Source organism: Sus scrofa, chromosome 3, assembly GCF_054392235.1.
Source record: "Sus scrofa isolate SSC_HxYL_T2T_F1_AM1 chromosome 3, Sscrofa_HxYL_maternal_Yorkshire_Landrace_v2.0, whole genome shotgun sequence".
Taxonomy (NCBI): domain Eukaryota; kingdom Metazoa; phylum Chordata; class Mammalia; order Artiodactyla; family Suidae; genus Sus; species Sus scrofa.
Window position 1 is genome coordinate 51756507 of NC_139385.1, and position 67709 is coordinate 51824215.

A 67709-nucleotide genomic window follows, 5' to 3' on the forward strand; every position below is an offset into this window, starting at 1 on the left:
CCACATCAGCCTTCTCTGCGAAGGAGAAGACGTTTGGAGTTGGTTTCCAGCTGCGGAGACCACCAGCCAAGCAGCAGTGCCCACGGAGCCCGAGGCAGCCCAGCCCCTCCTTGGCCCTATGGGGAGCCGAGGGCTAGGTGAGAAGTAGGCAAGCGCTGGGATCCTGCGCCAAGCCGCATTGGGGCTGAGGTTTGTTCCCGAGCCCAGTTTCCCTTTGCACAATGCAGCTCCTACAAGCGCGATTTGGGCCGTTTCCAAGCTAGGCCCTATGTGGGGCCCTCCCGAGCTGGCTATGGGTGGGTTGCTAGGGCCAGTGCACACAGGGATTCTTCAGGCCACATCAGCCTTCTCCGCGAAGGAGAAGACGTTTGGAGTTGGTTTCCAGCTGCGGAGACCACCAGCCAAGCAGCAGTGCCCAAGGAGCCAGAGGCAGCCCAGACCCTCCTGGGCCCTAGGGGGAGCCAAGGGCTAGGTGAGAACTAGGCAAGCGCTGCGATCCTGAGCCAAGCCGCATGGGGGCTGAGGTTTGTTCCCCGAGCCCAGTTTCCCTTTGCAGAATGCAGCTCCTACAAGCGCGTTTTGGGCCGTTTCGTAGCTAGGCCCTAGGTGGGGCCCTCCCGAGCTGGCTAGGGGTGGGTTGCTAGGGCCAGTGCACACAGGGCTTCTTCAGGCGACATCAGCCTTCTCCGTGAAGGAGAAGACGTTTGGAGTTGGTTTCCATCTGCGGAGACCACCAGCCAAGCAGCAGTGCCCACGGAGCCAGAGGCAGCCCAGCCATTCCTTGGCCCTATGGGGAGCCGAGGGCTAGGTGAGAACTAGGCAAGCGCTGCGATCCTGAGCCACGCCACATTGGGGCTGAGGTTTGTTCCCTGAGCCCAGTTTCCCTTTGCAGAATGCAGCTCCTACAAGCGCGTTTTGGGCCGCTTCGCAGCTAGGCCCTAGGTGGGGCCCTCCCGAGCTGGCTAGGGGTGGGTTGCTAGGGCTAGTGCACACAGGGCTTCTTCAGCCCACATCAGGCTTCTCCGGGAAGGAGAGCACGTTTGGAGTTGGTTTCCAGCTGCGGAGACCACCAGACAAGCAGCAGTGCCCACGGAGCCAGAGGCAGCCCAGCCCCTCCTTGGCCCTATGGGGAGCCGAGGGCTAGGTGAGAAGTAGGCAAGCGCTGGGATCCTGAGCCAAGCCGCATGGGGGCTGAGGTTTGTTCCCGGAGCCCAGTTCCCCTTGGCAGAATGCAGCTCCTACAAGCGCGTTTTGGGCCGTTTCGGAGCTAGGCCCTTGATGGGGCCATACCGAGCTGGCTAGGGGTGTGTTTCTAGGGCCAGGGCACACAGGGCTTCTTCAGGCCACATCAGCCTTCTCCGCGAAGGAGAAGACGTTTGGAGTTGGTTTCCAGCTGCGGAGACCACCAGCCAAGCAGCAGTGCCCACGGAGCCCGAGGTAGCCCAGCCCCTCCTTGGCCCTATGGGGAGCCGAGGACTAGAGGAGAACTAGGCAAGCGCTGGGATCCTGAGCCAAGCCGCATTTGGGCTGAGGTTTGTTACCCGAGCCCAGTTTCCCTTTGAAGAATGCAGCTCCTACAAGCGCGTTTTTGGCCGTTTCGGAGCTAGGCACTAGGAGGGCACCTCCCGAGCAGGGAATGGGTGGGTTGGTAGGGCCAGTGCACACAGGGCCTCTTCAGCCCACATCAGCCTTCTCCGCGAAGGAGAACACGTTTGGAGTTGGTTTCCATCTGCGGAGACCACCAGCCAAGCAGCAGTGCCCACGGAGCCGGAGGCAGCCCAGCCCCTACTTGGCCCTATGGGGAGCCGAGGCCTAGTTGAGAACTAGGCAAGCGCTGGGATCCTGAGCCAAGCCGCATTGGGGCTGAGGTTTGTTCCCCGAGCCCAGTTTCCCTTTGCAGAATGCAGCTCCTACAAGCGCGTTTTGGGCCGTTTCGGAGCTAGGCCCTACCTGAGGCCCTCCCGAGCTGGGTAGGGGTGGGTGGCTAGGGCCAGTTCACACAGGGCTTCTTCAGCCCACATCAGCCTTCTCCGCGAAGGAGAAGACGTTTGGAGTTGGTTTCCAGCTGCGGAGTCCACCAGCCAAGCAGCACCGCCCACGGAGCCAGAGGCAGCCCAGCCCCTCCTTGGCCCTATGGGGAGCCGAGGGCTGGGTTAGAAGTAGGCAAGCGCTGCGATCCTGAGCCAAGCCGCATTGGGGCTGAGGTTTGTTCCCCGAGCCCAGTTTCCCTTTGCAGAATGCAGCTCCAACAAGCGCGTTTTGGGCCGTTTCGGAGCTAGGCCCTAGGTGGGGCCCTCCCGAGCTGACTAGGGGTGGGTTGCCAGGGCCAGTGCACACAGGGCTTCTTCAGCCCAAATCAGCCTTCTCCGCGAAGGAGAAGACGTTTGGAGTTGGTTTCCAGCTGCGGAGACCACCAGCCAAGCAGCAGTGCCCACGGAGCCGGAGGCAGCCCAGCCCCTCCTTGGCCCTATGGGGAACCGAGGGCTAGGTGAGAACTAGGCAAGCGCTGGGATCCTGAGCCAAGCCGCATGGGGGCTGAGGTTTGTTCCCCGAGCCCAGTTTCCCTTTGCAGAATTCAGCTCCTACAAGCGCGTTTTGTGCCGTTTCGGAGCTAGGCCCTAGGTGGGGCCCTCCCGAGCTGGCTATGGGTGGGTTGCTAGGGCCAGTGCACACAGGGCTTCTTCAGGCCACATCAGCCTTCTCCGCGAAGGAGAAGACATTTGGAGTTGGTTTCCAGCTGCGGAGACCACCAGCCAAGCAGCAGTGCCCACGGAGCCCGAGGCAGCCCAGCCATTCCTTGGCCCTATGGGGAGCCTAGGCCTAGGTGAGAACTAGGCAAGCGCTGAGATCCTGAGCCAAGCCTCATGGGGGCTGAGGTTTGTTCCCCGAGCCCAGTTTCCCTTTGCAGAATGCAGCTCCTACAAGAGCGTTTGGTGCCGTTTCGGAGCTAAGCCCTAGGTGGGTCCCGCCCGAGCTGGCTAGGGGTGGGTTGCTAGGGCCAGTGCACACAGAGCTTCTTCGGGCCACATCAGCCTTCTCCGCGAAGGAGAAGACGTTTGGAGTTGGTTTCCAGCTGCGGAGACCACCAGCCAAGCAGCAGTGCCCACGGAGCCCGAGGCAGCCCAGCCCCTCCTTGGCATTATGGGGAGCATAGGCCTAGTTGAGAACTAGGCAAGCGCTGGGATCCTGAGCCAAGCCGCATGGGGGCTGAGGTTTGTTCCCCGAGGCCAGTTTCCCTTTGCAGAATGCAGCTCCTACAAGCGCGTTTTGGGCCGTTTCGGAGCTAGGCCCTAGGTGGGTCCCGCCCGAGCTGGCTAGGGGTGGGTTGCTAGGGCCAGTGCACACAGGGCTTCTTCAGGCCACATCAGCCTTCTCCACGAAGGAGAAGACGTTTGGAGTTGGTTTCCAGCTTCGGAGCCCATAAGCCAAGCAGCAGTGCCCACAGAGCCCGAGGCAGCATTGCCCCTCCTTGGCCCTATGGGGAGCCGAGGGCTAGGTGAGAAGTAGGCAAGCGCTGGGATCCTGAGCCAAGCCGCATTGGGGCTGAGGTTTGTTCCCGAGCCCAGTTTCCCTTTGCAGAATGCAGCTCCTACAAGCGCGTTTTGGGCCGTTTCCAAGCTAGGCCCTATATGGGGCCCTCCCGAGCTGGCTATGGGTGGGTTGCTAGGGCCAGTGCACACAGGGCTTCTTCAGGCCACATCAGCCTTCTCCGCGAAGAAGAAGACGTTTGGAGTTGGTTTCCAGCTGCGGAGACCACCAGCCAAGCAGCAGTGCCCAAGGAGCCAGAGACAGCCCAGCCATTCCTTGACCCTATGGGGAGCCGAGGGCTAGGTGAGAACTAGGCAAGCGCTGCGATCCTGAGCCAAGCCGCATTGGGGCTGAGGTTTGTTCCCCGAGCCCAGTTTCCCTTTGCAGAATGCAGCTCCTACAAGCGCGTTTTGGGCCGCTTCGGAGCTAGGCCCTAGGTGGGGCCCTCCCGAGCTGGCTAGGGGTGGGTTGCTAGGGCCAGTGCACACAGGGCTTCTTCAGCCCACATCAGGCTTCTCCGGGAAGGAGAGCACGTTTGGAGTTGGTTTCCAGCTGCGGAGACCTCCAGCCAAGCAGCAGTGCCCACGGAGCCAGAGGCAGCCCAGACTCTCCTGGGCCCTAGGGGGAGCCGAGGGCTAGGTGAGAACTAGGCAAGCGCTGGGATCCTGAGCCAAGCCGCATGGGGGCTGAGGTTTTTTCCCCGAGCCCAGTTCCCCTTGGCAGAATGCAGCTCCTACAAGCGCGTTTTGGGCCGTTTCGGAGCTAGGCCCTAGGTGGGGCCTTCCCGAGGTGGCTAGGGGTGGGTTGCTATGGCCAGTGCACACAGGGCTTCTTCAGGCCACATCAGCCTTCTCCGCGAAGGAGAAGACGTTTGGAGTTGGTTTCCAGCTGCGGAGACCTCCAGCCAAGCAGCAGTGCCCACGGAGCCAGAGGCAGCTCAGCGCCTCATTGGCCCTAGGGTGAGCCGAGGCCTAGGTGAGAACAAGGCAAGCGCTGGGATCCTGAGCCAAGCCGCATTGGGGCTGAGGTTGGATCCCCGAATCCAGTTTCCCTTTTCAGAATGCAGCTCCTAGAAGCGTGTTTTGGGCCGTTTCGGAGCTAGGACCTAGGTGGCGCCCTCCCGAGCTGGCTAGGGGTGGGTTGCTAGGGCCAGTGCACACAGGTCTTCTTCAGGCCACATTAGCCTTCTCCGCGATGGAGAAGACGTTTGGAGTTGGTTTCCAGCTGCAGAGACCACCAGCCAAGCAGCAGTGCCCACGGAGCCCGAGGCAGCCCAGCCATTCTTGGCCCTATGGGGAGCCGAGAGCTAGGAGAGAAGTAGGCAAGCGCTGGTATCCTGAGCCAAGCCGCATTGGGGCTGAGGGTTGTTCCCCGATCCCAGTTCCCCTTTGCAGAATGTAGCTCCTACAAGCCCGTTTTGGGCCGTTTCGGAGCTAGGCCCTAGGTGGGGCCCTCCCGAGCTGGCTAGGGGTGGGTTGCTAGGGCCAGTGCACACAGGGCTTCTTCAGGCCACATCAGCCTTCTCGGCAAAGTCGAAGACGATAGGAGTTGGTTTCCAGCTGCGGAGACCACCAGCCAAGCAGCAGTGCCCACGGAGCCAGAGGCAGCCCAGCCCCACATTGGCCGTATGGGGATCCTAGGACTAGGTGAGAACTCGGCAAGCGCTGAGATGCTGAACCAAGCCGCATTGGGGCTGAGGTTTTTTCCCCGAGCCCAGTTTCCCCTTGCAGAATGCAGCTCCTACAAGAGCGTTTTGTGCCGTTTCGGAGCTAGGCCCTAGGTGGGTCCCTCCCGTGCTGGCTAGGTGTTGGTTGCTAGGGCCCGTGCACACAGGGCTTCTTCGTGCCACATCAGCCTTCTCCGCGAAGGAGAAGACGTTTGGAGTTGGTTTCCAGCTGCGGAGACCACCAGCCAAGCAGCAGTGCCCACGGAGCCCGAGGCAGCCCAGCCCCTCCTTGGCATTATGGGGAGCATAGGCCTAGTTGAGAACTAGGCAAGCGCTGCGATCCTGAGCCAAGCCGCATTGGGGCTGAGGTTTGTCCCCGAGCCCAGTTTCCCTTTGCAGAATTCAGCTCCTACAAGCGCGTTTTGTGCCGTTTCGGAGCTACCATAGGTGGGGCCCTCCCGAGCTGGCTATGGGTGGTTTGCTAGGGCCAGTGCACACAGGGCTTCTTCAGGCCACATCAGCCTTCTCCGCGAAGGAGAAGACGTTTGGAGTTGGTTTCCAGCTGCGGAGACCACCAGCCAAGCAGCAGTGCCCACGGAGCCAGAGGCAGCCCAGCCCCTCCTTGGCCCTATGGGGAGCCGAGGGCTAGGTGAGACCTAGGCAGGCGATGGGATCCTGAGCCAAGCCGCATTGGGGCTGAGGTTTGTTCCCCGAGCCCAGTTTCCCTTTGCAGAATGCAGCTCCTACAAGCGCGTTTTGGGCCGCTTCGGAGCTAGGCCCTAGGTGGGGCCCTCCCGAGCTGGCTATGGGTGGGTTGCTAGGGCCAGTGCACACAGGGCTTCTTCAGGCCACATCAGCCTTCTCCGCGAAGGAGAAGACGTTTGGAGTTGGTTTCCAGCTGCGGAGACCACCAGCCAAGCAGCAGTGCCCACGGAGCCAGAGGCAGCCCAGCCCCACATTGGCCGTATGGGGATCCTAGGACTAGGTGAGAACTCGGCAAGCGCTGAGATGCTGAACCAAGCCGCATTGGCGCTGAGGTTTTTTCCCCGAGCCCAGTTTCCCCTTGCAGAATGCAGCTCCTACAAGAGCGTTTTGTGCCGTTTCGGAGCTAGGCCCTAGGTGGGTCCCTCCCGAGCTGGCTAGGGGTGGGTTGCTAGGGCCCGTGCACACAGGGCTTCTTCGTGCCACATCAGCCTTCTCCGCGAAGGAGAAGACATTTGGAGTTGGTTTCCAGCTGCGGAGACCACCAGCCAAGCAGCAGTGCCCACGGAGCCCGAGGCAGCCCAGCCCCTCCTTGGCATTATGGGGAGCATAGGCCTAGTTGAGAACTAGGCAAGCGCTGCGATCCTGAGCCAAGCCGCATTGGGGCTGAGGTTTGTTCCCCGAGCCCAGTTTCCCTTTGCAGAATGCAGCTCCTACAAGCGCGTTTTGGGCCGTTTCGGAGCAAGGCTCTACCTGGGGCCATCCCGAGCTGGCTAGTGGTGGGTTGCTAGGGCCAGTGCACACAGGGCTTCTTCAGGCCACATCAGCCTTCTCCGCGAAGGAGAAGACGTTTGGAGTTGGTTTCCAGCTGCGGAGACCTCCAGCCAAGCAGGAGTGCCCACGGAGCCAGAGGCAGCCCAGCCATTCCTTGGCCCAATGGGGAGCCGAGGGCTAGGTGAGAACTAGGCAAGCGCTGGGAACCTGAGCATAGCCGCATTGGGGCTGAGGTTTGTTCCCTGAGCCCAGTTTCCCTTTGCAGAATGCAGCTCCTAGAAGCGCGTGTTGTGCTGTTTCGAGATAGCCCCTTGGTGGGTCTTTCCCTAGCTCTAGGCTAAGAGTGGGTTGATAGGGCCATTAAAAACTAGATCTATCTATGCAAAATCATCCTTCTTGTGAAGGAGAAGACGTTTGGAGTTGGTTTCCAGCTGCGGAGACCACCAGCCAAGCAGCAGTGCCCACGGACCCAGAGGCAGCCCAGCCCCTACTCAGCCCTATGGGGAGCCGAGGGCTAGGTGAGAAGTAGGCAAGCGCTGGGATCCTGAGCCAAGCCGCATGGGGGCTGAGGTTTGTTCCCCGAGCCCAGTTTCCCTTTGCAGAATGCAGCTCACACAAGCGCGTTTTGGGCCGTTTCGGAGCCGGGCCTTGATGGGGCCCTCCCGAGCTGGCTAGGGGTGGGTTGCTAGGGCCAGTGCACACAGGGCTTCTTCAGGCCACATCAGCCTTCTCCGCGAAGGAGAAGACGTTTGGAGTTGGTTTCCAGCTGCGGAGACCACCAGCCAAGCAGCAGTGCCCATGGAGCCCTAGGCAGCCCAGCCCCTCCTTGGCCCTATGGGGAGCCGAGGCCTAGGTGAGAACTAGGCAAGCGCTGGGATCCTGAGCCAAGCCACATTGGGGCTGAGGTTTGTTCCCTGAGCCCAGTTTCCCTTTGCAGAATGCAGCTCACACAAGCGCGTTTTGGTCCGCTTCGGAGCAAGGCCCTAGGTGGGGCCCTCCCGAGCTGGCTATGGGTGGGTTGCTAGGGCCAGTGCACACAGGGCTTCTTCAGGCCACATCAGCCTTCTCCGGGAAGGAGAAGACGTTTGGAGTTGGTTTCCAGCTGCGGAGCCCACCAGCCAAGCAGCAGTGCCCACGGAGCCAGAGGCAGCCCAGCCCCTCCTTGGCCCTATGGGGAGCCGAGGGCTAGGTGAGACCTAGGCAGGCGATGGGATCCTGAGCCAAGCCGCATTGGGGCTGAGGTTTGTTCCCCGAGCCCAGTTTCCCTTTGCAGAATGCAGCTCCTACAAGCGCGTTTTGGGCCGATTCGGAGCTAGGCCCTAGGTGGGGCCCTCCCGAACTGGCTAGGGGTGGGATGCTAGGGCCACTGCACACAGGGCTTCTTCAGGCCACATCAGCCTTCTCCGCGAAGGAGAAGACGTTTGGAGTTGGTTTCCAGCTGCGGAGACCACTAGTCAAGCAGCAGTGCCCACGGAGCCAGAGGCAGCCCAGCCCCTCCTTGGCCCTATGGGGAGCCGAGGGCTAGGTGAGAAGTTGGCAAGCGCTGGGATCCTGAGCCAAGCCGCATTGGGGCTGAGGTTTCCTCCAGGAGCCCAGTTTCCCTTTGCAGAATGCAGCTCCTACAAGCGTGTTTTGGGCCGTTTCGGAGCTAAGCCCTAGGTGGGGCCCTCCCGAGGTGGCTATGGGTGGGTTGCTAGGGCCAGTGCACACAGGGCTTCTTCAGGCGACATCAGCCTTCTCCGTGAAGGAGAAGACGTTTGGAGTTGGTTTCCAGCTGCGGAGACCACCAGCCAAGCAGCAGTGCCCACGGAGCCCGAGACAGCGCAGACCCTCCTTGGCCCTATGGGGAGCTGAGGTCTAGGTGTGAACTAGGCAAGCGCTGCCATCCTGAGCCAAGCCGCATTGGGGCTGAAGTTTGTTCCCCGAGCCCAGTTTCCCTTTGCAGAATGCAGCTCCTACAAGCGCGTTTTTTGCCGTTTCGGAGCTAGGCCCTACCTGGGGCCCTCCCGAGCTGGCTAGACGTGGGTTGCTAGGGCCAGTGCACACAGGGCTTCTTCAGCCCACATCAGCCTTCTACGCGAAGGAGAAGACGTTTGGAGTTGGTTTCCAGCTGCGGAGACCACCAGCCAAGCAGCAGTGCCCACGGAGCCAGAGGCAGCCCAGCCCCTCCTTGGCACTATGGGGAACCGAGGGCTAGGTGAGAACTAGGCAAGCGCTGCGATCCTGAGCCAAGCCGCATGGGGGCTGAGGTTTGTTCCCCGAGCCCAGTTTCCCTTTGCAGAATGCAGCTCCTACAAGCGCGATTTGGGCCGTTTCCAAGCTAGGCCCTATGTGGGGCCCTCCCGAGCTGGCTATGGGTGGGTTGCTAGGGCCAGTGCACACAGGGCTTCTTCAGGCCACATCAGCCTTCTCCGCGAAGGAGAAGACGTTTGGAGTTGGTTTCCAGCTGCGGAGACCACCAGCCAAGCAGCAGTGCCCAAGGAGCCAGAGACAGCCCAGACCCTCCTTGGCCCTATGGGGAGCCAAGGGCTAGGTGAGAACTAGGCAAGCGCTGCGATCCTGAGCCAAGCCGCATTGGGGCTGAGGTTTGTTCCCCGAGCCCAGTTTCCCTTTGCAGAATGCAGCTCCTACAAGCGCGTTTAGGGCCGCTTCGGAGCTAGGCCCTAGGTGGGGCCCTCCCGAGCTGGCTAGGGGTGGGTTGCTAGGGCCAGTGCACACAGGGCTTCTTCAGCCCACATCAGGCTTCTCCGGGAAGGAGAGCACGTTTGGAGTTGGTTTCCAGCTGCGGAGACCACCAGCCAAGCAGCAGTGCCCACGGAGCCAGAGGCAGCCCAGACTCTCCTGGGCCCTAGGGGGAGCCGAGGCCTAGGTGAGAACTAGGCAAGCGCTGGGATCCTGAGCCAAGCCGCATGGGGGCTGAGGTTTGTTCCCCGAGCCCAGTTCCCCTTGGCAGAATGCAGCTCCTACAAGCGCGTTTTGGTCCGTTTCGGAGCTAGGCCCTAGGTGGGGCCTTCCCGAGGTGGCTAGGGGTGGGTTGCTATGGCCAGTGCACACAGGGCTTCTTCAGGCCACATCAGCCTTCTCCGCGAAGGAGAAGACGTTTGGAGTTGGTTTCCAGCTGCGGAGATCTCCTGCCAAGCAGCAGTGCCCACGGAGCCAGAGGCAGCTCAGCGCCTCATTGGCCCTAGGGTGAGCCGAGGCCTAGGTGAGAACAAGGCAAGCGCTGGGATCCTGAGCCAAGCCGCATTGGGGCTGAGGTTGGATCCCCGAAGCCAGTTTCCCTTTTCAGAATGCAGCTCCTAGAAGCGTGTTTTGTGCCGTTTCGGAGCTAGGACCTAGGTGGGGCCCTCCCGAGCTGGCTAGGGGTGGGTTGCTAGGGCCAGTGCACACAGGTCTTCTTCAGGCCACATTAGCCTTCTCCGCGATGGAGAAGACGTTTGGAGTTGGTTTCCAGCTGCAGAGACCACCAGCCAAGCAGCAGTGCCCACGGAGCCCGAGGCAGCCCAGCCATTCTTGGCCCTATGGGGAGCCGAGAGCTAGGTGAGAAGTAGGCAAGCGCTGGTATCCTGAGCCAAGCCGCATTGGGGCTGAGGGTTGTTCCCCGATCCCAGTTCCCCTTTGCAGAATGTAGCTCCTACAAGCCCGTTTTGGGCCGTTTCGGAGCTAGGCCCTAGGTGGGGCCCTCCCGAGCTGGCTAGGAGTGGGTTGCTAGGGCCAGTGCACACAGGGCTTCTTCAGGCCACATCAGCCTTCTCCGCGAAGGAGAAGACGTTTGGAGTTGGTTTCCAGCTGCGGAGACCTCCAGCCAAGAAGGAGTGCCCACGGAGCCAGAGGCAGCCCAGCCATTCCTTGGCCCTATGGGGAGCCGAGGGCTAGGTGAGAACTAGGCAAGCGCTGGGAACCTGAGCATAGCCGCATTGGGGCTGAGGTTTGTTCCCTGAGCCCAGTTTCCCTTTGCAGAATGCAGCTCCTAGAGGCGCGTGTTGTGCTGTTTCGAGATAGCCCCTTGGTGGGTCTTTACCTAGCTCTAGGCTAAGAGTGGGTTGATAGGGCCATTAAAAACTAGATCTATCTATGCAAAATCAGCCTTCTTGTGAAGGAGAAGACGTTTGGAGTTGGTTTCCAGCTGCGGAGACCACCAGCCAAGCAGCAGTGCCCACGGACCCAGAGGCAGCCCAGCCCCTACTCAGCCCTATGGGGAGCCGAGGGCTAGGTGAGAAGTAGGCAAGCGCTGGGATCCTGAGCCAAGCCGCATGGGGGCTGAGGTTTGTTCCCCGAGCCCAGTTTCCCTTTGCAGAATGCAGCTCACACAAGCGCGTTTTGGGCCGTTTCGGAGCCGGGCCTTGATGGGGCCATCCCGAGCTGGCTAGGGGTGGGTTGCTAGGGCCAGTGCACACAGGGCTTCTTCAGGCCACATCAGCCTTCTCCGCGAAGGAGAAGACGTTTGGAGTTGGTTTCCAGCTGCGGAGACCACCAGCCAAGCAGCAGTGCCCATGGAGCCCTAGGCAGCCCAGCCCCTCCTTGGCCCTATGGGGAGCCGAGGCCTAGGTGAGAACTAGGCAAGCGCTGGGATCCTGAGCCAAGCCCCATTGGGGCTGAGGTTTGCTCCCTGAGCCCAGTACCCCTTTGCAGAATGCAGCTCACACAAGCGCGTTTTCGGCCGTTTCGGAGCTAGGCCCTAGGTGGGGCCCTCCCTAGCTGGCTAGGGGTGGGTTGCTAGGGCCAGTGCACACAGGGCTTCTTCAGGCCACATCAGCCTTCTCCGCGAAGGAGAAGACGTTTGGAGTTGGTTTCCAGCTGCGGAGACCACCAGCCAAGCAGCAGTGCCCACGGAGCCCGAGGCAGCCCAGACCCTCCTTGGCCCTATTGGGAGCCGAGGCCTAGGTGAGAACTAGGCAAGCGCTGGGATCCTGAGCCAAGCCGCAGGGGGGCTGAGGTTTGTTCCCCGAGCCCAAGTTCCCTTTGCAGAATGCAGCTCCAACAAGCGCGGTTTGGGCCGTTTCGGAGCTAGGCCCTAGGTGGGGCCCTCCCGAGCTGGCTAGGGCTGGGTTGCTACGGCCATTGCACACAGGGCTTATCAGGCCATATCAGCCTTCTCCGGGAAGGAGAAGATGTTTGGAGTTGGTTTCCAGCTGCGGAGACCACCAGCCAAGCAGCAGTGCCCAAGGAGCCTGAGGCAGCCCAGCCCCTCCTTGACCCTATTGGGAGCCGAGGCCCAGGTGAGAACTAGGCAAGCGCTGGGATCCTGAGCCAAGCCGCATTGGGGCTGAGGTTTGTTCCCCGAGCCCAGTTTCCCTTTGCAGAATGCAGCTCCTACAAGCGCGTTTTGGGCCGTTTCGGAGCTAGGCCCTAGGTGGGGTCCTCTTGAGCTGGCTATGGGTGGGTTGCTAGGGCCAGTTCACACAGGGCTTCATCAGGCCAAATCAGCCTTCTCCGCGAAGGAGAAGACGTTTGGAGTTGGTTTCCAGCTTCGGAGCCCATAAGCCAAGCAGCAGTGCCCACAGAGCCCGAGGCAGCATTGCCCCTCCTTGGCCCTATGGGGAGCCGAGGGCTAGGTGAGAAGTAGGCAAGCGCTGGGATCCTGAGCCAAGCCGCATTGGGGCTGAGGTTTGTTCCCGAGCCCAGTTTCCCTTTGCACAATGCAGCTCCTACAAGCGCGATTTGGGCCGTTTCCAAGCTAGGCCCTATGTGGGGCCCTCCCGAGCTGGGTATGGGTGGGTTGCTAGGGCCAGTGCACACAGGGCTTCTTCAGGCCACATCAGCCTTCTCCGCGAAGGAGAAGACGTTTGGAGTTGGTTTCCAGCTGCGGAGACCACCAGCCAAGCAGCAGTGCCCAAGGAGCCAGAGACAGCCCAGACCCTCCTTGGCCCTATGGGGAGCCAAGGGCTAGGTGAGAACTAGGCAAGCGCTGCGATCCTGAGCCAAGCCGCATTGGGGCTGAGGTTTGTTCCCCGAGCCCAGTTTCCCTTTGCAGAATGCAGCTCCTACAAGCGCGTTTAGGGCCGCTTCGGAGCTAGGCCCTAGGTGGGGCCCTCCCGAGCTGGCTAGGGGTGGGTTGCTAGGGCCAGTGCACACAGGGCTTCTTCAGCCCACATCAGGCTTCTCCGGGAAGGAGAGCACGTTTGGAGTTGGTTTCCAGCTGCGGAGACCACCAGCCAAGCAGCAGTGCCCACGGAGCCAGAGGCAGCCCAGACTCTCCTGGGCCCTAGGGGGAGCCGAGGGCTAGGTGAGAACTAGGCAAGCGCTGGGATCCTGAGCCAAGCCGCATGGGGGCTGAGGTTTGTTCCCCGAGCCCAGTTCCCCTTGGCAGAATGCAGCTCCTACAAGCGCGTTTTGGGCCGTTTCGGAGCTAGGCCCTAGGTGGGGCCTTCCCGAGGTGGCTAGGGGTGGGTTGCTATGGCCAGTGCACACAGGGCTTCTTCAGGCCACATCAGCCTTCTCCGCGAAGGAGAAGACGTTTGGAGTTGGTTTCCAGCTGCGGAGACCTCCAGCCAAGCAGCAGTGCCCACGGAGCCAGAGGCAGCTCAGCGCCTCATTGGCCCTAGGGTGAGCCGAGGCCTAGGTGAGAACAAGGCAAGCGCTGGGATCCTGAGCCAAGCCGCATTGGGGCTGAGGTTGGATCCCCGAAGCCAGTTTCCCTTTTCAGAATGCAGCTCCTAGAAGCGTGTTTTGTGCCGTTTCGGAGCTAGGACCTAGGTGGGGCCCTCCCGAGCTGGCTAGGGGTGGGTTGCTAGGGCCAGTGCACACAGGTCTTCTTCAGGCCACATTAGCCTTCTCCGCGATGGAGAAGACGTTTGGAGTTGGTTTCCAGCTGCAGAGACCACCAGCCAAGCAGCAGTGCCCACGGAGCCCGAGGCAGCCCAGCCATTCTTGGCCCTATGGGGAGCCGAGAGCTAGGTGAGAAGTAGGCAAGCGCTGGTATCCTGAGCCAAGCCGCATTGGGGCTGAGGGTTGTTCCCCGATCCCAGTTCCCCTTTGCAGAATGTAGCTCCTACAAGCCCGTTTTGGGCCGTTTCGGAGCTAGGCCCTAGGTGGGGCCCTCCCGAGCTGGCTAGGAGTGGGTTGCTAGGGCCAGTGCACACAGGGCTTCTTCAGGCCACATCAGCCTTCTCCGCGAAGGAGAAGACGTTTGGAGTTGGTTTCCAGCTGCGGAGACCTCCAGCCAAGAAGGAGTGCCCACGGAGCCAGAGGCAGCCCAGCCATTCCTTGGCCCTATGGGGAGCCGAGGGCTAGGTGAGAACTAGGCAAGCGCTGGGAACCTGAGCATAGCCGCATTGGGGCTGAGGTTTGTTCCCTGAGCCCAGTTTCCCTTTGCAGAATGCAGCTCCTAGAAGCGCGTGTTGTGCTGTTTCGAGATAGCCCCTTGGTGGGTCTTTACCTAGCTCTAGGCTAAGAGTGGGTTGATAGGGCCATTAAAAACTAGATCTATCTATGCAAAATCAGCCTTCTTGTGAAGGAGAAGACGTTTGGAGTTGGTTTCCAGCTGCGGAGACCACTAGTCAAGCAGCAGTGCCCACGGAGCCAGAGGCAGCCCAGCCCCTCCTTGGCCCTATGGGGAGCCGAGGGCTAGGTGAGAAGTAGGCAAGCGCTGGGATCCTGAGCCAAGCCGCATGGGGGCTGAGGTTTGTTCCCCGAGCCCAGTTTCCCTTTGCAGAATGCAGCTCACACAAGCGCGTTTTGGGCCGTTTCGGAGCCGGGCCTTGATGGGGCCATCCCGAGCTGGCTAGGGGTGGGTTGCTAGGGCCAGTGCACACAGGGCTTCTTCAGGCCACATCAGCCTTCTCCGCGAAGGAGAAGACGTTTGGAGTTGGTTTCCAGCTGCGGAGACCACCAGCCAAGCAGCAGTGCCCATGGAGCCCTAGGCAGCCCAGCCCCTCCTTGGCCCTATGGGGAGCCGAGGCCTAGGTGAGAACTAGGCAAGCGCTGGGATCCTGAGCCAAGCCCCATTGGGGCTGAGGTTTGCTCCCTGAGCCCAGTACCCCTTTGCAGAATGCAGCTCACACAAGCGCGTTTTCGGCCGTTTCGGAGCTAGGCCCTAGGTGGGGCCCTCCCTAGCTGGCTAGGGGTGGGTTGCTAGGGCCAGTGCACACAGGGCTTCTTCAGGCCACATCAGCCTTCTCCGCGAAGGAGAAGACGTTTGGAGTTGGTTTCCAGCTGCGGAGACCACCAGCCAAGCAGCAGTGCCCACGGAGCCCGAGGCAGCCCAGACCCTCCTTGGCCCTATTGGGAGCCGAGGCCTAGGTGAGAACTAGGCAAGCGCTGGGATCCTGAGCCAAGCCGCAGGGGGGCTGAGGTTTGTTCCCCGAGCCCAAGTTCCCTTTGCAGAATGCAGCTCCAACAAGCGCGGTTTGGGCCGTTTCGGAGCTAGGCCCTAGGTGGGGCCCTCCCGAGCTGGCTAGGGCTGGGTTGCTACGGCCATTGCACACAGGGCTTATCAGGCCATATCAGCCTTCTCCGGGAAGGAGAAGATGTTTGGAGTTGGTTTCCAGCTGCGGAGACCACCAGCCAAGCAGCAGTGCCCAAGGAGCCTGAGGCAGCCCAGCCCCTCCTTGACCCTATTGGGAGCCGAGGCCCAGGTGAGAACTAGGCAAGCGCTGGGATCCTGAGCCAAGCCGCATTGGGGCTGAGGTTTGTTCCCCGAGCCCAGTTTCCCTTTGCAGAATGCAGCTCCTACAAGCGCGTTTTGGCCCGTTTCGGAGCTAGGCCCTAGGTGGGGTCCTCTTGAGCTGGCTATGGGTGGGTTGCTAGGGCCAGTTCACACAGGGCTTCATCAGGCCAAATCAGCCTTCTCCGCGAAGGAGAAGACGTTTGGAGTTGGTTTCCAGCTGCGGAGACCAACAGCCAAGCAGCAGTGCCCACGGAGCCCGAGGTAGCCCAGACCCTCCTTGGCCCTATGGGGAGCCGAGGGCTACGTGAGAACTAGGCAGGCGCTGGGATCCTGAGCCAAGCCGCATGGGGGCTGAGGTTTGTTCCCCGAGGCCAGTTTCCCTTTGCAGAATGCAGCTCCTACAAGCGCGTTTTGGGCCGTTTCGGAGCTAGGCCATAGGTGGGTCCCGCCCGAGCTGGCTAGGGGTGGGTTGCTAGGGCCAGTGCACACAGGGCTTCTTCAGGCCACATCAGCCTTCTCCGCGAAGGAGAAGACGTTTGGAGTTGGTTTCCAGCTTCGGAGCCCATAAGCCAAGCAGCAGTGCCCACAGAGCCCGAGGCAGCATTGCCCCTCCTTGGCCCTATGGGGAGCCGAGGGCTAGGTGAGAAGTAGGCAAGCGCTGGGATCCTGAGCCAAGCCGCATTGGGGCTGAGGTTTGTTCCCGAGCCCAGTTTCCCTTTGCACAATGCAGCTCCTACAAGCGCGATTTGGGCCGTTTCCAAGCTAGGCCCTATGTGGGGCCCTCCCGAGCTGGGTATGGGTGGGTTGCTAGGGCCAGTGCACACAGGGCTTCTTCAGGCCACATCAGCCTTCTCCGCGAAGGAGAAGACGTTTGGAGTTGGTTTCCAGCTGCGGAGACCACCAGCCAAGCAGCAGTGCCCAAGGAGCCAGAGACAGCCCAGACCCTCCTTGGCCCTATGGGGAGCCAAGGGCTAGGTGAGAACTAGGCAAGCGCTGCGATCCTGAGCCAAGCCGCATTGGGGCTGAGGTTTGTTCCCCGAGCCCAGTTTCCCTTTGCAGAATGCAGCTCCTACAAGCGCGTTTAGGGCCGCTTCGGAGCTAGGCCCTAGGTGGGGCCCTCCCGAGCTGGCTAGGGGTGGGTTGCTAGGGCCAGTGCACACAGGGCTTCTTCAGCCCACATCAGGCTTCTCCGGGAAGGAGAGCACGTTTGGAGTTGGTTTCCAGCTGCGGAGACCACCAGCCAAGCAGCAGTGCCCACGGAGCCAGAGGCAGCCCAGACTCTCCTGGGCCCTAGTGGGAGCCGAGGGCTAGGTGAGAACTAGGCAAGCGCTGGGATCCTGAGCCAAGCCGCATGGGGGCTGAGGTTTGTTCCCCGAGCCCAGTTCCCCTTGGCAGAATGCAGCTCCTACAAGCGCGTTTTGGGCCGTTTCGGAGCTAGGCCCTAGGTGGGGCCTTCCCGAGGTGGCTAGGGGTGGGTTGCTATGGCCAGTGCACACAGGGCTTCTTCAGGCCACATCAGCCTTCTCCGCGAAGGAGAAGACGTTTGGAGTTGGTTTCCAGCTGCGGAGACCTCCAGCCAAGCAGCAGTGCCCACGGAGCCAGAGGCAGCTCAGCGCCTCATTGGCCCTAGGGTGAGCCGAGGCCTAGGTGAGAACAAGGCAAGCGCTGGGATCCTGAGCCAAGCCGCATTGGGGCTGAGGTTGGATCCCCGAAGCCAGTTTCCCTTTTCAGAATGCAGCTCCTAGAAGCGTGTTTTGTGCCGTTTCGGAGCTAGGACCTAGGTGGGGCCCTCCCGAGCTGGCTAGGGGTGGGTTGCTAGGGCCAGTGCACACAGGTCTTCTTTAGGCCACATTAGCCTTCTCCGCGATGGAGAAGACGTTTGGAGTTGGTTTCCAGCTGCAGAGACCACCAGCCAAGCAGCAGTGCCCACGGAGCCCGAGGCAGCCCAGCCATTCTTGGCCCTATGGGGAGCCGAGAGCTAGGTGAGAAGTAGGCAAGCGCTGGTATCCTGAGCCAAGCCGCATTGGGGCTGAGGGTTGTTCCCCGATCCCAGTTCCCCTTTGCAGAATGTAGCTCCTACAAGCCCGTTTTGGGCCGTTTCGGAGCTAGGCCCTAGGTGGGGCCCTCCCGAGCTGGCTAGGAGTGGGTTGCTAGGGCCAGTGCACACAGGGCTTCTTCAGGCCACATCAGCCTTCTCCGCGAAGGAGAAGACGTTTGGAGTTGGTTTCCAGCTGCGGAGACCCCCAGCCAAGAAGGAGTGCCCACGGAGCCAGAGGCAGCCCAGCCATTCCTTGGCCCTATGGGGAGCCGAGGGCTAGGTGAGAACTAGGCAAGCGCTGGGAACCTGAGCATAGCCGCATTGGGGCTGAGGTTTGTTCCCTGAGCCCAGTTTCCCTTTGCAGAATGCAGCTCCTAGAAGCGCGTGTTGTGCTGTTTCGAGACAGCCCCTTGGTGGGTCTTTACCTAGCTCTAGGCTAAGAGTGGGTTGATAGGGCCATTAAAAACTAGATCTATCTATGCAAAATCAGCCTTCTTGTGAAGGAGAAGACGTTTGGAGTTGGTTTCCAGCTGCGGAGACCACCAGCCAAGCAGCAGTGCCCACGGACCCAGAGGCAGCCCAGCCCCTACTCAGCCCTATGGGGAGCCGAGGGCTAGGTGAGAAGTAGGCAAGCGCTGGGATCCTGAGCCAAGCCGCATGGGGGCTGAGGTTTGTTCCCCGAGCCCAGTTTCCCTTTGCAGAATGCAGCTCACACAAGCGCGTTTTGGGCCGTTTCGGAGCCGGGCCTTGATGGGGCCATCCCGAGCTGGGTAGGGGTGGGTTGCTAGGGCCAGTGCACACAGGGCTTCTTCAGGCCACATCAGCCTTCTCCGCGAAGGAGAAGACGTTTGGAGTTGGTTTCCAGCTGCGGAGACCACCAGCCAAGCAGCAGTGCCCATGGAGCCCTAGGCAGCCCAGCCCCTCCTTGGCCCTATGGGGAGCCGAGGCCTAGGTGAGAACTAGGCAAGCGCTGGGATCCTGAGCCAAGCCCCATTGGGGCTGAGGTTTGCTCCCTGAGCCCAGTACCCCTTTGCAGAATGCAGCTCACACAAGCGCGTTTTCGGCCGTTTCGGAGCTAGGCCCTACCTGGGGCCCTCCCTAGCTGGCTAGGGGTGGGTTGCTAGGGCCAGTGCACACAGGGCTTCTTCAGGCCACATCAGCCTTCTCCGCGAAGGAGAAGACGTTTGGAGTTGGTTTCCAGCTGCGGAGACCACCAGCCAAGCAGCAGTGCCCACGGAGCCCGAGGCAGCCCAGACCCTCCTTGGCCCTATTGGGAGCCGAGGCCTAGGTGAGAACTAGGCAAGCGCTGGGATCCTGAGCCAAGCCGCAGGGGGGCTGAGGTTTGTTCCCCGAGCCCAAGTTCCCTTTGCAGAATGCAGCTCCAACAAGCGCGGTTTGGGCCGTTTCGGAGCTAGGCCCTAGGTGGGGCCCTCCCGAGCTGGCTAGGGCTGGGTTGCTACGGCCATTGCACACAGGGCTTATCAGGCCATATCAGCCTTCTCCGGGAAGGAGAAGATGTTTGGAGTTGGTTTCCAGCTGCGGAGACCACCAGCCAAGCAGCAGTGCCCAAGGAGCCTGAGGCAGCCCAGCCCCTCCTTGACCCTATTGGGAGCCGAGGCCCAGGTGAGAACTAGGCAAGCGCTGGGATCCTGAGCCAAGCCGCATTGGGGCTGAGGTTTGTTCCCCGAGCCCAGTTTCCCTTTGCAGAATGCAGCTCCTACAAGCGCGTTTTGGGCCGTTTCGGAGCTAGGCCCTAGGTGGGGTCCTCTTGAGCTGGCTATGGGTGGGTTGCTAGGGCCAGTTCACACAGGGCTTCATCAGGCCAAATCAGCCTTCTCCGCGAAGGAGAAGACGTTTGGAGTTGGTTTCCAGCTGCGGAGACCAACAGCCAAGCAGCAGTGCCCACGGAGCCCGAGGTAGCCCAGACCCTCCTTGGCCCTATGGGGAGCCGAGGGCTACGTGAGAACTAGGCAGGCGCTGGGATCCTGAGCCAAGCCGCATGGGGGCTGAGGTTTGTTCCCCGAGGCCAGTTTCCCTTTGCAGAATGCAGCTCCTACAAGCGCGTTTTGGGCCGTTTCGGAGCTAGGCCATAGGTGGGTCCCGCCCGAGCTGGCTAGGGGTGGGTTGCTAGGGCCAGTGCACACAGGGCTTCTTCAGGCCACATCAGCCTTCTCCGCGAAGGAGAAGACGTTTGGAGTTGGTTTCCAGCTTCGGAGCCCATAAGCCAAGCAGCAGTGCCCACAGAGCCCGAGGCAGCATTGCCCCTCCTTGGCCCTATGGGGAGCCGAGGGCTAGGTGAGAAGTAGGCAAGCGCTGGGATCCTGAGCCAAGCCGCATTGGGGCTGAGGTTTGTTCCCGAGCCCAGTTTCCCTTTGCACAATGCAGCTCCTACAAGCGCGATTTGGGCCGTTTCCAAGCTAGGCCCTATGTGGGGCCCTCCCGAGCTGGGTATGGGTGGGTTGCTAGGGCCAGTGCACACAGGGCTTCTTCAGGCCACATCAGCCTTCTCCGCGAAGGAGAAGACGTTTGGAGTTGGTTTCCAGCTGCGGAGACCACCAGCCAAGCAGCAGTGCCCAAGGAGCCAGAGACAGCCCAGACCCTCCTTTGCTCTTTGGGGAGCCAAGGGCTAGGTGAGAACTAGGCAAGCGCTGCGATCCTGAGCCAAGCCGCATTGGGGCTGAGGTTTGTTCCCCGAGCCCAGTTTCCCTTTGCAGAATGCAGCTCCTACAAGCGCGTTTAGGGCCGCTTCGGAGCTAGGCCCTAGGTGGGGCCCTCCCGAGCTGGCTAGGGGTGGGTTGCTAGGGCCAGTGCACACAGGGCTTCTTCAGCCCACATCAGGCTTCTCCGGGAAGGAGAGCACGTTTGGAGTTGGTTTCCAGCTGCGGAGACCACCAGCCAAGCAGCAGTGCCCACGGAGCCAGAGGCAGCCCAGACTCTCCTGGGCCCTAGGGGGAGCCGAGGGCTAGGTGAGAACTAGGCAAGCGCTGGGATCCTGAGCCAAGCCGCATGGGGGCTGAGGTTTGTTCCCCGAGCCCAGTTCCCCTTGGCAGAATGCAGCTCCTACAAGCGCGTTTTGGGCCGTTTCGGAGCTAGGCCCTAGGTGGGGCCTTCCCGAGGTGGCTAGGGGTGGGTTGCTATGGCCAGTGCACACAGGGCTTCTTCAGGCCACATCAGCCTTCTCCGCGAAGGAGAAGACGTTTGGAGTTGGTTTCCAGCTGCGGAGACCTCCAGCCAAGCAGCAGTGCCCACGGAGCCAGAGGCAGCTCAGCGCCTCATTGGCCCTAGGGTGAGCCGAGGCCTAGGTGAGAACAAGGCAAGCGCTGGGATCCTGAGCCAAGCCGCATTGGGGCTGAGGTTGGATCCCCGAAGCCAGTTTCCCTTTTCAGAATGCAGCTCCTAGAAGCGTGTTTTGTGCCGTTTCGGAGCTAGGACCTAGGTGGGGCCCTCCCGAGCTGGCTAGGGGTGGGTTGCTAGGGCCAGTGCACACAGGTCTTCTTCAGGCCACATTAGCCTTCTCCGCGATGGAGAAGACGTTTGGAGTTGGTTTCCAGCTGCAGAGACCACCAGCCAAGCAGCAGTGCCCACGGAGCCCGAGGCAGCCCAGCCATTCTTGGCCCTATGGGGAGCCGAGAGCTAGGTGAGAAGTAGGCAAGCGCTGGTATCCTGAGCCAAGCCGCATTGGGGCTGAGGGTTGTTCCCCGATCCCAGTTCCCCTTTGCAGAATGTAGCTCCTACAAGCCCGTTTTGGGCCGTTTCGGAGCTAGGCCCTAGGTGGGGCCCTCCCGAGCTGGCTAGGAGTGGGTTGCTAGGGCCAGTGCACACAGGGCTTCTTCAGGCCACATCAGCCTTCTCCGCGAAGGAGAAGACGTTTGGAGTTGGTTTCCAGCTGCGGAGACCTCCAGCCAAGAAGGAGTGCCCACGGAGCCAGAGGCAGCCCAGCCATTCCTTGGCCCTATGGGGAGCCGAGGGCTAGGTGAGAACTAGGCAAGCGCTGGGAACCTGAGCATAGCCGCATTGGGGCTGAGGTTTGTTCCCTGAGCCCAGTTTCCCTTTGCAGAATGCAGCTCCTAGAAGCGCGTGTTGTGCTGTTTCGAGATAGCCCCTTGGTGGGTCTTTACCTAGCTCTAGGCTAAGAGTGGGTTGATAGGGCCATTAAAAACTAGATCTATCTATGCAAAATCAGCCTTCTTGTGAAGGAGAAGACGTTTGGAGTTGGTTTCCAGCTGCGGAGACCACCAGCCAAGCAGCAGTGCCTACGGAGCCCGAGGCAGCCCAGACCCTCCTTGGCCCTATTGGGAGCCGAGGCCTAGGTGAGAACTAGGCAAGCGCTGGGATCCTGAGCCAAGCCGCAGGGGGGCTGAGGTTTGTTCCCCGAGCCCAAGTTCCCTTTGCAGAATGCAGCTCCAACAAGCGCGGTTTGGGCCGTTTCGGAGCTAGGCCCTAGGTGGGGCCCTCCCGAGCTGGCTAGGGCTGGGTTGCTACGGCCATTGCACACAGGGCTTATCAGGCCATATCAGCCTTCTCCGGGAAGGAGAAGATGTTTGGAGTTGGTTTCCAGCTGCGGAGACCACCAGCCAAGCAGCAGTGCCCAAGGAGCCTGAGGCAGCCCAGCCCCTCCTTGACCCTATTGGGAGCCGTGGCCCAGGTGAGAACTAGGCAAGCGCTGGGATCCTGAGCCAAGCCGCATTGGGGCTGAGGTTTGTTCCCCGAGCCCAGTTTCCCTTTGCAGAATGCAGCTCCTACAAGCGCGTTTTGGGCCGTTTCGGAGCTAGGCCCTAGGTGGGGTCCTCTTGAGCTGGCTATGGGTGGGTTGCTAGGGCCAGTTCACACAGGGCTTCATCAGGCCAAATCAGCCTTCTCCGCGAAGGAGAAGACGTTTGGAGTTGGTTTCCAGCTGCGGAGACCAACAGCCAAGCAGCAGTGCCCACGGAGCCCGAGGTAGCCCAGACCCTCCTTGGCCCTATGGGGAGCCGAGGGCTACGTGAGAACTAGGCAGGCGCTGGGATCCTGAGCCAAGCCGCATTGGGGCTGAGGTTTCTTCCCCGAGCCCAGTTTCCCTTTGCAGAATGCAGCTCCTACAAGCGCGTTTTCGGCCGCTTCGGAGCTAGGCCCTAGGTGGGGCCCTCCCGAGCTGGCTAGGGGTGGGTTGCTAAGGCCAGTGCACACAGGGCTTCTTCAGCCCACATCAGGCTTCTCCGCGAAGGAGAGCACGTTTGGAGTTGGTTTCCAGCTGCGTAGACCAGCAGCCAAGCAGCAGTGCCCCCGGAGCCAGAGGCAGCCCAGCCCCTCCTTGGTACTATGGGGAGCCGAGGGCTAGGTGAGAAGTAGGCAAGCGCTGGGATCCTGAGCCAAGCCGCATGGGGGCTGAGGTTTGTTCCCCGAGCCCAGTTCCCCTTTGCAGAATGCAGCTCCTACAAGCGCGTTTTGGGCCGTTTCCAAGCTGGGCCCTATGTGGGGCCCTCCCCAGCTGGCTAGGGGTGGGTTGCTAGGGCCAGTGCACACAGGGCTTCTTCAGGCCACATCAGCCTTCTCCGCGAAGGAGAAGACGTTTGGAGTTGATTTCAAGCTGCGGAGACCACCAGCCAAGCAGCAGTGCCCACGGAGCCAGAGACAGCACGACCCTCCTTGGACATATTGGGAGCCGAGGGCTAGGTGAGAACTAGGCAAGCGCTGGGATCCTGAGCCAAGCCGCATTGGGGCTGAGGTTTGTTCCCCGAGCCCAGTTTCCCTTTGAAGAATGCAGCTCCTACAAGCGCGTTTTGGGCCGTTTCGGAGCTAGGCCCTAGGTGGGGCCCTCCCGAGCTGGCTAGGGGTGGGTTGCTAGGGCCAGTGCACAAAGGGCTTCTTCAGGCCAAATCAGCCTTCTCCGAGAAGGAAAAGACGTTTGGAGTTGGTTTCCAGCTGCGGAGACCACCAGCCAAGCAGCAGTGCCACGGAGCCCGAGGCAGCCCAGCCCCTCCTTGGCCCTATGGGGAGCCGAGGGCTAGGTGAGAAGTTGGCAAGCGCTGAGATCCTGAGCCAAGCCGCATTGGGGCTGAGGTTTGTTCCCCGAGCCCAGTTTCCCTTTGCAGAATGCAGCTCCTACAAGCGCGTTTTGGGCCGTTTCGGAGCTAGGCCCTAGGTGGGTCCCTCCCGAGCTGGCTAGGCATTGGTTGCTAGGGCCCGTGCACACAGGGCTTCTTCGGGCCACATCAGCCTTCTCCGAGAAGGAGAAGACGTTTGGAGTTGGTTTCCAGCTGCGGAGACCACCAGCCAAGCAGCAGTGCCCACGGAGCCCGAGGCAGCCCAGCCCCTCCTTGGCATTATGGGGAGCATAGGCCTAGTTGAGAACTATGCAAGCGCTGCGATCCTGAGCCAAGCCGCATTGGGGCTGAGGTTTGTTCCCCGAGCCCAGTTTTCCTTTGCAGAATGCAGCTCCTACAAGCGTGTTTTGGGCCGCTTCGAAGCTAGGCCCTAGGTGGGGCTAGGCCCTAGCAACCCACCCCGAGCTGGCTAGGGGTGGGTTGCTAGGGCCAGTGCACACAGGGCTTCCTCAGCCCACATCAGGCTTCTCCGCGAAGGAGAGCACGTTTGGAGTTGTTTTCCAGCTGCGGAGACCAACAGCCAAGCAGCAGTGCCCACGGAGCCCGAGGCAGCCCAGCCCCTCCTTGGCCCTATGGCGAGCCGAGGGCTAGGTGAGAAGTAGGCTAGCGCTGGGATCCTGAGCCAAGCCGCATGGGGGCTGAGGTTTGTTCCCCGATCCCAGTTTCCCTTTGCAGAATGCAGCTCCTAGAAGCGCGTGTTGTGCTGTTTCGAGATAGCCCATTGGTGGGTCTTTCCCTAGCTCTAGGCTAAGAGTGGGTTGATAGGGCCATTAAAAACTAGATCTATCTATGCAAAATCAGCCTTCTTGTGAAGGAGAAGACGTTTGGAGTTGGTTTCCAGCTGCGGAGACCACCAGCCAAGCAGCAGTGCCCACGGAGCCCGAGGCAGCCCAGCCCCTCCTTGGCACTATGGGAATCGAGGGCTAGGTGAGAAGTAGGCAAGCGCTGGGATCCTGAGCCAAGCCGCATGGGGGCTGAGGTTTGTTTCCCGAGCCCAGTTTCCCTTTGCAGAATGCAGCTCCTACAAGGGCGTTTTGGGCCGTTTCGGAGCTAGGCCCTAGGTGGGGCCCTCCCGAGCTGGCTAGGGGTGGGTTGCTAGGGCCAGTGCACACAGGGCTTCTTCAGGCCACATTAGACTTCTCCGCGAAAGAGAAGACGTTTCGAGTTGGATTCCAGCTGCGGAGACCATCAGCCAAGCAGCAGTGCCCACGGAGCCCGAGGAAGCCCAGCCATTCCTTGGCCCTATGGGGAGCCGATGGCTAGGTGAGAACTAGGCAAGCGCTGCGATCCTGAGCCAAGCCACATTGGGGTTTAGGTTTGTTCCCTGAGCCCAGTTTCCCTTTGCAGAATGCAGCTCCTACAAGCGCGTGTTGTGCTGTTTCGAGATAGCCCCTTGGTGTGTCTTTCCCTAGCTCTAGGCTAAGAGTGGGTTGATAGGGCCATTAAAAACTAGATCTATCTATGCAAAATCAGCCTTCTTGTGTAGGAGAAGACGTTTGGAGTTGGTTTCCAGCTGCGGAGACCACCAGCCAAGCAGCAGTGCCCACGGAGCCAGAGGCAGCCCAGCCCCTCCTCGGCCCTATGGGGAGCCGAGGCCTAGGTGAGAACTAGGCAAGCGCTGGGATCCTGAGCCAAGCTGCATGGGGGCTGAGGTTTGTTCCCCGAGCCCAGTTTCCCTTTGCACAATGCAGCTCCTTCAAGCGCGTTTTGGGCCGTTTCCGAGCTAGGCCCTAGGTGGGGCCCTCCCGAGCTGGCTAGGGGTGGGTTGCTAGGGCCAGTGCACACAGGGCTTCTTCAGGCCACATCAGCCTTCTCCGCGAAGGAGAACACGTTTGGAATTGGTTTCCAGCTGCGGAGACCACCAGCCAAGCAGCAGTGCCCATGGAGTCCGAGGCAGTCCAGCCCCTCCTTCGCCCTATGGTGAGCCGAGGGCTAGGTGAGAACTAGGCAAGCGCTGGGAACCTGAGCCAAGCCGCATGGGGGCTGAGGTTTGTTCCCCGAGCCCAGTTTCCCTTTGCAGAATGCAGCTCCTAGAAGCGCGTTTTGGGCCGTTTCGGAGCAAGGCCCTACCTGGGGCCCTCCCGAGATGGCTAGGGTTGGATTGCTAGGGCCAGTGCACACAGGGCTTCTTCAGGCCACATCAGCCTTCTCCGCGAAGGAGAAGACGTTTGGAGTTGGTTTCCAGCTGCGGAGACCACCAGCCAAGCAGCAGTGCCCCGGGAGCCAAAGACAGCCCAGACCCTCCTTGGCCCTATGGGGAGCCGAGGCCCAGGTGAGAACTAGGCAGGCGCTGGGATCCAGAGCCAAGCCGCATTGGGGCTGAGGTTTGTTCCCCGAGCCCAGTTTCCCTTTGCAGAATGCAGCTCCTACAAGCGCGTTTTGGGCCATTTCGGAGCTAGGCCCTAGGTGGGGCCCTCCCGAGCTGGCTAGGGGTTGGTTGCTAGGGCCAGGGCACACAGGACTTCTTCAGGCCACATCGGCCTTCTCCACGAAGGAGAAGACGTTTGGAGTTGGTTTCCAGCTGCGGAGACCACCAGCCAAGCTCAGTGCCCACGGAGCCAGAGACAGCCCAGACCCTCCTTGGATCTATTGGGTGCCGAGGCCTAGGTGAGAACTAGGCAAGCGCTGGGATCCTGAGCCAAGCCGCATTGGGGCTGAAGTTTGTTCCCCGAGCCCAGTTTCCCTTTGCAGAATGCAGCTCCTTCAATCGCGTTTTGGGCCGTTTAGGAGCTAGGCCCTAGGTGGGGCCCTCCCCAGCTTGCTGGGGGTGGGTTGCTAGGGCCAGTGCACACAGGGCTTCTTCAGGCCACATCAGCCTTCTCCGCGAAGGAGAGTACGTTTGGAGTTGCTTTCCACTGCGGAGACCACCAGCCAAGCAGCAGTGCCCATGGAGTCCCAGGCAGCCCAGCCACATCTTGGCCCAATGGTGAGCCGAGGGCTAGGTGAGAACTAGGCAAGCGCTGGGATCCTGAGCCAAGCCGCATTGGGGCTGAGGTTTGTTCCCCGAGCCCAGTTTCCCTTTGCAGAATGCAGCTCCAACAAGCGCGTTTTGGGCCGTTTCGGATTAGGCCCTAGGTGGGGCCCTCCCGAGCAGGCTAGGGTTGGATTGCTAGGGCCAGTGCACACAGGGCTTCTTCAGGCCACATCAGCCTTCTCTGCGAAGGAGAAGACGTTTGGAGTTGGTTTCCAGCTACGGAGACCACCAGCCAAGCAGCAGTGCCCCGGGAGCCAAAGACAGCCCAGACCCTCCTTGGCCCTATGGGGAGCCGAGGGCTACGTGAGAACTAGGCAGGCGCTGGGATCCTGAGCCAAGCCGCATTGGGGCTGAGGTTTGTTCCCCGAGCCCAGTTTCCCTTTGCAGAATGCAGCTCCTAGAAGCGCGTTTTGGGCCGTTTCGGAGCTAGGCCCTAGGTGGGGCCCTCCCGAGCTGGCGATGGGTGAGTTGCTAGGGCCAGTGCACACAGGCCTCTTCAGGCCACATCAGCCTTCTCCGCGAAGGAGAAGACGTTTGGAGTTGGTTTCCAGCTGCGAAGACCACCAGCCAAGCAGCAGTGCCCACGGAACCCGAGGCAGCCCAGCACCTCCTTGGCCATATGGGGAGCCGAGGGCTAGGGGAGAAGTTGGCAAGCGCTGGGATCCTGAGCCAAGCCGCATTGGGGCTGAGGTTTGTTCCCCGAGCCCAGTTTCCCTTTGCAGAATGCAGCTCCTACAAGCGCGTTTTGGGCCGTTTCGGAGCAAGGCCCTACCAGGAGCCCTCCAGAGATTGCTAGGGGTGGGTTGCTAGGGCCAGTGCACACAGGGCTTCTTCAGGCCACATCAGCCTTCTCCGCGAAGGAGTAGACGTTTGGAGTTGGTTTCTAGCTGCGGAGACCACCAGCCAAGCAGCAGTGCCCCGGGAGCCAAAGACAGCCCAGACCCTCCTTGGCCCTATGGGGAGCCGAGGGCTACGTGAGAACTAGGCAGGTGCTGGGATCCTGAGCCAAGCCGCATTGGGGCTGAGGTTTGTTCCCCGAGCCCAGTTCCCTTTGCAGAATGCAGCTCCTAGAAGCGGGTTTTGGACCGTTTCGGAGCTAGGCCCTAGGTGGGGCCCTCCCGAGCTGGCTAGGGGTGGGTTGCTAGGGCCAGTGCACACAGGGCTTCTTCAGGCCACATCAGCTTTCTCCGCGAAGGAGAACACGTTTGGAGTTGGTTTCCAGCTGCGGAGACCACCAGCCAAGCAGCAGTGCCCATGGAGTCCGAGGCAGCCCAGCCCCTCCTTGGCCCTATGGGGAGCCGAGGGCTAGGTGAGAACTAGGCAAGCGCTGGGATCCTGAGCCAAGCCGCATTGGGGCTGAGGTTTGTTCCCCGAGCCCAGTTTCCCTTTGCAGAATGCAGCTCCTACAAGCGCGTTTTCGGCCGCTTCGGGGCTAGGCCCTAGGTGGGGCCCTCCCTAGCTGAATAGGGGTGGGTTGCTAAGGCCAGTGCACACAGGGCTTCTTCAGGCCACATCAGCCTTCTCCGCGAAGGAGAAGACGTTTGGAGTTGGTTTCCAGCTGCGTAGACCAGCAGCCAAGCAGCAGTGCCCACGGAGCCAGAGGCAGCCCAGGCCCTCCTTGGTACTATGGGGAGCCGAGGGCTAGGTGAGAAGTAGGCAAGCGCTGGGATCCTGAGCCAAGTCGCATGGGGGCTGAGGTTTGTTCCCCGAGCCCAGTTCCCCTTTGCAGAATGCAGCTCCTACAAGCGCGTTTTGGGCCGTTTCCAAGCTGGGCCCTATGTGAGGCCCTCCCCAGCTGGCTAGGGGTGGGTTGCTAGGGCCAGTGCACACAGGGCTTCTTCGGGCCACATCAGCCTTCTCCGAGAAGGAGAAGACGTTTGGAGTTGGTTTCCAGCTGCGGAGACCACCAGCCAAGCAGCAGTGCCCACGGAGCCCGAGGCAGCCCAGCCCCTCCTTGGCATTATGGGGAGCATAGGCCTAGTTGAGAACTATGTAAGCGCTGCGAACCTGAGCCAAGCCGCATTGGGGCTGAGGTTTGTTCCCCGAGCCCAGTTTTCTTTTGTAGAATGCAGCTCCTACAAGCGTGTTTTGGGCCGCTTCGAAGCTAGGCCCTAGGTGGGGCTAGGCCCTAGCAACCCACCCCGAGCTGGCTGGGGGTGGGTTGCTAGGGCCAGTGCACACAGGGCTTCCTCAGCCCACATCAGGCTTCTCCACGAAGGAGAGCACGTTTGGTGTTGTTTTCCAGCTGCGGAGACCAACAGCCAAGCAGCAGTGCCCACGGAGCCCGAGGCAGCCCAGCCCCTCCTCGGCCCTATGGCGAGCCGAGGGCTAGGTGAGAAGTAGGCAAGCGCTGGAATCCTGAGCCAAGCCGCATGGGGCTGAGGTTTGTTCCCCGAGCCCAGTTTCCCTTTGCAGAATGCAGCTCCTAGAAGCGCGTGTTGTGCTGTTTCGAGATAGCCCCTTGGTGGGTCTTTCCCTAGCTCTAGGCTAAGAGTGGGTTGATAGGGCCATTAAAAACTAGATCTATCTATGCAAAATCAGCCTTCTTGTGAAGGAGAAGACGTTTGGAGTTGGTTTCCAGCTGCGGAGACCACCAGCCAAGCAGCAGTGCCCACGGAGCCCGAGGCAGCCCAGCCCCTCCTTGGCACTATGGGAATCGAGGGCTAGGTGAGAAGTAGGCAAGCGCTGGGATCCTGAGCCAAGCCGCATGGGGGCTGAGGTTTGTTTCCCGAGCCCAGTTTCCCTTTGCAGAATGCAGCTCCTACAAGGGCGTTTTGTGCCGTTTCGGAGCTAGGCCCTAGGTGGGGCCCTCCCGAGCTGGCTAGGGGTGGGTTGCTAGGGCCAGTGCACACAGGGCTTCTTCAGGCCACATTAGACTTCTCCGCCAAGGAGAACACGTTTGGAATTGGTTTCCAGCTGCGGAGACCACCAGCCAAGCAGCAGTGCCCATGGAGTCCGAGGCAGTCCAGCCCCTCCTTCGCCCTATGGTGAGCCGAGGGCTAGGTGAGAACTAGGCAAGCGCTGGGAACCTGAGCCAAGCCGCATGGGGGCTGAGGTTTGTTCCCCGAGCCCAGTTTCCCTTTGCAGAATGCAGCTCCTAGAAGCGCGTTTTGGGCCGTTTCGGAGCAAGGCCCTACCTGGGGCCCTCCCGAGATGGCTAGGGTTGGATTGCTAGGGCCAGTGCACACAGGGCTTCTTCAGGCCACATCAGCCTTCTCCGCGAAGGAGAAGACGTTTGGAGTTGGTTTCCAGCTGCGGAGACCACCAGCCAAGCAGCAGTGCCCCGGGAGCCAAAGACAGCCCAGACCCTCCTTGGCACTATGGGAATCGAGGGCTAGGTGAGAAGTAGGCAAGCGCTGGGATCCTGAGCCAAGCCGCATGGGGGCTGAGGTTTGTTCCCCGAGCCCAGTTTCGCTTTGCAGAATGCAGCTCCTACAAGCGCGTTTTGGGCCGTTTTGGAGCTAGGCCCTAGGTGGGGCCCTCCCGAGCATGCGATAGGTGTGTTTCTAGGGCCAGTGCACACATGGCTTCTTCAGTCCACATCAGCCATCTCCGCGAAGGAGAAGACGTTTGGAGTTGGTTTCCAGCTGCGGAGACCACCAGCCAAGCAGCAGTGCCCACGGAGCCCGAGGAAACCCAGCCCCTCCTTGACCGTATTGGGAGCCAAGGCCTAGGTGAGAACTAGGCAAGCGCTGGGATCCTGAGCCAAGCCGCATTGGGGCCGAGGTTTGTTCCCCGAGCCCAGTTTCCCTTTGCAGAATGCAGCTCCTACAAGCGCGTTTTGGGCCGTTTCGGAGCTAGGCCCTAGGTGGGGCCCTCCTGAGCTGGCTAGGGGTGGGTTGCTAAGGCCAGTGCACACAGGGCTTCTTCAGGCCACATCACCCTTCTCCGCGAAGGAGAAGACGTTTGGAGTTGGTTTCTAGCTGCGGAACCCACCAGCCAAGCAGCAGTGCCCACGGAGCCAGAGGCAGCCCAGACCCTCCTTGGCCCTAGGGGGAGCCGAGGCCTAGGTGAGAACTAGGCAAGCGCTGGGAATCTGAGCCAAGCCGCATTGGGACTGAGGTTTGTTCCCCGAGCCCAGTTTCCCTTTGCAGAATGCAGCTCCTAGAAGCTAGTGTTGTGCTGTTTCTAGATAGCACTTAGGTGGGTCCTTCCCAAATTTTAGGCTAATCGAGGGTTGACAGGGCCAGTAAAATCTAGGCCTTTCTATGCAAAATCAGCCTTCTCAGGAAGGAGAAGACGTTTGGAGTTGGATTCCAGCTGCGGAGACCACCAGCCAAGCAGCAGTGCCCACGGAGCCAGAGGCAGCCCAGCCCCTCCTTGGCCCTATGGGGAACCTAGACCTAGGTGAGAAGTAGGCAAGCGCTGGGATCCTGAGCCAAGCCGCATTGGGGCTGAGGTTTGTTCCCCGAGCCCAGTTTCCCTTTGCAGAATGCAGCTCCTACCAGCGCGTTTTGGGCCGCTTCGGAGCTAGCCCCTAGTTGGGGCCCTCCCGAGCTGGCTATGGGTGAGTTGTTAGGGCCAGTGCACACAGGGCTTCTTCAGGCCACATCAGCCATCTCCGCGAAGGAGAAGACGTTTGGAGTTGGTTTCCAGCTGCGGAGACCACCAGCCAAGCAGCAGTGCCCACGGAGCCAGAGGCAGCCCAGCCCCTCCTTGGCCCTATGTGCAGCCGAGGGCTAGGTGAGAACTAGGCAAGCGCTGGGATCCTGAGCCAAGCCGCATTGGGGCTGAGGTTTGTTCCCCGAGCCCAGTTTCCCTTTGCAGAATGCAGCTCCTACAAGCGCGTTTTGGGCCGTTTCAGAGCTAAGCCCTAGGTGGGGCCCTCCCGAGCTGGCGATGGGTGAGTTGCTAGGGCCAGTGCACACAGGGCTTCTTCAGGCCACATCAGCCTTCTCCGCGAAGGAGAAGACGTTTGGAGTTGGTTTCCAGCTGCGGAGACCACCAGCCAAGCAGCAGTGCCCACGGAGCCCGAGGCAGCCCAGACCCTCCTTGGCTCTATGAGGATCTTAGGCCTAGGTGAGAACTAGGCAAGCGCTGGTATTCTGAGGCAAGCCGCATTGGGGCTGAGGTTTGTTCCCCGAGCCCAGTTTCCCTTTGCAGAATGCAGCTCACACAAGCGCGTTTTGGGCCGTTTCGGAGCTAGGCCCTAGGTGGGGCCCTCCCGAGCTGGCGATGGGTGAGTTGCTAGGTCCAGTGCACACAGGGCTTCTTCAGGCCACATCAGCCTTCTCCGCGAAGGAGAAGACGTTTGGAGTTGGTTTGCAGCTGCGGAGACCACCAGCCAAGCAGCAGTGCCCACGGAGCCAGAGGCAGCCCAGCCCCTCCTTGGCCAATGGGGAGCCGAGGTCTAGGTGAGAACTAGGCAGGCGCTGGGATCCTGAGCCAAGCCGCACTGGGGCTGAGGTTTGTTCCCCAAGCCCAGTTTCCCTTTGCAGAATGCAGCTCCTAGAAGCAGGTTTTGGGCCGTTTCGGAGCTAGGCCCTACCTGGGGCCCTCCCGAGCTGGCTAGGGGTGGGTTGCTAGGGCCAGTGCACACAGGGCTTCTTCAGGGCACATCAGCCTTCTCCGCGAAGGAGAAGACGTTTGGAGTTGGTTTCCAGCTGCGGAGACCACCAGCCAAGCAGCAGTGCCCACGGAGCGAGAGTCAGCCCAGCCCCTCCTTGGCCCTATGGGGAACCTAGACCTAGGTGAGAAGTAGGCAACCGCTGGGATCCTGAGCCAAGCCGCATTGGGGCTGAGGTTTGTTCCCCGAGCCCAGTTTCCCTTTGCAGAATGCAGCTCCTACAAGCGCGTTTTGGGCAGTTTCGGAGCTAGGCCCTAGTTGGGGCCCTCCCGAGCTGGCTAGGGGTGGGTTGCTAGGGCCAGTGCAACAGGGCTTCTTCAGGCCACATCAGCCTTCTCCGCGAAGGAGAAGACGTTTGGAGTTGGTTTCCAGCTGCGGAGACCACCAGCCAAGCAGCAGTGCCCACGGAGCCCGAGGCAGCGCAGACCCTCCTTGGCCCTATGGGGAGCCGAGGGCTAGGTGAGAACTAGGCAAGCGCTGGGATCCTGAGCCAAGCCACATAGGGGCTGAGGTTTGTTCCCCGAGCCCAGTTTCCCTTTGCAGAATGCAGCTCCTAGAAGCGCGTTTTGGCCGGTTTCAGAGCTAGGCCCTAGGTGGGGACCTCCCGAGCTGGCTAGGGTTCGGTTTCTAGGGCCAGTGCACACAGGCCTCTTCAGGCCACATCAGCCTTCTCCGCGAAGGAGAAGACGGTTGGAGTTGGTTTCCAGCTGCGGAGACCACCAGCCAAGCAGCAGTGCCCCGGCAGCCAAAGACAGCCCAGACCCTCCTTGGCCCTGGGGAGCCGAGGGCTACGTGAGAACTAGGCAGGCGCTGGGATCCTGAGCCAAGCCGCATTGGGGCTGAGGTTTGTTCCCCGAGCCCAGTTTCCCTTTGCAGAATGCAGCTCCTACAAGCGCGTTATGGGCCGTTTCGGAGCTAGGCCATTGGTGGGGCCCTCGAGAGCTGGCCATGCGTGGGATGCTAGGGCCAGTGCACACAGGGCTTCTTCAGGCCACATCAGCCTTCTCCGCGAAGGAGAAGATGTTTGGAGTTGGTTTCCAGCTGCGGAGACCACCAGCCAAGCAGCAGTGCCCACGGAGCCAGAAGCAGCCTAGACCCTCCTTGGTCCTATGGGGATCCTAGGCCTAGGTGAGAACTAGGCAAGCGCTGGGATCCTGAGCCAAGCCGCATTGGGGCTGAGGTTTGTTCCCCGAGCCCAGTTTCCCTTTGCAGAATGCAGCTCCTACAAGCGCGTTTTGGCCCGTTTCGGAGCTAGGCCGTAGGTGGGGCCATCCCGAGCTGACTAGGGGTGGGTTGCTAGGGCCAGTGCACACAGGGCTTCTTTAGGCCACATCCGCCTTCTCCGCAAAGGAGAAGACGTTTGGAGTTGGTTTCCAGCTGCGGAGACCACCAGCCAAGCAGCAGTGCCCACGGAGCCGGAGGCAGCCCAGACCCTCCTGGGCCCTAGGGGGAGCCGAGTGCTAGGTGAGAACTAGGCAAGCGCTGCGATCCTGAGCCAAGCCGCATTGGGGCTGAGGTTTGTTCCCCGAGCCCAGGTTCCCTTTGCAGAATGCAGCTCCTACAAGCGTATTTTGGGCCGTTTCGGAGGAAGGCACTACCTGGGGCCCTCCCGAGATGGCTAGGGGTGGGTTGCTTGGGCCAGTGCACCCAGGGCTTCTTCAGGCCACATCAGCCTTCTCCGCGAAGGAGTAGACGTTTGGAGTTGGTTTCCAGCTGCGGAGACCACCAGCCAAGCAGCAGTGCCCACGGAGCGAGAGGCAGCCCAGCCCCTCCTTGGCCCTATGTGGAGCCGAGGGCTAGGTGAGAAGTAGGCAGGCGCTGGGATCCTGAGCCAAGCCGCATTGGGGCCGAGGTTTGTTCCCCGAGCCCAGTTTCCCTTTGCAGAATGCAGCTCCTACAAGCGCGTTTTGGGCCGTTTCGGAGCTAGGCCCTAGGTGGGGCCCTCCCGAGCTGGCTAGGGGTGGGTTGCTAAGGCCAGTGCACACAGGGCTTCTTCAGGCCACATCACCCTTCTCCGCGAAGGAGAAGACGTTTGGAGTTGGTTTCTAGCTGCGGAGCCCACCAGCCAAGCAGCAGTGCCCACGGAGCCAGAGGCAGCCCAGACCCTCCTTGGCCCTAGGGGGAGCCGAGGCCTAGGTGAGAACTAGTCAAGCGCTGGGAATCTGAGCCAAGCCGCATTGGGACTGAGGTTTGTTCCCCGAGCCCAGTTTCCCTTTGCAGAATGCAGCTCCTAGAAGCTAGTGTTGTGCTGTTTCTAGATAGCACTTAGGTGGGTCCTTCCCAAACTCTAGGCTAATCGAGGGTTGATAGGGCCAGTAAAATCTAGGCCTTTCTATGCAAAATCAGCCTTCTCAGGAAGGAGAAGACATTTGGAGTTGGATTCCAGCTGCGGAGACCACCAGCCAAGCAGCAGTGCCCACGGAGCCAAAGACAGCCCAGACCCTCCTTGGCCCTATGGGGAGCCGAGGGCTACGTGAGAACTAGGCAGGCGCTGGGATCCTGAGCCAAGCCGCATTGGGGCTGAGGTTTGTTCCCCGAGCCCAGTTTCCCTTTGCAGAATGCAGCTCCTACAAGCGCGTTTTGGGCCGTTTCAGAGCTAAGCCCTAGGTGGGGCCCTCCCGAGCTGGCGATGGGTGAGTTGCTAGGGCCAGTGCACACAGGGCTTCTTCAGGCCACATCAGCCTTCTCCGCGAAGGAGAAGACGTTTGGAGTTGGTTTCCAGCTGCGGAGACCACCAGCCAAGCAGCAGTGCCCCGGGAGCCAAAGACAGCCCAGACCCTACTTGGCACTATGGGAATCGAGGGCTAGGTGAGAAGTAGGCAAGCGCTGGGATCCTGAGCCAAGCCGCATGGGGGCTGAGGTTTGTTCCCCGAGCCCAGTTTCGCTTTGCAGAATGCAGCTCCTACAAGCGCGTTTTGGGCCGTTTTGGAGCTAGGCCCTAGGTGGGGCCCTCCCGAGCATGCGATAGGTGTGTTTCTAGGGCCAGTGCACACATGGCTTCTTCAGTCCACATCAGCCATCTCCGCGAAGGAGAAGACGTTTGGAGTTGGTTTCCAGCTGCGGAGACCACCAGCCAAGCAGCAGTGCCCACGGAGCCCGAGGAAACCCAGCCCCTCCTTGACCGTATTGGGAGCCAAGGCCTAGGTGAGAACTAGGCAAGCGCTGGGATCCTGAGCCAAGCCGCATTGGGGCCGAGGTTTGTTCCCCGAGCCCAGTTTCCCTTTGCAGAATGCAGCTCCTACAAGCGCGTTTTGGGCCGTTTCGGAGCTAGGCCCTAGGTGGGGCCCTCCTGAGCTGGCTAGGGGTGGGTTGCTAAGGCCAGTGCACACAGGGCTTCTTCAGGCCACATCACCCTTCTCCGCGAAGGAGAAGACGTTTGGAGTTGGTTTCTAGCTGCGGAACCCACCAGCCAAGCAGCAGTGCCCACGGAGCCAGAGGCAGCCCAGACCCTCCTTGGCCCTAGGGGGAGCCGAGGCCTAGGTGAGAACTAGGCAAGCGCTGGGAATCTGAGCCAAGCCGCATTGGGACTGAGGTTTGTTCCCCGAGCCCAGTTTCCCTTTGCAGAATGCAGCTCCTAGAAGCTAGTGTTGTGCTGTTTCTAGATAGCACTTAGGTGGGTCCTTCCCAAATTCTAGGCTAATCGAGGGTTGACAGGGCCAGTAAAATCTAGGCCTTTCTATGCAAAATCAGCCTTCTCAGGAAGGAGAAGACGTTTGGAGTTGAATTCCAGCTGCGGAGACCACCAGCCAAGCAGCAGTGCCCACGGAGCCAGAGGCAGCCCAGCCCCTCCTTGGCCCTATGGGGAACCTAGACCTAGGTGAGAAGTAGGCAAGCGCTGGGATCCTGAGCCAAGCCGCATTGGGGCTGAGGTTTGTTCCCCGAGCCCAGTTTCCCTTTGCAGAATGCAGCTCCTACCAGCGCGTTTTGGGCCGCTTCGGAGCTAGCCCCTAGTTGGGGCCCTCCCGAGCTGGCTATGGGTGAGTTGTTAGGGCCAGTGCACACAGGGCTTCTTCAGGCCACATCAGCCATCTCCGCGAAGGAGAAGACGTTTGGAGTTGGTTTCCAGCTGCGGAGACCACCAGCCAAGCAGCAGTGCCCACGGAGCCAGAGGCAGCCCAGCCCCTCCTTGGCCCTATGTGCAGCCGAGGGCTAGGTGAGAACTAGGCAAGCGCTGGGATCCTGAGCCAAGCCGCATTGGGGCTGAGGTTTGTTCCCCGAGCCCAGTTTCCCTTTGCAGAATTCAGCTCCTACAAGCGCGTTTTGGGCCGTTTCAGAGCTAAGCCCTAGGTGGGGCCCTCCCGAGCTGGCGATGGGTGAGTTGCTAGGGCCAGTGCACACAGGGCTTCTTCAGGCCACATCAGCCTTCTCCGCGAAGGAGAAGACGTTTGGAGTTGGTTTCCAGCTGCGGAGACCACCAGCCAAGCAGCAGTGCCCACGGAGCCCGAGGCAGCCCAGACCCTCCTTGGCTCTATGAGGATCTTAGGCCTAGGTGAGAACTAGGCAAGCGCTGGTATTCTGAGGCAAGCCGCATTGGGGCTGAGGTTTGTTCCCCGAGCCCAGTTTCCCTTTGCAGAATGCAGCTCACACAAGCGCGTTTTGGGCCGTTTCGGAGCTAGGCCCTAGGTGGGGCCCTCCCGAGCTGGCGATGGGTGAGTTGCTAGGTCCAGTGCACACAGGGCTTCTTCAGGCCACATCAGCCTTCTCCGCGAAGGAGAAGACGTTTGGAGTTGGTTTGCAGCTGCGGAGACCACCAGCCAAGCAGCAGTGCCCACGGAGCCAGAGGCAGCCCAGCCCCTCCTTGGCCAATGGGGAGCCGAGGTCTAGGTGAGAACTAGGCAGGCGCTGGGATCCTGAGCCAAGCCGCACTGGGGCTGAGGTTTGTTCCCCAAGCCCAGTTTCCCTTTGCAGAATGCAGCTCCTAGAAGCGCGTTTTGGCCGGTTTCAGAGCTAGGCCCTAGGTGGGGACCTCCCGAGCTGGCTAGGGTTCGGTTTCTAGGGCCAGTGCACACAGGCCTCTTCAGGCCACATCAGCCTTCTCCGCGAAGGAGAAGACGGTTGGAGTTGGTTTCCAGCTGCGGAGACCACCAGCCAAGCAGCAGTGCCCCGGCAGCCAAAGACAGCCCAGACCCTCCTTGGCCCTGGGGAGCCGAGGGCTACGTGAGAACTAGGCAGGCGCTGGGATCCTGAGCCAAGCCGCATTGGGGCTGAGGTTTGTTCCCCGAGCCCAGTTTCCCTTTGCAGAATGCAGCTCCTACAAGCGCGTTATGGGCCGTTTCGGAGCTAGGCCATTGGTGGGGCCCTCGAGAGCTGGCCATGCGTGGGATGCTAGGGCCAGTGCACACAGGGCTTCTTCAGGCCACATCAGCCTTCTCCGCGAAGGAGAAGATGTTTGGAGTTGGTTTCCAGCTGCGGAGACCACCAGCCAAGCAGCAGTGCCCACGGAGCCAGAAGCAGCCTAGACCCTCCTTGGTCCTATGGGGATCCTAGGCCTAGGTGAGAACTAGGCAAGCGCTGGGATCCTGAGCCAAGCCGCATTGGGGCTGAGGTTTGTTCCCCGAGCCCAGTTTCCCTTTGCAGAATGCAGCTCCTACAAGCGCGTTTTGGCCCGTTTCGGAGCTAGGCCCTAGGTGGGGCCATCCCGAGCTGACTAGGGGTGGGTTGCTAGGGCCAGTGCACACAGGGCTTCTTTAGGCCACATCCGCCTTCTCCGCAAAGGAGAAGACGTTTGGAGTTGGTTTCCAGCTGCGGAGACCACCAGCCAAGCAGCAGTGCCCACGGAGCCGGAGGCAGCCCAGACCCTCCTGGGCCCTAGGGGGAGCCGAGTGCTAGGTGAGAACTAGGCAAGCGCTGCGATCCTGAGCCAAGCCGCATTGGGGCTGAGGTTTGTTCCCCGAGCCCAGGTTCCCTTTGCAGAATGCAGCTCCTACAAGCGTATTTTGGGCCGTTTCGGAGGAAGGCACTACCTGGGGCCCTCCCGAGATGGCTAGGGGTGGGTTGCTTGGGCCAGTGCACCCAGGGCTTCTTCAGGCCACATCAGCCTTCTCCGCGAAGGAGTAGACGTTTGGAGTTGGTTTCCAGCTGCGGAGACCACCAGCCAAGCAGCAGTGCCCACGGAGCCAGAGGCAGCCCAGCCCCTCCTTGGCCCTATGTGGAGCCGAGGGCTAGGTGAGAAGTAGGCAGGCGCTGGGATCCTGAGCCAAGCCGCATTGGGGCCGAGGTTTGTTCCCCGAGCCCAGTTTCCCTTTGCAGAATGCAGCTCCTACAAGCGCGTTTTCGGCCGTTTCCGAGCTAGGCCCTAGGTGGGGCCCTCCCGAGCTGGCTAGGGGTGGGTTGCTAAGGCCAGTGCACACAGGGCTTCTTCAGGCCACATCACCCTTCTCCGCGAAGGAGAAGACGTTTGGAGTTGGTTTCTAGCTGCGGAGCCCACCAGCCAAGCAGCAGTGCCCACGGAGCCAGAGGCAGCCCAGACCCTCCTTGGCCCTAGGGGGAGCCGAGGCCTAGGTGAGAACTAGTCAAGCGCTGGGAATCTGAGCCAAGCCGCATTGGGACTGAGGTTTGTTCCCCGAGCCCAGTTTCCCTTTGCAGAATGCAGCTCCTAGAAGCTAGTGTTGTGCTGTTTCTAGATAGCACTTAGGTGGGTCCTTCCCAAACTCTAGGCTAATCGAGGGTTGATAGGGCCAGTAAAATCTAGGCCTTTCTATGCAAAATCAGCCTTCTCAGGAAGGAGAAGACATTTGGAGTTGGATTCCAGCTGCGGAGACCACCAGCCAAGCAGCAGTGCCCACGGAGCCAAAGACAGCCCAGACCCTCCTTGGCCCTATGGGGAGCCGAGGACTACGTGAGAACTAGGCAGGCGCTGGGATCCTGAGCCAAGCCGCATTGGGGCTGAGGTTTGTTCCCCGAGCCCAGTTTCCCTTTGCAGAATGCAGCTCCTACAAGCGCGTTTTGGGCCGTTTCAGAGCTAAGCCCTAGGTGGGGCCCTCCCGAGCTGGCTAAGGGTGGGTTGCTAGGGCCAGTGCACACAGGGCTTCTTCAGGCCACATCAGCCTTCTCCGCGAAGGAGAAGACGTTTGGAGTTGGTTTCCAGCTGCGGAGACCACCAGCCAAGCAGCAGTGCCCACGGAGCCCGAGGCAGCCCAGACCCTCCTTGGCCCTATGAGGATCTTAGGCCTAGGTGAGAACTAGGCAAGCGCTGGTATTCTGAGCCAAGCCGCATTGGGGCTGAGGTTTGTTCCCCGAGCCCAGTTTCCCTTTGCAGAATGCAGCTCCTACAAGCGCGTTTTGGGCCGTTTCGGAGCTAGGCCCTAGGTGGGGCCCTCCTGTGCTGGCGATGGGTGAGTTGCTAGGGCCAGTGCACACAGGGCTTCTTCAGGCCACATCAGCCTTCTCCGCGAAGGAGAAGACGTTTGGAGTTGGTTTGCAGCTGCGGAGACCACCAGCCAAGCAGCAGTGCCCACGGAGCCAGAGGCAGCCCAGCCCCTCCTTGGCCAATGGGGAGCCGAGGTCTAGGTGAGAACTAGGCAGGCGCTGGGATCCTGAGCCAAGCCGCATTGGGGCTGAGGTTTGTTCCCCAAGCCCAGTTTCCCTTTGCAGAATGCAGCTCCTAGAAGCAGGTTTTGGGCCGTTTCGGATTAGGCCATAGGTGGGGCCCTCCCGAGCTGGCTAGGGGTGGGTTGCTAGGGCCAGTGCACACAGGGCTTCTTCAGGCCACATCAGCCTTCTCCGCGAAGGAGAAGACGTTTGGAGTTGGTTTCCAGCTGCGGAGACCACCAGCCAAGCAGCAGTGCCCACGGAGCGAGAGGCAGCCCAGCCCCTCCTTGGCCCTATGGGGAACATAGACCTAGGTGAGAAGTAGGCAAGCGCTGGGATCCTGAGCCAAGCCACATTGGGGCTGAGGTTTGTTCCCCGAGCCCAGTTTCCCTTTGCAGAATGCAGCTCCTACAAGCGCGTTTTGGGCCGTTTCGGAGCTAGGCCCTAGGTGGGGCCCTCCTGAGCTGGCTAGGGGTGGGTTGCTAAGGCCAGTGCACACAGGGCTTCTTCAGGCCACATCAGCCTTCTCCGCGAAGGAGAAGACGTTTGGAGTTGGTTTCTAGCTGCGGAGCCCACCAGCCAAGCAGCAGTGCCCACGGAGCCAGAGGCAGCCCAGACCCTCCTTGGCCCTAGGGGGAGCCGAGGCCTAGGTGAGAACTAGGCAAGCGCTGGGAATCTGAGCCAAGCCGCATTGGGACTGAGGTTTGTTCCCCGAGCCCAGTTTCCCTTTGCAGAATGCAGCTCCTAGAAGCTAGTGTTGTGCTGTTTCTAGATAGCACTTAGGTGGGTCCTTCCCAAATTCTAGGCTAATCGAGGGTTGATAGGGCCAGTAAAATCTAGGCCTTTCTATGCAAAATCAGCCTTCTCAGGAAGGAGAAGACATTTGGAGTTGGATTCCAGCTGCGGAGACCACCAGCCAAGCAGCAGTGCCCACGGAGCCAGAGGCAGCCCAGACCCTCCTTGGCCCTATGGGGAACCTAGACCTAGGTGAGAAGTAGGCAAGCGCTGGGATCCTGAGCCAAGCCGCATTGGGGCTGAGGTTTGTTCCCCGAGCCCAGTTTCCCTTTGCAGAATGCAGCTCCTAGAAGCGCGTTTTGGGCCGTTTCGGATTAGGCCATAGGTGGGGCCCTCCCGAGCTGGCGATGGATGAGTTGTTTTGGCCAGTGCACACAGGGCTTCTTCAGCCCACATCAGCCTTCTCCGCGAAGGAGAACATGTTTGGAATTGGTTTCCAGCTGCTGAGACCACCATCCAAGCAGCAGTGCCCCGGCAGCCAAAGACAGCCCAGACCCTCCTTGGCCCTAAGGGAGCGGAGGGCTACGTGAGAACTAGGCAGGCGCTGGGATCCTGAGCCAAGCCGCATTGGGGCTGAGGTTTGTTCCCCGAGCCCAGTTTCCCTTTGCAGAATGCAGCTCCTACAAGCGCGTTTTGGGCCGTTTCGGATTAGGCCATAGGTGGGGCCCTCCCGAGCTGGCGATGGATGAGTTTTTAGGGCCAGTGCACACAGGGCTTCTTCAGCCCACATCAGCCGTCTCCGCGAAGGAGAAGACGTTTGGAGTTGGTTTCCAGCTGCGGAGACCACCAGCCAAGCAGCAGTGCCCACGGAGCCCGAGGCAGCCCAGACCCTCCTTGGCCCTAGGGGGAGCCGAGGCCTAGGTGAGACCTAGGCAGGCGCTGGGATCCTGAGCCAAGCCGCATTGGAGCTGAGGTTTGTTCCTCGAGTCCAGTTTCCCTTTGCAGAATGCAGCTCCGAGAAGAGCGTTTTGGGCCTTTTTGGAGCTAGGCCCTAGGTGGGGCCCTCCCGAGCTGGCGATGGGTGAGTTGCTAGGGCCAGTGCACACAGGGCTTCTTCAGGCCACATCAGCCTTCTCCGAGAAGGGGAAGACGTTTGGAGTTGGTTTCCAGCTGCGGAGACCACCAGCCAAGCAGCAGTGCCCACGGAGCAAGAGACAGCCCAGACCCTCTTTGGCCCTATGTGGAGCCGAGGGCTAGGTGAGAACTAGGCAAGCGCTGGGATCCTGAACCAAGCCGCATTGGGGCTGAGGTTTGTTCCCCGAGCCCAGTTTCCCTTTGCAGAATGCAGCTCCTACAAGTGCGTTTTGGGCCGTTTCGGAGCTAGGCCCTACCTGTGGCCATCCCGAGCTTGCTAGGGGTGGGTTGCTAGGGCCAGTGCACACAAGGCTTCTTCAGCCCACATCACCTTCTCCGCGAAGGAGAAGACGTTTGGAGTTGGTTTCCAGCTGCTGAGACCACCAGCCAAGCAGCAGTGCCCTGGGAGCCAGAGACAGCCCAGCCCCTCCTTGGCTCTTTGCGGAGACAAGGGCTACCTGAGAACTAGGCAAGCGCTGGGATCCTGAGCCAAGCCGCATTGGGGCTGAGGTTTGTTCCCCGAGCCCAGTTTCCCTTTGCAGAATGCAGCTCCTACAAGCGCGTTTTGGGCCATTTCGGAGCTAGGCCCTACCTGGGGCCATCCCGAGCTGGCTAGGGGTGGGTTGCTAAGGCCAGTGCACACAGGGCTTCTTCAGGCCACATCCGCATTCTCCGCGGAGGAAAAGACGTTTGGAGTTGGTTTCCAGCAGCGGAGACCACCAGCCAAGCAGCAGTGCCCACGGAGCCCGAGGCAGCCCAGACCCTCCTGGGCCTTATGGGGAGCCGAGGGCTAGGTGAGAACTAGGCAAGCGCTGGGATCCTGAGCCAAGCCGCATTTGGGTTGAGGTTTCTTTCAGGTGCCCAGTTTCCCTTTGCAGAATGCAGCTCCTAGAATCGCGATTTGGGCCGTTTCGGAGCAAGGCCCTACCTGGGGCCCTCCCAAGCTGGCTAGGGGTGGGTTGCTATGGCCAGTGCACACAGGGCTTCTTCAGGCCACATCAGCATTCTCCGCGAAGGAGAAGACGTTTGGAGTTGCTTTCCAGCTGCGGAGACCACCAGCCAAGCAGCAGTGCCCACGGAGCCCGAGGCAGACCAGACCCTCCTTGGCCCTATGGGGAACCGAGGGCTAGGTGAAAACTAGTCAAGCGCTGGGATCCTGAGCCAAGCCGCATTGGGGCTGAGGTTTGTTCCCCGAGCCCAGTTTCCCTTTGCAGAATGCATCTCCTAGAAGCCTGTGTTGTGCTGTTTGGAGATAGCCCCTCGGTGGGTCCTTCCCTAGCTCTAGGCTAAGAGTGGGTTGATAGGGCCATTAAAAACTAGGCTTTTCTATGCAAAATCAGCCTTCTTGCTAAGGAGAAGATGTTTGGAGTTGGTTTACTGCTGTGGAGACCGCCAGCCAAGCAGCAGTGCCCACGGAGCCAGAGGCAGCCCACACCCTCCTTGGCCCTAAGGGAAGCCGAGGGCTAGGTGAGAACTAGGCAAGCAGTGCTATCCTGATCCAAGCCACATTGGGGCTGAGGTTTGTTCCCCGAGCCCAGTTTCCCTTTGCAGAATGCAGCTCCTACAAGCGCGTTTTGGGCCGTTTCGGAGCAAGGCCCTAACTGGGGCAGTCCCGAGCTGGCTAGGGGTGGGTTGCTAGGGCCAGTGCACACAGGGCTTCTTCAGGCCACATCAGCCTTCTCCGCGAAGGAGAAGACGTTTGGAGTTGGTTTCCAGCTGCGGAGACCACCAGCCAAGCAGCAGTGCCAACGGAGCCCGAGGCAGCCCAGCCACTCCATGGCCCTATGGGGTGCCGAGGGCTACGTGAGAAGTAGGCAGGCGTTGAGATCCTGAGCCAAGCCGCATTGGGGCTGAGGTTTGTTCCCCGAGCCCAGTTTCCCTTTGCAGAATGCAGCGCCTACAAGCGCGTTTTGGGCCATTTCGGAGCTAGGCCCTACCTGGGGCCATCTCGAGCTGGCTAGGGGTGGGTTGCTAAGGCCAGTGCACACAGGGCTTCTTCAGGCCACATCCGCATTCTCCGCGGAGGAAAAGACGTTTGGAGTTGGTTTCCAGCAGCGGAGACCACCAGCCAAGCAGCAGAGCCCACGGAGCCCGAGGCAGCCCAGACCCTCCTGGGCCTTATGGGTGGCCGAGGGCTAGGTGAGAACTAGGCAAGCGCTGGGATCCTGAGACAAGCCGCATTGCGGCTGAGGTTTCCTCCAGGAGCGCAGTGTCCCTTTGCAGAATGCAGCTCCTAGAAGCGCGTTTTGGGCCGTTTCGAAACAAGGCCCTACCTGGGGCCCTCCCAAGCTGGCTAGGGGTGGGTTGCTAGTGCCAGTGCACACAGGGCTTATTCACGGCACATCAGCATTCTCCGCAAAGGAGAAGACGTTTGGAGTTGGTTTCCAGCTGCGGAGACTACCAGCCAAGCAGCAGTGCCCACGGAGCCCGAGGCAGCCCAGACCTTCCCTGGCCCTATGAGCATCCTACGCCTAGGTGAGAAGTAGGCAAGCGCTGGGATTCTGAGCCAAGCCGCATTGGGGCTGAGGTTTGTTCCCCGAGCCCAGTTTCCCTTTGCAGAATGCAGCTCCTACAAGCGCGTTTTTGGCCATTTCAGAGCTAGGCCCTAGTTGGGGCCCTCCCGAGTTGGCTATGGGTGAGTTGCTAGGGCCAGTGCACACAGGGCTTCTTCAGGCCACATCAGCCATCTCCGCGAAGGAGAAGACGTTTGGAGTTGTTTTCCAGCTGCGGAGACCACCAGCCAATCAGCAGTGCCCACGGAGCCAGAGGCAGCCCAGCCCCTACTTGGCCCTATGTGGAGCCGAGGGCTAGGTGAGAACTAGGCAGGCGCTGAGATCCTGAGCCAAGCCGCATTGGGGCTGAGGTTTGTTCCCCGAGCCCAGTTTCCCTTTGCAGAATGCAGCTCCTACAAGCGCGTTTTGGGCTGCTTCGGAGCTAGGCCCTAGGTGGGGCCCTCCCGAGCTGGCTAGGGGTGGGTTGCTAGGGCCAGTGCAACAGGGCTTCTTCAGGCCACATCAGCCTTCTCTGCGAAGGAGAAGACGTTTGGAGTTGGTTTCCAGCTGCGGAGACCACCAGCCAAGCAGCAGTGCCCACGGAGCCCGAGGCAGCCCATCCCCTCCTTGGCCTTATGGGGAGCCGAGGACTAGGTAAGAAGTAGGCAAGCGCTGGGATCCTGAGCCAAGCCGCATTGGGGCTGAGGTTTGTTCCCCGAGCCCAGGTTCCCTTTGCAGAATGCAGCTCCTACAAGCGCGTTTTGGGCGGTTGCGGAGCTAGGCCATAGGTGGGTCCCTCCCGAGCTGACCAGGGGTGGGTTGCTAGGGCCAGTGCACCCAGGGCTTCTTCAGGCCACATCAGCCTTCTCCGCGAAGGAGAAGACGTTTGGAGTTGGTTTCCAGCTGCGGAGACCACCAGCCAAGCAGCAGTGCCCCGGGAGCCAAAGACAGCCCAGACCCTCCTTGGCCCTATGGGGAGCCGAGTGCTACGTGAGAACTAGGCAGGCGCTGGGATCCTGAGCCAAGCCGCATTGGGGCTGAGGTTTGTTCCCCGAGCCCAGTTTCCCTTTGCAGAATGCAGCTCCTACAAGTACGTTTTGGTCCGTTTCGGAGCTCGGCCCTAGGTGGGGCCCTCCCGAGCTGGCCATGGGTGGGATGCTAGGGCCAGTGCACACAGGGCTTCTTCAGGCCACATCAGCCTTCTCCGCGAAGGAGATGACGTTTGGAGTTGCTTTCCAGCTGCGGAGACCACCAGCCAAGCAGCAGTGCCCTGGGAGCCAGAGACAGCCCAGCCCCTCCTTGGCTCTTTGCGGAGCCAAGGGCTACCTGAGAACTAGGCAAGCGCTGGGATCCTGAGCCAAGCCGCATTGGGGCTGAGGTTTGTTCCCCGAGCCCAGTTTCCCTTTGCAGAATGCAGCTCCTACAAACGCGTTATGGGCCGTTTCGGAGCTAGGCCCTTGGTGGGGCCCTCCCGAGCTGGCCATGGGTGGGATGGTAGGGCCAGTGCAACAGGGCTTCTTCAGGCCACATCAGCCTTCTCCGTGAAGAAGACGTTTGGAGTTGGTTTCCAGCTGCTGAGACCACCAGCCAAGCAGCAGTGCCCACGGAGCCCGAGGCAGCCCAGCCCCTCCTTGGCCCTATGTGGAGCCGAGGGCTAGGTGAGAAGTAGGCAGGCGTTGATATCCTGAGCCAAGCCGAATTGGGGATGAGGTTTGTTCCCCGAGCCCAGTTTCCCTTTGCAGAATGCAGCTCCTACAAGCGCGTTTTGGGCGGTTGCGGAGCTAGGCCATAGGTGGGTCCCTCCCGAGCTGGCCAGGGGTGGGTGCTAGGGCCAGTGCACACAGGGCTTCTTCAGGGCACATCAGCCTTGTCCGCGAAGGAGAAGACGTTTGGAGTTGGTTTCCAGCTGCGGAGACCACCAGCCAAGCAGCAGTGCCCACGGAGCCAGAGGCAGCCCAGACCCTCTTTGGCCCTATGTGGAGCCGAGGGCTAGGTGAGAACTAGGCAAGCGCTGGGATCCTGAGCCAAGCCGCATTGGGGCTGAGGTTTGTTCCCCGAGCCCAGTTTCCCTTTGCAGAATGCAGCTCCTACAAGCGCGTTTTGGCCCTTTTTGGAGCTAGGCCCTAGGTGGGGCCCTGCCGAGCTGGCTAGGGTTCGGTTTCTAGGGCCAGTGCACACAGGACTCTTTAGGCCACGTCAGCCTTCTCCGCGAAGGAGAAGACGTTTGGAGTTGGTTTCCAGCTGCGGAGACCACCAGCTAAGCAGCAGTGCCCACGGAGCCAGAGGCAGCCCAGCCCCTCCTTGGCGCTAGGGGGAGCCGAGGGCTAGGTGAGAACTAAGCAAGCGCTGGGATCCTGAGCCAAGCCGCATTGGGGCTGAGGTTTGTTCCCCGAGCCGAGTTTCCCTTTGCAGATTGCAGCTCCTAGAAGCGAGTATTGGGCCGTTTCGGAACAAGGCCCTACCTGGGGCCATCCCGAGCTGACTAGGGGTGGGTTGCTAGGGCCAGTGCAACAGGGCTTCTTTAGGCCACATCCGCCTTCTCCGCAAAGGAGAAGACGTTTGGAGTTGGTTTCCAGCTGCGGAGACCACCAGCCATGCAGCAGTGCCCACGGAGCCCGAGGCAGTCCAGACCCTCCTTGGCCCTATGGGGAGCCGAGGCCTAGGTGAGAACTAGGCAAGCGCTGCGATCCTGAGCCAAGCCGCATTGGGGCTGAGGTTTGTTCCCCGAGCCCAGTTTCCCTTTGCAGAATGCAGCTCCTACAAGCGTGTTTTGGGCCGTTTCGGAGCAAGGCCCTACCTGGGGCCCTCCCGAGATGGCTAGGGGTTGGTTGCTAGGGCCAGTGCACCCAGGGCTTCTTCAGGCCACATCAGCCTTCTCCCCGAAGGAGTAGACGTTTGGAGTTGGTTTCCAGCTGCGGAGACCACCAGCCAAGCAGCAGTGCCCCGGGAGACAAAGACAGCCCAGACCCTCCTTGGCCCTATGGGGAGCCGAGTGCTACGTGAGAACTAGGCAGGCGCTGGGATCCTGAGCCAAGCCGCATTGGGGCTGAGGTTTGTTCCCCGAGCCAAGTTTCCCTTTGCAGAATGCAGCTTCTACAAGTACGTTTTGGGCCGTTTCGGAGCTAGGCCCTAGGTGGGGCCCTCCCGAGCTGGCTAGGGGTGGGTTGCTAGGGCCAGTGCACACAGGGCTTCTTCAGGCCACATCAGCCTTCTCCGCGAAGGAGAAGACGTTTGGAGTTGGTTTCCAGCTGCGGAGCCCACCAGCCAAGCAGCAGTGCCCAGGGAGCCCGAGGCAGCCCAGTCCCTCCTTGGCCCTAGGGGGAGCTTAGGGCTAGGTGAGAACTACGCAAGCCCTGGGATCCTGAGCCAAGCCGCATTGGGGCTGAGGTTTGTTCCCCGAGCCCAGTTTCCCTTTGCAGAATGCAGCTCCTACAAGCGCGTTTTGGGCCATTTCGGAGCTAGGCCCTACCTGGGGCCATCCCGAGCTGGCTAGGGGTGGGTAGCTAAGGCCAGTGCACACAGGGCTTCTTCAGGCCACATCCGCATTCTCCGCGGAGGAAAAGACGTTTGGAGTTGGTTTCCAGCAGCGGAGACCACCAGCCAAGCAGCAGTGCCCACGGAGCCCGAGGCAGCCCAGACCCTCCTGGGCCTTATGGGGAGCCGAGGGCTAGGTGAGAACTAGGCAAGCGCTGGGATCCTGAGCCAAGCCGCATTTGGGTTGAGGTTTCTTTCAGGAGCCCAGTTTCCCTTTGCAGAATGCAGCTCCTAGAATCGCGTTTTGGGCCGTTTCGGAGCTAGGCCCTACCTTGGGCCCTCCCAAGCTGGCTAGGGGTGGGTTGCTACGGCCAGTGCACACAGGGCTTCTTCAGGCCACATCAGCATTCTCCGCGAAGGAGAAGACGTTTGGAGTTGCTTTCCAGCTGCGGAGACCACCAGCCAAGCAGCAGTGCCCACGGAGCCCGAGGCAGCCCAGACACTCCTTGGCCCTATGGGGAGCCGAGGGCTAGGAGAAAACTAGTCAAGCGCTGCGATCCTGAGCCAAGCCGCATTGGGGCTGAGGTTTGTTCCCCGAGCCCAGTTTCCCTTTTCAGAATGCAGCTCCTACAAGCGCGTGTTGTGCTGTTTCGAGATAGCCCCTAGGTGGGTCCTTCCCTAGCTCTAGGCTAAGAGTGGGTTGATAGGGCCGTTAAAAACTAGGCTTTTCTATGCAAAATCAGCCTTCTTGCTAAGGAGAAGATGTTTGGAGTTGGTTTACTGCTGCGGAGACCGCCAGCCAAGCAGCAGTGCCCACGGAGCCAGAGGCAGCCCACACCCTCCTTGGCCCTAAGGGAAGCCGAGGGCTAGGTGAGAACTAGGCAAGCGGTGCTATCCTGATCCAAGCCGCATTGGGTCTGAGGTTTGTTCCCCGAGCCCTTTCCCTTTGCAGAATGCAGCTCCTACAAGTGCGATTTGGGCCGTTTCGGAGCAAGGCCCTACCTGGGGCCATCCCGAGCTGGCTAGGGGTGGGTTGCTAGGGCCAGTGCACACAGGGCTTCTTCAGGCCACATCAGCCTTCTCCGCGAAGGAGAAGACGTTTGGAGTTGGTTTCCAGCTGCGGAGACCACCAGCCAAGCAGCAGTTCCAACGGAGCCCGAGGCAACCCAGCCACTCCATGACCCTATGGGGTGCCGAGGGCTACGTGAGAAGTAGGCAGGCGTTGAGATCCTGAGCCAAGCCGCATTGGGGCTGAGGTTTGTTCCCCGAGCCCAGTTTCCCTTTGCAGAATGCAGCTCCTACAAGCGCGTTTTGGGCCATTTCGGAGCTAGGCCCTACCTGGGGCCATCTCGAGCTGGCTAGGGGCGGGTTGCTAAGGCCAGTGCACACAGGGCTTCTTCAGGCCACATCCGCATTCTCCGCGGAGGAAAAGACGTTTGGCGTCGGTTTCCAGCAGTGGAGACCACCAGCCAAGCAGCAGTGCCCACGGAGCCCGAGGCAGCCCAGACCCTCCTGGACCTTATGGGTAGCCGAGGGCTAGGTGAGGACTAGGCAAGCGCTGGGATCCTGAGCCAAGCCGCATTGGGGCTGAGGTTTCCTCCAGGAGCCCAGTTTCCCTTTGCAGAATGCAGCTCCTAGAAGCGCGTTTTGGGCCGTTTCGAAACAAGGCCCTACCTGAGGCCCTCCCAAGCTGGCTAGGGCTGGGTTGCTAGCGCCAGTGCACACAGGGCTTCTTCAGGGCACATCAGCATTCTCCGCAAAGGAGAAGACGTTTGGAGTTGGTTTCCAGCTGCGGAGACCACCAGCCAAGCAGCAGTGCCCACGGAGCCCGAGGCAGCCCAGACCTTCCCTGGCCCTATGAGCATCTTACGCCTAGGTGAGAAGTAGGCAAGCGCTGGGATTCTGAGCCAAGCCGCATTGGGGCTGAGGTTTGTTCCCCGAGCCCATGTTCCCTTTGCAGAATGCAGCTCCTAGAAGCGCCTTATGCGCCGTTTCGGAGCTAGGCCCTTGGTGGGGCCCTCCCGAGCTGGCCATGGGTGGGATGCTAGGGCCAGTGTACACAGGGCTTCTTCAGGCCACATCAGCCTTCCCCGCGAAGGAGAAGACGTTTGGAGTTGGTTTCCAGCTGCGGAGACCACCAGCCAAGCAGCAGTGCCCTGGGAGCCAGAGACAGCCCAGCCCCTCCTTGGCTCTTTGCAGAGCCAAGGCTACCTGAGAACTAGGCAAGCGCTGGGAACCTGAGCCAAGCCGCATTGGGGTTGAGGTTTGTTCCCCGAGCCCAGTTTCCCTTTGCAGAATGCAGCTCCTAGAAGCCCGTTTTGGGCCGTTTCGGAGCTAGGACCTATGTGGGGCCCTCCCGAGATGGCTAGGGGTGGGTTGCTAAGGCCAGTGCACACAGGGCTTCTTCAGGCCACATCAGCCTTTTCCGCGAAGGAGAAGACATTTGGAGTTGGTTTCCAGCTGCGGAGACCACCAGCCAAGCAGCAGTGCCCACGGAGCCAGAGGCAGCCTAGACCCTCTTTGGTCCTATGGGGATCCTAGGCCTAGGTGAGAACTAGGCAAGCGCTGATATCCTGAGCCAAGCCGCATTGGGGCTGAGGTTTGTTCCCCGAGCCCAGTTTCCCTTTGCAGAATGCAGCTCCTAGAAGCGCTTTTTGGCACGTTTCCGAGCCAGGCCCTGGGTGGGGCCCTCCCGAGCTGGCTTGGGGTCGGTTTCTAGGGCCAGTGCACACAGGCCTCTTCAGGCCACATCAGCCTTCTCCGCGAAGGAGAAGACGTTTGGAGTTGGTTTCCAGCTGCGGAGACCACCAGCCAAGCAGCAGTGTCCCGGAGCCCGAGGAAGCCCAGCCCCTCCTTGGCCCTATGGGGAGCCGAGGACTAGGTGAGAACTAAGCAAGCGCTGGGATCCTGAGCCAAGCCGCATTGGGGCTGAGGTTTGTTCCCCGAGCCCAGTTTCCCTTTGCAGAATGCAGCTCCTACAAGCAAGTATTGGGCCGTTTCGGAGCAAGGCCCTACCTGGGGCCATCCAGAGATGACTAGGGGTGGGTGGCTAGGGCCAGTGCACACAGTGCTTCTTTAGGACACATCCGCCTTCTCCGCAAAGGAGAAGACGTTTGGAGTTGGTTTCCAGCTGCGGAGACCACCAGCCAAGCAGCAGTGCCCACGGAGCCCGAGGCAGCCCAGAACCTCCTTGGCCCTATGGGGAGCCGAGGGCTACGTGAGAACTAGGCAGGCGTTGAGATCCTGAGCCAAGCCGCATTGGGGCTGTGGTTTGTTCCCCGAGCCCAGTTTCCCTTTGCAGAATGCAGCTCCTACAAGGGCGTTTTGGGCCGTTTCCGAGCTAGGCCCTAGGTGGGACCCTCCCGAGCTGTCTAGGGGTGGGTTGCTAAGGCCAGTGCACACAGGGCTTCTTCAGGCCACATCCGCCTTCTCCGCGAAGGAAAAGACGTTTGGAGTTGGTTTCCAGCTGCGGAGACCACCAGACAAGCAGAAGTGCCCACGGAGCCCGAGGCAGCCCAGCCCCTCCTTGGCCCTATGGGGAGCCTAGGCCTAGGTGAGAACAAGGCAAGCGCTGGGATCCTGAGCCAAGCCGCATTGGGGCTGAGGTTTCTTCCAGGAGCCCAGTTTCCCTTTGCAGAATGCAGCTCCTAGAATCGCGTTTTGGGCCGTTTCGGAGCAAGGCCCAACCTGGGGCCCTCCCGAGCTGGCTAGGGGTGGGTTGATAGGGCCAGTGCACACAGGGCTTCTTCAGTCCACAGCAGCCATCTCCGCGAAGGAGAAGACATTTGGAGTTGGTTTCCAGCTGCGGAGACCACCAGCCAAGCAGCAGTGCCCACGGAGCCAGAGGCAGCCCAGCCCCTCCTTGGCCCTATGGGGAGCCTAGGCCTAGGTGAGAACAAGGCAAGCGCTGGGATCCTGAGCCAAGCCGCATTGGGGCTGAGGTTTGTTCCCCGAGCCCAGTTTCCCTTTGCAGAATGCAGCTCCTACAAGGGCGTTTTGGGAGGTTTTGGAGCTAGGCCCTAGGTGGGGCCCTCCTGAGATGGCTAGGGGTGGGTTGCTAAGGCCAGAGCACACATGGCTTCTTCAGTCCACATCAGCCTTCTCCGCGAAGGAGAAGACGTTTGGAGTTGGTTTCTAGCTGCGGAGCCCACCAGCCAAGCAGCAGTGCCCACGGAGCCCGAGGCAGCCCAGACCCTCCTTGGCCCTAGGGGGAGCCGAGGCCTAGGTGAGAACAAGGCAAGCGCTGGGAATCTGAGCCAAGCCGCATTGGGGCTGAGGTTTGTTCCCCGAGCCCAGTTTCCCTTTGCAGAATGCAGCTCCTAGAAGCTAGTGTTGTGCTGTTTCTAGATAGCACTTAGGTGGGTCCTTCCCAAACTCTAGGCTAATCGAGGGTTGATAGGGCCAGTAAAATCTAGGCCTTTCTATGCAAAATCAGCATTCTCAGGAAGGAGAAGACGTTTGGAGTTGGTTTCTAGCTGCGGAGCCCACCAGCCAAGCAGCAGTGCCCACGGAGCCCGAGGCAGCCCAGACCCTCCTTGGCCCTAGGGGGAGCCGAGGGCTAGGTGAGAACTAGGCAAGAGGTGCGATCCTGAGCCAAGCCGCATTGGGGCTGAGGTTTGTTCCCCGAGCCCAGTTTCCCTTTGCAGAATGCAGCTCCTACAAGCGCGTTTTGGTCCGTTTCGGAGCTAGGCCCTAGGTGGGGCCCTCCCGATCAGGCGATAGGTGTGTTGCTAGGGCCAATGCACACAGGGCTTCTTCAGGCCATATCAGCCTTCTCCGCGAAGGAGAAGACGTTTGGAGTTGGTTTCCAGCTGCGGAGCCCACCAGCCAAGCAGCAGTGCCCACGGAGCCCGAGGCAGCCCAGCCCCTCCTTGGCCCTAGGGGGAGCCAAGGCCTAGGTGAGAACTAGGCAGGCGCTGGGATCCTGAGCCAAGCCGCATTGGGGCTGAGGTTTGTTCCCCGAGCCCAGTTTCCCTTTGCAGAATGCAGCTCCTACAAGCGCGTTTTGGGCCGTTTCGGAGCTAGGCCCTAGGTGGGGCCCTCCCGAGGTGACTAGGGGTGGGTTGCTAGGGCCAGTGCACACAGGGCTTCTTCAGGCCACATCAGCCATCTCCGCGAAGGAGAAGACGTTTGGAGTTGGTTTTCAGCTGCGGAGCCCACCAGCCAAGCAGCAGTGCCCACGGAGCCCGAGGCAGCCCAGACCCACCTTGGCCCTAGGGGGAGCCGAGGGCTAGGTGGGAACTAGGCAAGCGCTGCGATCCTGAGCCAAGCCGCATTGGGGCTGAGGTTTGTTCCCCGAGCCCAGTTTCCCTTTGCAGAATGCAGCTCCTACAAGCGCATGTTATGCTGTTTGGAGATTGCCCCTAGGTGGGTCCTTCCCTAGATCTAAGCTTAGTGGGTTGATAGGGCCAGTTAAAACTAGGCCTTTCTATGCAACATCAGCCTTCTCCTGGAAAGAGAAGACGTTTGGAGTTGGATTCCAGCTGCGGAGACCACCAGCCAAGCAGCAGTGCCCACGGAGCCAGAGGCAGCCCAGACACTCCTTGGCCCTATGGGGAGCCAAGAGCTACGTGAGAACTAGGCAAGCGCTGCTATCCTGAGCCAAGCCGCATTGGGGCTGAGGATTGTTCCCCGAGCCCAGTTTCGCTTTGCAGAATGCAGCTCCTACAAGCGCGTTTTGGGCCGTTTCGGAGCTAGGCCCTAGGTGGGGCCCTCCCGAGCAGGCGATAGGTGTGTTGCTAGGGCCAGTGCACACATGGCTTCTTCAGTCCACATCAGCCATCTCCGCGAAGGAGAAGACGTTTGGAGTTGGTTTCCAGCTGCGGAGACCACCAGCCAAGCAGCAGTGCCCACGGAGCCAGAGGCAGCCAAGACCCTCCTTGGCCCTAGTGGGAGCCGAGGGCTAGGTGAGAACTAGGCAAGCGCTGCGATCCTGAGCCAAGCCGCATTGGGGCTGAGGTTTGTTCCCCGAGCCCAGTTTCCCTTTGCAGAATGCAGCTCCTACAAGCGCGTTTTGGGCCGTTTCGGATTAGGCCATAGGTGGGGCCCTCCCGAGCTGGCTAGGGGTGGGTTGCTAGGGACAGTGCACACAGGGCTTCTTCAGGCCACATCAGCCTTCTCCGCGAAGGAGAAGACGTTTGGAGTTGCTTTCCAGCTGCGGAGACCACCAGCCAAGCAGCAGTGCCCACGGAGCCCGAGGCAGCGCAGACCCTCCTTGGCCCTATGAGGATCCTAGGCCTAGGTGAGAAGTAGGCAAGCGCTGGGATTCTGAGCCAAGCCGCATTGGGGCTGAGGTTTGTTCCCCGAGCCCAGTTTCCCTTTGCAGAATGCAGCTCCTAGAAGCGCGTTTTGGGCCTTTTTGGAGCTAGGCCCTGGGTGGGGCCCTCCCGAGCTGGCGATGGTTGAGTTGCTAGGGCCAGTGCACAGAGGGCTTCTTCAGGCCACATCAGCCTTCTCCGCGAAAGAGAAGACATTTGGAGTTGGTTTCCAGCTGCGGAGACCACCAGCCAAGCAGCAGTGCCCACGGAGCCAGAGGCAGCCCAGACCCTCCTTGGCCCAATGTGGAGCCGAGGCCCAGGAGAGAACTAGGCAAGCGCTGGGATCCTGAGCTAAGCCGCATTGGGGCTGAGGTTTGTTCCACGAGCCCAGTTTCCCTTTGCAGAATGCAGCTCCTACAAGCGCGTTTTGGGCCGTTTCGGAGCTAGGTCCTAGGTGGGGCCCTCCCGAGCTGGCTAGGTGTGGGTTGCAAGGGCCAGTGCACACAGGGCTTCTTCAGGCCACATCAGCCTTCTCCGCGAAGGAGAAGACGTTTGGAGTTGGTTTACAGTTGCGGAGCCCACCAGCCAAGCAGAAGTGTCCATGGAGCCCGAGGCAGCCCAGCTCCTCCTTGGCCCTATGGGGAGCCGAGGCCCAGGTGAGAACTAGGCAAGCGCTGGGATCCTGAGGCAAGCCGCATTGGGGCTGAGGTTTGTTCCCCGAGCCCAGTTTCCCTTTGCAGAATGCAGCTCCTAGAATCGCGTTGTGGGCCGTTTCGGAGCTAGGCCCTCGGTGGGGCCCTCCCGAGCTGGCTAGGGGTGGGTTGTTAGGGCCAGTGCACACAGGGCTTCTTCAGGCCACATCAGCCTTCTCCGCGAAGGAGAAGACGTTTGGAGTGGGTTTCCAGCTGCGGAGACCACCAGCCAAGCAGCAGTGCCCCGGGGGCCGAAGACAGCCCAGACCCTCCTTTGCCCTATGGGGAGCCGAGGGCTAGGTGAGAACTAGGCAGGCGCTGGGATCCTGAGCCAAGCCGCATTGGGGCTGAGGTTTGTTCCCCGAGCCCAGTTTCCCTTTGCAGAATGCAGCTCCTACAAGCGCGTTTTGGGCCGTTTCGGAGCTAGGCCCTCGGTGGGGCCCTCCCGAGCTGGCTAGGGGTGGGTTGCTAGGGCCAGTGCACACAGGGCTTCTTCAGGCCACATCAGCCTTCTCCGCGAAGGAGAAGACGTTTGGAGTTGGTTTCCAGCTGCAGAGACCACCAGCCAAGCAGCACCGCCCACGGAGCCAGAGGCAGCCCAGACCGTCCTTGGCCCTATGGGGAGCCGAGGCCTAGGTGAGAACTAGGCAAGCGCTGGGATCCTGAGCCAAGCCGCATTGGGGCTGAGGTTTGTTCCCCGAGCCCAGTTTCCCTTTGCAGAATGCAGCTCCTACAAGCGCGTTTTGGGCCGTTTCGGAGCTAGGCCCTAGGTGGGGCCCTCCCGAGCTGGCTAGGGGTGGGTTGCTAGGGCCAGTGCACACAGGGCTTCTTCAGGCCACATCAGCCTTCTCCGCGAAGGAGAAGACGTTTGGAGTTGGTTTCCAGCTGCGGAGACCACCAGCCAAGCAGCAGTGCCCACGGAGCCCGAGGAAACCCAGCCCCTCCTTGACCCTATGGGGAGCCAAGGGCTAGGTGAAAACTAGGCAAGCGCTGGGATCCTGAGCCAAGCCGCATTGGGGCTGAGGTTTGTTCCCCGAGCCCAGTTTCCCTTTGCAGAATGCAGCTCCTACAAGCGCGTTTTGGGCCGTTTCGGAGCTAGGCCCTAGGTGGGGCCCTCCTGATCTGGCTAGGGGTGGGTTGCTAAGGCCAGTGCACACAGGGCTTCTTCAGGCCACATCAGCATTCTCCGCGAAGGAGAAGACGTTTGGAGTTGGTTTCTAGCTGCGGAGCCCACCAGCCAAGCAGCAGTGCCCACGGAGCCCGAGGCAGCCCAGACCCTCCTTGGCCCTAGGGGGAGCCGTGGCCTAGGTGAGAACTAGGCAAGCGCTGGGAATCTGAGCCAAGCCGCATTGGGGCTGAGGTTTGTTCCCCGAGCCCAGTTTCCCTTTGCAGAATGCAGCTCCTAGAAGCTAGTGTTGTGCTGTTTCTAGATAGCACTTAGGTTGGTCCTTCCCAAACTCTAGACTAATCGAGGGTGGATAGGGCCAGTAAAATCTAGGCCTTTCTATGCAAAATCAGCCTTCTCTGGAAGGAGAAGACATTTGGAGTTGGATTCCAGCTACGGAGACCACCAGCCAAGCAGCAGTGCCCACGGAGCCAGAGGCAGCCCAGACCCTCCTTGGCCCTAAGGGGAGCCGAGGGCTAGGTGAGAACTAGGCAAGAGGTGCGATCCTGAGCCAAGCCGCATTGGGGCTGAGGTTTGTTCCCGGAGCCCAGTTTCCCTTTGCAGAATGCAGCTCCTACAAGCGCGTTTTGGGCCGTTTCGGAGCTAGGCCCTAGGTGGGGCCCTCCCGAGCTGGCTAGGGGTGGGTTGCTAGGGCCAGTGCACACAGGGCTTCTTCAGGCCACATCAGCCTTCTCCGCGAAGGAGAAGACGTTTGGAGTTGGTTTCCAGCTGCGGAGACCACCAGCCAAGCAGCAGTGCCCACGGAGCCCGAGGCAGCCCAGACCCTCCTTGGCCCTAGGGGGAGCCGAGGCCTAGGTGAGAAATAGGGAGGCGCTGGGATCCTGAGCCAAGCCGCATTGGGGCTGAGGTTTGTTCCCCGAGCCCAGTTTCCCTTTGCAGAATGCAGCTCCTACAAGCGCGTTTTGGGCCGTTTCGGAGCTAGGCCCTAGGTGGGGCCCTCCCGAGGTGGCTAGGTGTGGGTTGCAAGGGCCAGTGCACACAGGGCTTCTTCAGGCCACATCAGCCTTCTCCGCGAAGGAGAAGACGTTTGGAGTTGGTTTACAGTTGCGGAGCCCACCAGCCAAGCAGCAGTGCCCACGGAGCCCGAGGCAGCCCAGACCCTCCTTGGCCCTATGGGGAGCCGAGGCCTAGGTGAGAACTAGGCAAGCGCTGGGATCCTGAGCCAAGCCGCATTGGGGCTGAGGTTTGTTCCCCGAGCCCAGTTTCCCTTTGCAGAATGCAGCTCCTACAAGCGCGTTTTGGGCCGTTTCGGAGCTAGGCCCTAGGTGGGGCCCTCCCGAGCTGGCTAGGGGTGGGTTGCTAGGGCCAGTGCACACAGGGCTTCTTCAGGCCACATCAGCCTTCTCCGCGAAGGAGAAGACGTTTGGAGTTGGTTTCCAGCTGCGGAGACCACCAGCCAAGCAGCAGTGCCCACGGAGCCCGAGGAAACCCAGCCCCTCCTTGACCCTATGGGGAGCCAAGGGCTAGGTGAGAACTAAGCAAGCGCTGGGATCCTGAGCCAAGCCGCATTGGGGCTGAGGTTTGTTCCCCGAGCCCAGTTTCCCTTTGCAGAATGCAGCTCCTACAAGCGCGTTTTGGGCCGTTTCGGAGCTAGGCCCTAGGTGGGGCCCTCCTGATCTGGCTAGGGGTGGGTTGCTAAGGCCAGTGCACACAGGGCTTCTTCAGGCCACATCAGCATTCTCCGCGAAGGAGAAGACGTTTGGAGTTGGTTTCTAGCTGCGGAGCCCACCAGCCAAGCAGCAGTGCCCACGGAGCCCGAGGCAGCCCAGACCCTCCTTGGCCCTAGGGGGAGCCGTGGCCTAGGTGAGAACTAGGCAAGCGCTGGGAATCTGAGCCAAGCCGCATTGGGGCTGAGGTTTGTTCCCCGAGCCCAGTTTCCCTTTGCAGAATGCAGCTCCTAGAAGCTAGTGTTGTGCTGTTTCTAGATAGCACTTAGGTTGGTCCTTCCCAAACTCTAGACTAATCGAGGGTGGATAGGGCCAGTAAAATCTAGGCCTTTCTATGCAAAATCAGCCTTCTCAGGAAGGAGAAGACATTTGGAGTTGGATTCCAGCTACGGAGACCACCAGCCAAGCAGCAGTGCCCACGGAGCCAGAGGCAGCCCAGACCCTCCTTGGCCCTAAGGGGAGCCGAGGGCTAGGTGAGAACTAGGCAAGAGGTGCGATCCTGAGCCAAGCCGCATTGGGGCTGAGGTTTGTTCCCGGAGCCCAGTTTCCCTTTGCAGAATGCAGCTCCTACAAGCGCGTTTTGGGCCGTTTCGGAGCTAGGCCCTAGGTGGGGCCCTCCCGAGCTGGCTAGGGGTGGGTTGCTAGGGCCAGTGCACACAGGGCTTCTTCAGGCCACATCAGCCTTCTCCGCGAAGGAGAAGACGTTTGGAGTTGGTTTCCAGCTGCGGAGACCACCAGCCAAGCAGCAGTGCCCACGGAGCCCGAGGCAGCCCAGACCCTCCTTGGCCCTAGGGGGAGCCGAGGCCTAGGTGAGAAATAGGGAGGCGCTGGGATCCTGAGCCAAGCCGCATTGGGGCTGAGGTTTGTTCCCCGAGCCCAGTTTCCCTTTGCAGAATGCAGCTCCTACAAGCGCGTTTTGGGCCGTTTCGGAGCTAGGCCCTAGGTGGGGCCCTCCCGAGGTGGCTAGGTGTGGGTTGCAAGGGCCAGTGCACACAGGGCTTCTTCAGGCCACATCAGCCTTCTCCGCGAAGGAGAAGACGTTTGGAGTTGGTTTACAGTTGCGGAGCCCACCAGCCAAGCAGCAGTGCCCACGGAGCCCGAGGCAGCCCAGACCCTCCTTGGCCCTAGGGGGAGCCGAGGGTTAGGTGGGAACTAGGCAAGCGCTGCGATCCTGAGCCAAGCCGCATTGGGGCTGAGGTTTGTTCCCCGAGCCCAGTTTCCCTTTGCAGAATGCAGCTCCTAGAAGCTAGTGTTGTGCTGTTTCTAGATAGCACTTAGGTTGGTCCTTCCCAAACTCTAGACTAATCGAGGGTGGATAGGGCCAGTAAAATCTAGGCCTTTCTATGCAAAATCAGCCTTCTCAGGAAGGAGAAGACATTTGGAGTTGGATTCCAGCTACGGAGACCACCAGCCAAGCAGCAGTGCCCACGGAGCCAGAGGCAGCCCAGACCCTCCTTGGCCCTAAGGGGAGCCGAGGGCTAGGTGAGAACTAGGCAAGAGGTGCGATCCTGAGCCAAGCCGCATTGGGGCTGAGGTTTGTTCCCGGAGCCCAGTTTCCCTTTGCAGAATGCAGCTCCTACAAGCGCGTTTTGGGCCGTTTCGGAGCTAGGCCCTAGGTGGGGCCCTCCCGAGCTGGCTAGGGGTGGGTTGCTAGGGCCAGTGCACACAGGGCTTCTTCAGGCCACATCAGCCTTCTCCGCGAAGGAGAAGACGTTTGGAGTTGGTTTCCAGCTGCGGAGACCACCAGCCAAGCAGCAGTGCCCACGGAGCCCGAGGCAGCCCAGACCCTCCTTGGCCCTAGGGGGAGCCGAGGCCTAGGTGAGAAATAGGGAGGCGCTGGGATCCTGAGCCAAGCCGCATTGGGGCTGAGGTTTGTTCCCCGAGCCCAGTTTCCCTTTGCAGAATGCAGCTCCTACAAGCGCGTTTTGGGCCGTTTCGGAGCTAGGCCCTAGGTGGGGCCCTCCCGAGGTGGCTAGGTGTGGGTTGCAAGGGCCAGTGCACACAGGGCTTCTTCAGGCCACATCAGCCTTCTCCGCGAAGGAGAAGACGTTTGGAGTTGGTTTACAGTTGCGGAGCCCACCAGCCAAGCAGCAGTGCCCACGGAGCCCGAGGCAGCCCAGACCCTCCTTGGCCCTAGGGGGAGCCGAGGGTTAGGTGGGAACTAGGCAAGCGCTGCGATCCTGAGCCAAGCCGCATTGGGGCTGAGGTTTGTTCCCCGAGCCCAGTTTCCCTTTGCAGAATGCAGCTCCTACAAGCGCATGTTATGCTGTTTGGAGATTGCTCCTAGGTGGGTCCTTCCCTAGATCTAAGCTAAGAGTGGGTTGATAGGGCCAGTTAAAACTCGGCCTTTCTATGCAACATCAGCCTTCTCCTGGAAAGAGAAGACGTTTGGAGTTGGATTCCAGCTGCGGAGACCACCAGCCAAGCAGCAGTGCCCACGGAGCCAGACGCAGCCCAGACACTCCTTGGCCCTATGGGGAGCCAAGAGCTACGTGAGAACTAGGCAAGCGCTGCTATCCTGAGCCAAGCCGCATTGGGGCTGAGGATTGTTCCCCGAGCCCAGTTTCGCTTTGCAGAATGCAGCTCCTACAAGCGCGTTTTGGGCCGTTTCGGAGCTAGGCCCTAGGTGGGGCCCTCCCGAGCAGGCGATAGGTGTGTTGCTAGGGCCAGTGCACACATGGCTTCTTCAGTCCACATCAGCCATCTCCGCGAAGGAGAAGACGTTTGGAGTTGGTTTCCAGCTGCGGAGACCACCAGCCAAGCAGCAGTGCCCACGGAGCCCGAGGAAACCCAGCCCCTCCTTGACCCTATGGGGAGCCAAGGGCTAGGTGAGAACTAGGCAAGCGCTGGGATCCTGAGCCAAGCCGCATTGGGGCCGAGGTTTGTTCCCCGAGCCCAGTTTCCCTTTGCAGAATGCAGCTCCTACAAGCGCGTTTTGGGCCGTTTCGGAGCTAGGCCCTAGGTGGGGCCCTCCTGAGCTGGCTAGGGGTGGGTTGCTAAGGCCAGTGCACACAGGGCTTCTTCAGGCCACATCAGCATTCTCCGCGAAGGAGAAGACGTTTGGAGTTGGTTTCTAGCTGCGGAGCCCACCAGCCAAGCAGCAGTGCCCACGGAGCCCGAGGCAGCCCAGACCCTCCTTGGCCCTAGGGGGAGCCGAGGCCTAGGTGAGAACTAGGCAAGCGCTGGGAATCTGAGCCAAGCCGCATTGGGGCTGAGGTTTGTTCCCCGAGCCCAGTTTCCCTTTGCAGAATGCAGCTCCTAGAAGCTAGTGTTGTGCTGTTTCTAGATAGCACTTAGGTGGGTCCTTCCCAAACTCTAGGCTAATCGAGGGTTGATAGGGCCAGTAAAATCTAGGCCTTTCTATGCAAAATCAGCCTTCTCAGGAAGGAGATGACATTTGGAGTTGGATTCCAGCTACGGAGACCACCAGCCAAGCAGCAGTGCCCACGGAGCCAGAGGCAGCCCAGACCCTCCTTGGCCCTAAGGGGAGCCGAGGGCTAGGTGAGAACTAGGCAAGAGGTGCGATCCAGAGCCAAGCCGCATTGGGGCTGAGGTTTGTTCCCCGAGCCCAGTTTCCCTTTGCAGAATGCAGCTCCTACAAGCGCGTTTTGGGCCGTTTCGGAGCTAGGCCCTATTTGGGGCCCTCCCGAGATGGCTAGGGGTGGGTTCCTAAGGCCAGTGCACACAGGGCTTCTTCAGGCCACATCAGCCTTCTCCACGAAGGAGAAGACGTTTGGAGTTGGTTTCCAGCTGCAGAGACCACCAGCCAAGCACCAGTGCCCACGAAGCCAGAGGCAGCCGAGACCTTCATAGGTCCTATGGGAATCCTATGCCTAGGTGAGGACTAGGCAAGCGCTGATATCCTGAGCCAAGCCGCATTGGGGCTGAGGTTTGTTCCCCGAGCCCAGTTTCACTTTGCAGAATGCAGCTCCTAGAAGCCCGTTTTGGGCCGTTTCGGAGCTAGGCCCTACCTGGGGCCCTTCCAAGCTGGCTATGTGTGGCTTGCTAGGGCCATTGCACAAAGGGCTACTTCAGGCCACATCAGCCTTCTCCTCGAAGGAGAAGACGTTTGGAGTTGGTTTCCAGCTGCTGAGACCACCAGACAAGCAGCAGTGCCCACGGAGCCCGAGGCAGCCAAGACCCTCCTTGGCCCTAGGGGGAGCCGAGGGCTAGGTGAGAACTAGGCAGGCGCTGGGATCCTGAGCCAAGCCGCATTGAGGCCGAGGTTTGTTCCCCGAGCCCAGTTTCCCTTTGCAGAATGCAGCTCCTACAAGCGCGTTTTGGGACGTTTCGGAGCTAGGCCCTCGGTGGGGCCCTCCCGAGCTGGCTAGGGGTGGGTTGCTAGGGCCAGTGCACACAGGGCTTCTTCAGGCCACATCAGCCTTCTCCGCGAAGGAGAAGACGTTTGGAGTTGGTTTCCAGCTGCAGAGACCACCAGCCAAGCAGCACCGCCCACGGAGCCAGAGGCAGCCCAGACCGTCCTTGGCCCTAAGGGGCGCCGAGGGGTAGTTGAGAACTAGGCAAGCGCTGGGATCCTGAGCCAAGCCGCATTGGGGCTGAGGTTTGTTCCCCGAGCCCAGTTTCCCTTTGCAGAATGCAGCTCCTACAAGCGCGTTTTGGGCCGTTTCGGAGCTAGGCCCTAGGTGGGGCCCTCCCGAGCTGGCTAAGGGTGGGTTGCTAGGGCCAGTGCACACAGGGCTTCTTCAGTCCACATCAGCCATCTCCGCGAAGGAGAAGACGTTTGGAGTTGGTGTCCAGCTACGGAGACCACCAGCCAAGCAGCAGTGCCCACGGAGCCCGAGGCAGCCCAGCCCCTCCTTGGCCCTAGGGGGAGCCGAGGCCTAGGTGAGAACTAGGCAGGCGCTGGGATCCTGAGCCAAGCCGCATTGGGGCTGAGGTTTGTTCCCCGAGCCCAGTTTCCCTTTGCAGAATGCGGCTACTACAAGCGCGTTTTGGGCCGTTTCGGAGCTAGGCCCTAGGTGGGGCCCTCCAGAGGTGGCTAGGTGTGGGTGGCTAGGGCCAGTGCACACATGGATTCTTCAGGCCACATCAGCCTTCTCCGCGAAGGAGAAGACGTTTGGAGTTGGTTTCCAGCTGCGGAGACCACCAGCCAAGCAGCAGTGCCCACGGAGCCCGAGGCAGCCCAGACCCTCCTTGGCCCTAGGGGGAGCCGAGGCCTAGGTGAGAAATAGGGAGGCGCTGGGATCCTGAGCCAAGCCGCATTGGGGCTGAGGTTTGTTCCCCGAGCCCAGTTTCCCTTTGCAGAATGCAGCTCCTACAAGCGCGTTTTGGGCCGTTTCGGAGCTAGGCCCTAGGTGGGGCCCTCCCGAGCTGGCTAGGTGTGGGTTGCAAGGGCCAGTGCACACAGGGCTTCTTCAGGCCACATCAGCCTTCTCCGCGAAGGAGAAGACGTTTGGAGTTGGTTTACAGTTGCGGAACCCACCAGCCAAGCAGAAGTGTCCATGGAGCCCGAGGCAGCCCAGCCCCTCCTTGGCCCTATGGGGAGCCGAGGCCCAGGTGAGAACTAGGCAAGCGCTGGGATCCAGAGCCAAGCCGCATTGGGGCTGAGGTTTGTTCCCCGAGCCCAGTTTCCCTTTGCAGAATGCAGCTCCTACAAGCGCGTTTTGGGCCGTTTCGGAGCTAGGCCCTATTTGGGGCCCTCCCGAGATGGCTAGGGGTGGGTTCCTAAGGCCAGTGCACACAGGGCTTCTTCAGGCCACATCAGCCTTCTCCACGAAGGAGAAGACGTTTGGAGTTGGTTTCCAGCTGCGGAGACCACCAGCCAAGCACCAGTGCCCACGAAGCCAGAGGCAGCCGAGACCCTCCTTGGCCCTAAGGGGAGCCGAGGCCTAGGTGAGAACTAGGCAAGCGCTGGGATCCTGAGCCAAGCCGAATTGGGGCTGAGGTTTGTTCCCCGAGCCCAGTTTCCCTTTGCAGAATGCAGCTCCTACAAGCGCGATTTGGGCCGATTCGGAGCTCGGCCCTCGGTGGGGCCCTCCCGAGCTGGCTAGGGGTGGGTTGCTAGGGCCAGTGCACACAGGGCTTCTTCAGGCCACAGCAGCCTTCTCCGCGAAGGAGAAGACGTTTGGAGTTGGTTTCCAGCTGCGGAGACCACCAGCCAAGCAGCAGTGCCCCGGGAGCCGAAGATAGCCCAGCCCCTCCTTGGCCCTATGGGGAGCCGAGGACTAGGTGAGAACTAGGCAAGCGCTGGGATCCTGAGCCAAGCCGAATTGGGGCTGAGGTTTGTTCCCCGAGCCCAGTTTCCCTTTGCAGAATGCAGCTCCTACAAGCGCGATTTGGGCCGATTCGGAGCTCGGCCCTAGGTGGGGCCCTCCCGAGCTGGCTAGGGGTGGGTTGCTAGGGCCCGTTCACACAGGGCTTCTTCAGGCCACATCAGCCTTCTCCGCGAAGGAGAAGACGTTTGGAGTTGGTTTCCAGCTGCGGAGACCACCAGCCAAGCAGCAGTTCCCACGGAGCCGGAGGCAGCCCAGCCCCTCCTTGGCCCTAAGGGGAACCGAGCGTTAGGTGAGAATTAGGCAGGCGCTGGGATCCTGAGCCAAGCCGAATTGGGGCTGAGGTTTGTTCCCCGAGACCAGTTTCCCTTTGCAGAATGCAGCTCCTAGAAGCGCGTTTTGGGCCGTTTCGGAGCAAGGCCCTACCTGGGGCCCTCCCGAGCTGGCTAGGGGTGGGTTGCTAGGGCCAGTGCACACAGGGCTTCTTCAGGCCACATCAGCCTTCTCCGCGAAGGAGAAGACGTTTGGAGTTGGTTTCCAGCTGCGGAGACCACCAGCCAAGCAGCAGTGCCCACGGAGCCAGACGCAGCCCAGACACTCCTTGGCCCTAAGGGGAGCCGAGGCCTAGGTGAGAACTAGGCAAGCGCTGCGATCCTGAGCCAAGCCGCATTGGGGCTGAGGTTTGTTCCCAGAGCCCAGTTTCCCTTTGCAGAATGCAGCTCCTACAAGCGCGTTTTGGGCCGTTTCGGAGCAAGGCCCTACCTGGGGCCCTCCCGATCTGGCTATGGGTGGGTTGCTAGGGCCAGTGCAAACAGGGCTTATTCAGGCCACAGCAGCCATCTCCGCGAAGGAGAAGACGCTTGGAGTTGGTTTCCAGCTGCGGAGACCACCAGCCAAGCAGCACTGCCCACGGAGCCCGAGGCAGCCCAGCCCCTCCTTGGCCCTATGGGGAGCCTAGGCCTAGGTGAGAACAAGGCAAGCGCTGGGATCCTGAGCCAAGCCGCATTGGGGCTGAGGTTTGTTCCCCGAGCCCAGTTTCCCTTTTTAGAATGCAGCTCCTACAAGGGCGTTTTGGGAGGTTTTGGAGCTAGGCCCTAGGTGGGGCCCTCCTGAGCTGGCTAGGGGTGGGTTGCTAAGGCCAGTGCACACATGGCTTCTTCAGTCCACATCAGCCTTCTCCGCGAAGGAGAAGACGTTTGGAGTTGGTGTCCAGCTGCGGAGACCACCAGCCAAGCAGCAGTGCCCACGGAGCCCGAGGCAGCCCAGCCCCTCCTTGGCCCTAGGGGGAGCCGAGGCCTAGGTGAGAACTAGGCAGGCGCTGGGATCCTGAGCCAAGCCGCATTGGGGCTGAGGTTTGTTCCCCGAGCCCAGTTTCCCTTTGCAGAATGCGGCTCCTACAAGCGCGTTTTGGGCCGTTTCGGAGCTAGGCCCTAGGTGGGGCCCTCCCGAGGTGGCTAGGTGTGGGTGGCTAGGGCCAGTGCACACATGGCTTCTTCAGGCCACATCAGCCTTCTCCGCGAAGGAGAAGACGTTTGGAGTTGGTTTCCAGCTGCGGAGACCACCAGCCAAGCAGCAGTGCCCACGGAGCCCGAGGCAGCCCAGACCCTCCTTGGCCCTAGGGGGAGCCGAGGCCTAGGTGAGAAATAGGGAGGCGCTGGGATCCTGAGCCAAGCCGCATTGGGGCTGAGGTTTGTTCCCCGAGCCCAGTTTCCCTTTGCAGAATGCAGCTCCTACAAGCGCGTTTTGGGCCGTTTCGGAGCTAGGCCCTAGGTGGGGCCCTCCCGAGCTGGCTAGTTGTGGGTTGCAAGGGCCAGTGCACACAGGGCTTCTTCAGGCCACATCAGCCTTCTCCGCGAAGGAGAAGACGTTTGGAGTTGGTTTACAGTTGCGGAGCCCACCAGCCAAGCAGAAGTGTCCATGGAGCCCGAGGCAGCCCAGCCCCTCCTTGGCCCTATGGGGAGCCGAGGCCCAGGTGAGAACTAGGCAAGCGCTGGGATCCAGAGCCAAGCCGCATTGGGGCTGAGGTTTGTTCCCCGAGCCCAGTTTCCCTTTGCAGAATGCAGCTCCTACAAGCGCGTTTTGGGCCGTTTCGGAGCTAGGCCCTATTTGGGGCCCTCCCGAGATGGCTAGGGGTGGGTTCCTAAGGCCAGTGCACACAGGGCTTCTTCAGGCCACATCAGCCTTCTCCGCGAAGGAGAAGACGTTTGGAGTTGGTTTCCAGCTGCGGAGACCACCAGCCAAGCAGCAGTGCCCACGGAGCCCGAGGCAGCCCAGCCCCTCCTTGGCCCTAGGGGGAGCCGAGGCCTAGGTGAGAAATAGGGAGGCGCTGGGATCCTGAGCCAAGCCGCATTGGGGCTGAGGTTTGTTCCCCGAGCCCAGTTTCCCTTTGCAGAATGCAGCTCCTACAAGCGCGTTTTGGGCCGTTTCGGAGCTAGGCCCTAGGTGGGGCCCTCCCGAGGTGGCTAGGTGTGGGTTGCAAGGGCCAGTGCACACAGGGCTTCTTCAGGCCACATCAGCCTTCTCCGCGAAGGAGAAGACGTTTGGAGTTGGTTTACAGTTGCGGAGCCCACCAGCCAAGCAGCAGTGCCCACGGAGCCCGAGGCAGCGCAGCCCCTCCTTGGCCCTATGGGGAGCCGAGGCCCAGGTGAGAACTAGGCAAGCGCTGGGATCCAGAGCCAAGCCGCATTGGGGCTGAGGTTTGTTCCCCGAGCCCAGTTTCCCTTTGCAGAATGCAGCTCCTACAAGCGCATGTTATGCTGTTTGGAGATTGCTCCTAGGTGGGTCCTTCCCTAGATCTAAGCTAAGAGTGGGTTGATAGGGCCAGTTAAAACTCGGCCTTTCTATGCAACATCAGCCTTCTCCTGGAAAGAGAAGACGTTTGGAGTTGGATTCCAGCTGCGGAGACCACCAGCCAAGCAGCAGTGCCCACGGAGCCAGACGCAGCCCAGACACTCCTTGGCCCTATGGGGAGCCAAGAGCTACGTGAGAACTAGGCAAGCGCTGCTATCCTGAGCCAAGCCGCATTGGGGCAGAGGATTGTTCCCCGAGCCCAGTTTCGCTTTGCAGAATGCAGCTCCTACAAGCGCGTTTTGGGCCGTTTCGGAGCTAGGCCCTAGGTGGGGCCCTCCCGAGCAGGCGATAGGTGTGTTGCTAGGGCCAGTGCACACATGGCTTCTTCAGTCCACATCAGCCATCTCCGCGAAGGAGAAGACGTTTGGAGTTGGTTTCCAGCTGCGGAGACCACCAGCCAAGCAGCAGTGCCCACGGAGCCCGAGGAAACCCAGCCCCTCCTTGACCCTATGGGGAGCCAAGGCTAGGTGAGAACTAGGCAAGCGCTGGGATCCTGAGCCAAGCCGCATTGGGGCCGAGGTTTGTTCCCCGAGCCCAGTTTCCCTTTGCAGAATGCAGCTCCTACAAGCGCGTTTTGGGCCGTTTCGGAGCTAGGCCCTAGGTGGGGCCCTCCTGAGCTGGCTAGGGGTGGGTTGCTAAGGCCAGTGCACACAGGGCTTCTTCAGGCCACATCAGCATTCTCCGCGAAGGAGAAGACGTTTGGAGTTGGTTTCTAGCTGCGGAGCCCACCAGCCAAGCAGCAGTGCCCACGGAGCCCGAGGCAGCCCAGACCCTCCTTGGCCCTAGGGGGAGCCGAGGTCTAGGTGAGAACTAGGCAAGCGCTGGGAATCTGAGCCAAGCCGCATTGGGGCTGAGGTTTGTTCCCCGAGCCCAGTTTCCCTTTGCAGAATGCAGCTCCTAGAAGCTAGTGTTGTGCTGTTTCTAGATAGCACTTAGGTGGGTCCTTCCCAAACTCTAGGCTAATCGAGGGTTGATAGGGCCAGTAAAATCTAGGCCTTTCTATGCAAAATCAGCCTTCTCAGGAAGGAGATGACATTTGGAGTTGGATTCCAGCTACGGAGACCACCAGCCAAGCAGCAGTGCCCACGGAGCCAGAGGCAGCCCAGACCCTCCTTGGCCCTAAGGGGAGCCGAGGCCTAGGTGAGAACTAGGCAAGCGCTGGGATCCTGAGCCAAGCCGCATTGGGGTTGAGGTTTGTTCCCCGAGCCCAGTTTCCCTTTGCAGAATGCAGCGCCTAGAAGCGCGTTTTGGGCCGTTTCGGAGCTAGGCCCTCGGTGGGGCCCTCCCGAGCTGGCTAGGGGTGGGTTGCTAGGGCCAGTGCACACAGGGCTTCTTCAGGCCACAGCAGCCTTCTCCGCGAAGGAGAAGACGTTTGGAGTTGGTTTCCAGCTGCGGAGACCACCAGCCAAGCAGCAGTGCCCCGGGAGCCGAAGACAGCCCAGCCCCTCCTTGGCCCTATGGGGAGCCGAGGACTAGGTGAGAACTAGGCAAGCGCTGGGATCCTGAGCCAAGCCGCATTG